Source organism: Lissotriton helveticus, chromosome 11 (assembly GCF_964261635.1).
Source record: "Lissotriton helveticus chromosome 11, aLisHel1.1, whole genome shotgun sequence".
NCBI classification, from domain to species: Eukaryota; Metazoa; Chordata; class Amphibia; order Caudata; family Salamandridae; genus Lissotriton; species Lissotriton helveticus.
In genome coordinates, this window is record NC_136072.1 from 613,365,833 (window position 1) to 613,437,921 (window position 72,089).

Consider the following 72,089-nt stretch of genomic DNA (forward strand, 5'->3'; position numbering starts at 1 on the left):
CATGTTCTTTCTGCTTTCCTGCCAGACTATGATATGGATTCCATATAGCACAATAACTTCTGTAACAACATCCAAGATATCTACAGAGGAAACAGTGTACATTAAATTTAAGACTCAGCATTGGTACCTACATGTTGGTACTTAAAACACCCAAACAACACAACAACTCTATGCAGAGCTACCCTACCTCTAATCACTATAAATTATTATTTTACTGTTTCACTGGGTTTGCCTTTTGGCATGCTCCCCGGTAAGCTTCCCGGTGCGCGTACCGTGTGCTCCCCCCGCGAAAATCGAAAAATAAATAAAAAAATGTTGTCTCGCGAAACCCTTTTATGGCCCCCACATCAAACCTAGAGGGTCAGGGGGGTCTACCCTGCCCCCTTTTGGTCATTTCCCCCTTTGTTTTTTGCCACCTCCAGTGTCTCGATCCTACCGAGACACAAGATGGCGGCCGCTGCGGACTGTTTCGAATGTTTACAGACACCCGAGAGCCAATCAGCTTTCCGTGCGCAAGTCGCGTAGCACGCCCGGAGCCGCCCGGAGCGCTCCCCGGTGCGCGTACCGGGGCGCGGCTATAGATATATAATTTTTTTTAACCTAAATTACTCAAAATCCTCTGGAGCACATATCTTGAGACATAGCAAAGGCACATTGGGCTACCAGTCCCTACAATTTTGCCAAGTTTGTTGCAAATCCATTCAACCATTCGAGCTAAAAGTGAAACAGACCGCCCTATGGAAATTAACATGGGGAAAACATGTTTTGGGACCCCACTTTTATCTCGGCCCCCGCTTGACAAATCCCCCCCAAACTTTCAGGGAAGGAGCGGAGAGCCGCGAGGCAAAGTTGCTAAAAAATTCAGGCTGATTCCTCATCCGGCGCCAAAGTTATTCCAAATAGAATGTTGCGATTTCCCTATGGAAATCAATCCTAACTATAACTACCTACTGGCGACCGCCAGTAGGTAATATATATAATATAATATATATATATATATATATATATATATACATTTTAAAAAAACTATTAAATTCACTGAAAAATCATAGGTTTGACACCAGTTATAGTTAGCTGGAAATTTTACTGACATAAAACCATTGAAATTCCCACGTTATAGTTAGTTGGACTCACTATAACTCGCGCGCCCGCAATGCACTGCTGATGATGTCACATATTACATCATTCATGACATGGTTAGTGACATCACTGATGACATCACTGATGACATCTCAAATGACATCACTGATGACATCATCCAGTGTCTGTGTGTTTCTGTAAAGTTAAAATATGTTTTACATATTGAAGAGTGAGTGTATGTATGAGTGTCTGGATGAAGGATTTAGCAGGTGCGTGACTGACTGTATGAGTGAGTGATTAAATGTGTCTTAGTGAATGCATGGGTTAGTGACTAAACTGTCTGAATGTGTACATCATTATGTTTGTTGTTGTGTAAGCTGCTGCATGTGAGAGTTGTCATATATAAATGACTATATATAACAGCCTGTGATTGCTTAAGTGACTGTATCTATCAATATGTACTTGTATCAGTGATTGTAAAAGACAGTAAATATGTGTTAGTCTATGTTTAAATAAGCAAGGTTGTGTGTGTATAACTGCATAGTTGTGGAAATGGGAGTGTGATTGATTCTTTACATGACTGACTATGTGTATGAGTAACTGCATGGATGAGTGGCAGTGTGTGAGTCTCTGTATAGGTGTATGAGTGCATATGTTGGTCTTGTATTGACGAGTGACTGTATGTATGAAAGATTGTATGGGTGAATGAGTGGATGTGTGTGTAGACCTAGAAATCAGTGAGTGCGTATGTGGTAAGTGGTTTTACAGTGTCAATGGTTTAGGAATGGTAGTTTGTATTTAACACTAGGTGTATCATGTGTTAGATTAGAGTGTGAGGAGGTGTATTGTTTTATCACATGGATGATGTCATCAGTGATGTCATTTGAGATGTCATCAGTGATGTCATTTGAGATGTCATCAGTGATGTCATCAGTGATGTCACTAACCATGTCATGAATGATGTAATATGTGACATCATCAGCAGTGCATTGCGGGCGCGCGAGTTATAGTGAGTCCAACTAACTATAACGTGGGCATTTCAATGGTTTTATGTCAGTAAAATTTCCAGCTAACTATAACTGGTGTCAAACCTATGGTTTTTTCAGTGAATTTAATAGGTTTTTTTAAATGCTAATTCCTAACTATAACTGGTGTTAAACCTATGGTTTTTTCAGTGAATTTCATCGGGTTTTTAATAGGTTTAACACCATAGGTTTTTTAATAGCAAAATTCTATAGCTATGAAATATAATATTTATTTATAATGAATCCTATATTGTATATTTATGTAATACAATTTTTTTAATGTATATTGTTCATGTTTATTTTTTTTAATTTTTTGCCCTGGAGCGCTCCCGGTGTGCGTACCGGTGAGCGCACCGCTGCGCAGTCTGGCGGCGCGCCCCGGTGTGCGTACCGGTGAGCGTCCTGTTAGCGCTATTTCCGCGAACGAAAACATCACGTGACGTATCGCGTAGCCGCGTGATGTGTCTTATGACGCACGGCGTAAGCGCATCCGGAAGCGCCTGAGCGCATACGATCGCGCTACATAAGCGCCCCCGGGCACGTAGCGTAAACGCGTCGGGTCATGTGACCTGAAAATAACACTTTTCATTGGTTCAGAACAGTTTTGTTTTCCAAATGATGAAAGCCCGGGTCATGTGACCTGAAAATAACACTTTTCATTGGTTCAGAACAGTTTTGTTTTCGAAATGATGAAAGCCCCCACCTTTTTTCCTCATTCTCACTTTGTTCTTTGAGTGAGGAAGACCTGTTTCTATTCATTGAGAAATGACTACAGTAGCAGCAGCAGCAGGAGCATCTGGGTGTTGAAAGTAAAGGGAAGGACAGTAAAGGATGGGGAATGAGGGATGGAACAGCGGTGAGGGAGGGTGAGAAAAGAGCAGTGAGTGTAAGTAAAGAGGGGTGAAAGAGGGTGGATAAAAGTGAATAAGGGTAAGACATGGGGAGTGACAGAGAGAAAGGACAGAGAGAGTAAAGGAAGGAGTGACTGAAAGGGATGAGTGAAGCAGCAAAGAAAGGAAAGTGAGGGAGTGTGGGTGAGTTATAGGGAGTGAGCATGACGAAAGAGTAGTGACAGAGTGAGGGGACAGAGACAGTGACGGTAAGAGAGACAGAGTGAGGGAACAGGAGTGAGGAACTGTGAGGACAGATGGACTGAGAGAAGGAGTGAGAGGAGTGAAGTAAGTGAGTAAGGGAAAGGGAATGAGTGATGGAGCGAAGGAAGGGAACAGAGGGTAAGGGAAGTAAAGCAGGGGGACTGAAAGAAGTTGAATGTGGTAGAAGAGTAAGGGAAAGAGGAGTAAACATGGAGGATAAGAATAAGTGAGGGAAGCAGAGTAAGGAAACAGGAGTGAGGTAGGGTGAGAGAATAGTAGTGAGGTTAAAGCAAAGGGTGATGACAAACTACATTTTTTTAGTCACACTTACCATATAATTAATGTACATTTAATTACATGTTTTTACTACACTTTGTATCTGTGAAAGAGAGAAGAAAAAATAAGTTATGATTAGTAAAATATATATTTTAAAATAGAAGAGACAGGTAAAGAGGTTAAAAATCATAAAAGTGTACTAAGAAATAAAATAAGAGTGAACGACACAGAAAGGGAAATAAAATATCGTAGAAGGACAAAAAGAGGGAAAAAGAAATAGAAGGAGAGCAAATTACTAAGAGTAAGGCAGATACATTGAGTGACAGAGAGGAATAGAAGAAGAGAGACATGAACTGAAGGTAAGAAAGATACTAAAAGAATGTAAGTTAGCAAAACTAAATCAGGAAAGAGGAGTAAGTAAAAAGGGAATGACTGAGAGGGAAAGGAGTCTGATTGAGGATGCATTTACAAGAATGAGGAATGGAAGATGACTGAGAGTGAGTGAAGGGGAGTCACAGAGTGAAGGGATGAAGGGAGAGAGAATAATATAGAAGGATTGAGGGAAAAGGAGTGAGGAAGTTAGTAGACAGAGGGACTAAGGGAAGGACTGAGTGAAATAGAGTACAATGAGTGAGGAAAGGAAAATGAGTAAGGGAGCAAAAGAAGGAAAGAGAGGGGAAGAGGACTAAAGCAGTGGAACAGAGAGAATGTGATTTGGTGATGAAAGTAAAGAGAAGGACACTGAAAAATAGGAAATGAGGGGTAGTAATGGAACCGGAGTAAAAGAACTGGGATGAAGAATGATGAAAGAGGAGCAGTGAAGCTGTTGTAAGATAAATGATAGAAGGTAGATAAACACAAGTGAGCATAACACAAGGAGAGTGAGGGACTGAGGACATAGAGATAGTGAACGAAAAACAGAGAGAAGAGGACAAAAGAAAGGAGCAAAGAAAGATAAGTGAGGGAGAGTGGGTGAATTATAGTGACAGAGTGCGATAAAAGAGGCGAGTGAGTAAAGAGGAATTACTAAAAGAGCAAAGGAGGAAAAGACGGAAAAGGGAAGTAAAGCAGAGAGACTGAAAGCTGAAATGTGGTGCAAGGGAGAGAGGGGATGCAGACAGTTGAAATGGGAATGAGGGGTTGTGAAAGAAGTGGAGTAAAGGAACGGGGTGAAACAGAGTGAGAGAAAGACAATGTGAGTGAGTAAAGAGAGCTGAAAGAGGGTGGAAAAAGGAAACTATAGAATAACTTCTTCAACATGTTAGATAGTTATTTTTGCTGTTGTCAGAATATATTGAATTTCACTAAAAATAGTGAGTTCAAACTACTCATCATATGACAGCGGGGGAAAAAAACGCAATCTAAAAGATTGTGTTTAAAAAAAACATATAAACTTACAAATCACATATGTACACTAATCTTTGATTCACTTACTTTTCTTTTAAGCCAAATAGTAGATCATGAAGGTCCTTTTCGTTGGAAAATACTCTGCTGTTCTCTAAAACTTCCATTTCATCGACTTTCTATAAGAAAAGCTCCAAGAACATCTGAAATATTTTTCAATGTTTTCATTTCCTTCTTGTGTTCAGTCATGACTCTTTGCTTATTCACTCACTTTTCCATAAGGCCAAATAGTGTCAAATGTATCAGTATGTTTTCAAATTACTCAAAACAAACTCTGAAATTACCGTTTTCCCGACGTTCTGAAAGAAAAGCTCATACAACATTTTCACAATGTTTAAATATTCATATTTCCATCTCTGGCTCACTGACATTCAACATTTCCTATAATACTGATATCACTTACTATGAGATCCACTTACAGTACCTATATGACAACTAGAATTTTTATAATATCTTGATCACTTTTACTCACAATATAATTTTAAACAGCAGACTAACTTTTATTAACTGCTCCCGTCTTCATAGGCCAATTACCTTTACTTAAATTCTGGTTGTAAAAACACTAGGTATGAATTTCTTAAGTCAAAAGGCAAACGTTGTTTGAAAGTCAAATGAGTATCATTACAGTTAGTCCAACCTTTTCGACATTTTAAATAAATTGGATAATGTCCTGATGTTGTTGAAGGACCGTCATTATAAATAATAGCTACAGTTGCAAAAGTTCCTCCTGAAATTGATAACTGAGAAGCCATGAAATTTTTAATAGAAGATGTCAATTTAGTTCCATCAGGTCTACATCGTTGGAACATTAAAATGACATACTGACCATAATTTTGTATAAATAATGTGGACAGCATTGCAGACTTACATTGGGTACACACCATATTGTGATCAGCTGCTTTAACTAGATTATTAAAAGACACTGATTTGCAGTCTGGTAAAGTCAAATATATAAATTTTTCGGTGTCTATTCTAGTACTACTTGATAAACTACAGTTGTCGCAGTCATGCTGCCATTGATAAGAAAGGCTAAAAAGAGTTTTTATATCTACACCTTCATCTTCCAATACATCAAACATATACATTAAAAATTCCTGACAATCTTGCTGAATATTCTGTGAAAATTGTTTTTGACCAGAACATATGTCTAAAAGATTTCGAATTTCTGAAACACTTTCTATTTTTGCTCTATCACTGCTACATTTCTGAAACACAGAATTTAATAAACAACAGAATCTTTGATCCCGATTTTCAACAATCTGTTCTTGTAAAGTTTGAAGAAAAAAAACAACATTAACCACTACATTAGCATAGCAGTTGACACCAGAACTGTTTTCAAACTGAAATCCAACAACATCTTCAACAGAATCCTTTTTCTTTCTGCTTACAATTACAGTTTCATCTACTTTTTGTCTTTTTGCTACTACCTCACTGCAATTATTCTCATTTCTTCTTTTTCGGCCTACCACACGTTTTTCAAACAGAGGATATTGAGGCAAATGTGGAGCATACTCTCTTCTTAACCTATTGTATTCTTTAACACAATCTAGATCTGCACAAATCTTTGTTTCATCACACTCAATCAAGTACAATCCTGATAAAGTTCTGACTCGTGATAATGCCACTTATGCCATACCCTCTTTAAACACAGAACTTCCAATGTTCACCAAAGCACTATCTACACTTAAACCTTGAGATTTATGAATTGTCACCGCATATGCCAAACAAACAGGAAACTGTTTTAGGCGAACATATACGTCTTTTACAAGCAAAAATCTAGCAGAACAACGACTTCTTTGTTGTACTTCCTCAATGCCATCAAATTAAATTTTTAAAAATTCAATTCCATCTCTATTTCTGTAATTCAGAAATTCAACAACATGACCCATTGCTCCATTTACCAGACCTCTGTCAACATTTAAATTCCTTCTCAAAATGATACGACAATTTAAACACACATTCACAGTCTTTTCAAAACCAGCAGTTTTAGACATACTCTTCTCTAATGAATCCAATTTTGATTTCAAATTTTCCGACAAAATAATTGTTGCTCCCATATGCTCTATTTTAACTATAGCTTCCAGTTTCACAATCTCTTCATTTTCTAACTTTAACATTTTGTTGTTGAAGATGGAACATTCTTGCAGAGTTGGCATCAAACATATCCCAGATTTGTTCTCATTAATTTTCTTAAAAATATTCTCTGGAAGAATGTTTTCATTTGGATACAAATTTGAAATTAATCGTGCATGTAAAGCTTCACTTCTTTCACTTACTTTTCTGATTCTTACATCTTGTAGAATATTTTTATAATCTTCATCCTTTGCCTGTCGCATATTTTAAAGTAGTTCTGCATATTTGAAAAATAACCATATATTAACGCTTCCAATGCTTCCTAGGCACTTCCTGGTATCTTCATGCGTGACCATTTTAAACACTGGTTGTCCTTTCACTGGAGTCAACTGCAGTAGATCTCCAAAAACAATAATGTGTTTTCCTCCGAATAAGACATCATAGTCTGTTCTAAGAATTTCTTGCATTCTCAAATGCACAAAAGCAAGCATTAGATTTGACACCATGCTTACTTCATCAATGATAAGAAGTTTCATTTCCTTCAGGACTCTGGAAACTTCAGAACACGCATATCCAGATAGCTTGTGGTATTGCAATTTATTATCATGCTCAACTGGTAGCATCAGTAAACGATGTAAAGTAATTACCTTTAATGTTATGTGCTGCCAGCCCAGTTGGAGCGGTAACAACACAAGATAGCGGTGATTCAGTCCTTTTCTGCAGATAAGTTGCAATTGCTTTAATCAGAAAACTTTTTCCAGTTCCCGCTTCTCCACTCACGTACAGTCAGACAGGCTTAAATGATGTACATGAGCACTCTTTTTTCTCATGACTGAATCCATGTTCAATCTGTTCTGTGACTTCGTCATATATCTGTTTCTGCTCAAGGTTTAGTTGTTTCACCAAATCTTCTAAGTTAACTACATCCTCTTGAGCTTGTTCCATAGCTCTTTCCACCTCATCCATGGCAGTGGCAGCTTCATTTTGGATAATTGGTCCTCCTAGTGGATCCTGACTCAATGAAGTAGAACTCTGACTGTCTTGAGAACTGTCTCTAGCAATCTCTACAGCAATTGTGGCTTCTTGCTCTATTTCTTCGTTCAACATTTGCAGATAATTTGGAAAAACAGGACATTCTATGGTATCCTTGGTTGCATTAAAAAAATCTTCATAACAGAGAAAATCTCCAAGTAGTTCCTCTTCTGTACGCCATGGCTTAAAGAGTTGCAAAAGAGCTAAATAGTAAAATTCCATTTTCTCTGGAGATTCGCAACTCAATTTTCGATGATTAATCAAATGGCCTTTTCTCTGCTTCACTAGACATCCTTCACACCCAATGACAGCATATATTCCATTATTGATATCTTCTGTGATGTTCCTCTTATAAATATAGTTTTGCAGAACTTCATACAAACAACTGTTCTCAAGATGACTACTTCTATTTGGATAGTATGTATCCAACATGTTTGTCTTCAAAATATCTGTACTGTTTGGTTCTTTCTCCGCCAAATACTCAATTTCTTGTACAGATTTCAAAACTCGGTTTCGTGTTGCAGCAAGACCTAGACTTGCCCAAATGATTGTTCTAGATTTGGCGTAGAGACTTGCTGATGATAACCGATCAGAACATTCATATGCTCCAATTTCTCGATGCTACAACATCTTCAGACTGAAACTGTATAATTTTTTACTTATACTCTTTTCATGTGAAATGTCCTCCCACATTTCCTTCAGTTCTGTCTTTTCCTTTTTTTGTGATGTAAGACGTCACATATCGAGCCACAGCAATAGAGTTGTCAGCAACGAACTGAATATCCATGTTAGCATTCCACATGGACAAAATCACTGGGTTGTAGTCGTTGATGTACTTGGACTCTTCATTTCTTTTTAAATTGTATGTATTTTTTTGTGATTTCCTTGTCACAGTATGTCGCAGAGAAGACATCAAATTATTTACTCTACCTTTAGAAATCACTGGTCGTGGAAACCCGAAACGACATTTTGTGTAGAACTTGTCCTTGTTTCTGAATTTTCGACGACAGTACTTTCCACAACGATGGGATTGAAAGCGTAAAACTTGTTGCCTTAAACTGTTTTCTTCGGTAGTTTTGGGAACAGCACATGTTGAATACTCTTCAATGAAACTCATCACTGTGTCATCCGAATCTGTTCCAAATTTGGGTGCATCTTTAATCCATAACAACATATGTATGTGAGGAGCACCTCTCGCTTGATACTCCTTTCTCCAAAAGAAATCCAAAACCTCTCCAATGGGAGGATTTTTTTTGTTGGTAATGAAAGACATCATAGCTTCAAATCTATGATTGAAATATCTGCATATATTCACTGGATCCAAAGAACACAGTTCTCCAGGTGTTTTGAATTCTATATTTTGTATGTTTGCATTTGCCTCTTGTAGAAATTGAAGTAAGTCGTCCCATGCATACTCGGCACAGCTAAGAGTGAGGAACCATGTAGGAGTTCCTAAGTTTCTTAACATACATTTCAATTCCCCATGACGACGGAACCAATACTCGTTTGTACCATGCTGACATGCCATGAGATTGATTAGCTGAGATTCCAAAATACTGTCTTGCAGATTGACTTTCTCCATAAAGTCCCTCGCCGAAACATTTTGCAGATGTGGTCCACTTTTCAGTATATGGTTCACTGCATAAGAAAGCCCAGACTAGTCACTTTTATACAGTAGATGAAACAAATACGGAATGCATTGACGAAACCTTGGATCTTCAGCATATAATCTTAAAGTCCGGTATTCAGATGCAGGAATTTGAACTGGTCGATCGTCATATCGTCCACCTTGACCTGATGGAAATAACTGTGGAAAACAACGAGCTTCCAAACTTTCTTCCCATACACTAATGGGACTTCCTTTTGCTGCTTTCATTTGAAACAAGTCAATTGCATTCCCCATTACTTCTTTGGAATGCAAAGGATGAACAGTATAATGTTCATATATTTCTTCACTTCTAGGCACATCAACTTTTTCTATTTGGCCGGCTGAACAATCACTGTCTTCTTCTGCAACTGTTTCCTCTGCTCCAACACATACATGTTTGTAGTACTCATTGTTTTTGACCAAATACAACGTTGCCTTTTTGACTTTCCTAACATCCACTAAATCTTGCCAGATTTTCTTACTCTTTGTTGGAACCCCATTAACTAGAATAACCAGAGGTTCCTCTTCCACTTTTTCTACACCAATTGTATCAATATTTTTCTTGAAATCTAGAGGCAAATAAACAACTCTTCCCTTTAATCCTCTCTGTAAATCTGAAGGAGGCAATTTCCCTAGCTTAGGCTCCATGCGAACAATAGCCTGAAAAGGATGGACACATTGAATCAAAATAGATTCATATGTATTTAAATCCATCAATTCAGGAGGAATGTCTACCAACTCAAGATTATTATGAACAGCTCTAGCAGGCATTCTGTTTTCATTTAATTTATTATAACAATATTTACAAATACGCTGATCAGAACTCAAATCAAAAGAATTCTCCACCAACAAATAAGTTGCAAAATTCTTCCATTCACTATTATTTTCCATTTCACTTTTTTTATATAAATCAACTAACCTAGTCTGAATCTTATAATGAGTCCGTCGACAACACACACAAGTAAAATTAGGCCTTTCACTTGATTTCACCTTAAACTTGGTAATTTCCTGGTCAAACCTTTCTGTACTTGAAATCTGTACATTGTCTCCCACATTACCTTCTATTACTGTGTCAATTTCTACACTGTCCTCTTTTTCACCAAAATAACAAATCTCAATTTCTTCACAAATCTTCTTCACATCTAATTCAGTTCCATGCAGAAGAGCACTGTTTAACTGTTTAAGCTTAAGTGCTGGACTTTTTGCATAATACAACCTTCCCACTAATTTCCTCATTTTATTATGATGCACTGCTAACATCCTAAAATGATGAAAAACACTCTGACATACTTTTCTAGAAAGACAAGCCAGTGATTGCCCATGCAAACCTGTGTTTTCTCTCACTCTACAAGGATCTAAGTCTTGCAACATCTTCATTTTCTGTTTTAGACTTTTCTTACTATATGTACGTAAGAAATTACGAAGCAAATCGATTGAATCCTGTCGCACACTACAAATACTACTACACTTCCAAGTGTACACTGGACCCTTAGTACGTCTCCCTAAAACTTCATCAGCTAACACCTCTTCTGCATCTCTAGACACAAGTTTCTCTTTTTCAATCGGACAACCATCTTTCACCTCATATGCTCGACCACTGGCGTCAACTGCATGCACCAAATCATTCTCCCGGAAGTAACTCTCCTCATTAAAAAATGGCTCACAACTTGAACTATGTATCCATTCCCTAGAAAAAACTTCACAAAAATGAGTCCGATTACCTATTCTTTTGCATCTACTGTTCGATTTGAAAACATCAATTGCCTTGTTAAGTATCCTAATTCTATTGATTACTAAAATAAATATTTTTTTCTTAACTTCAAAAGCTTGATCAACAATCTTCTCTACATTTTTCTTTTTCTTGTAAAAAACAGCTCTCTCTTTACCTTTTTTAACATTTTTTAACAAATTTAAAACTACCCTATTGCGAAACATTCGTTTACGAATGTCCCTAAATTGGTTTTGCCTTCTATTCCTAGACATATTATTCTCTCCTGCTCCAGTAGTAACATTTTTGGGGTGCCTCTCCTTCCTTTTCAAATTTGCCCTCTCCTTCTGTATATTCACATTCCCATTAACATTTTTTTTTATCTACATATGTTCCGAAAGAAAGACTTAGTTGTCTTACCAGGAGATTTTTTTCTGTTTTTTGAAGTATTTGTTGTAGAGGAGTGCTCTAATTCCGTTGCTGTTTTTGATTTTTTCCGCTTGGCATCTTTTCTTCTCCTCTGCCTTGAGGGCATATTTCCTTACTATTGAAATCTTGATTTCAATCTGTGGTAAAGAAAAAAATAACACATTATAGACCACTATTACCAAACAACAAAGCAATGACAATAAGCAAACGATATAAACACTAGTTTACAACATATCTAAGTTTATACCACAGCAACTATGTAACTAGGAGTAAGACAGAGAAAAAGAGCTAGAGGGAGTAACACAAAAAGACAGAGAGAGTCAGACAAAGAAACAGGTATAGGGAGTAAAACATAGAGAAGGAGTAAGACACAAAGAGTGTATAATATGTTGTAAGACAGAAAAAAGATGTAATAGGGAGAGAGAGTAACTCAAAGAAAGGGAGAAAGGAAGTAAGTCAGAAAAAGGATGTAACAAGGTGTAAGACAGAGAGAGGGTGTAAAACGATGTAAGACAGAGAGAGGGTGTTAGAAGGTGAGAGGATGTAAAAGAGACTAAAACAGAGAGAGGCTGTAAAAGGTAGAGAGAGAGAGAGTAAGTTTGAGAGATTGTGTAAGAGGAAGTAAATCAGAGAGAGGATGTAAAAAGGAGTAATGAGAGAGAGGGAATACATCAGAGACAGGGTGTAAGAGAAAGTAAGTCAAAGAGAAAGTGTAAGAGAGTGTAACACCGAGTCTGGATGTAAAAAGGAATAAGTTAGAGAGAGGGTGTTAGAAGGGGACTGGTGGAAAAATAGAGTAAGTCAGGAAGAGAATATAAGAGAGACTTATACATTCTTGATAATATTTGGTAAAGAAATGTTGGTGCAAAAAGGAATTGTATTTTGTAAATGAGCGAGGTTTCAGTAGTGTAATGAAATGCTTATACATATGACCTTTTCTCTGTTTTTTAAATGTTATTCTAAAAAAAGATTTCGGGCACATGAATTGGTTTTACATTATTGACAAGGATTAGATAGTATCTACATGATTTAAAAAATATATTAGCACATTTCACAATCATGTCACCTGTGTTTTCTCAGATTAGTAAGTAGATTGTGCACATGAGGTGAGTCCTGTCCAGGGGTGCAGAGGAGGTGAGGCCTGTGTCCAAGAGTGCCATGGACAGGACTCACCTCCTCTGACCCTTGGACAAGCCTCACCTCCTCTGTGCGCCCTGGACAGGTCTCAATGTATTGGGTATAATTGATGGTAACAGGATGCAGATAAGGTGAGGCCTAACCAGGAGTGCAGATGAGGTGAAGCCTGTCTCCAAGAGTGCAGTGGACAGGACTTCATAAAGCCTCTCCCCCACTGCACTCTTAGACACAAGCCTCACCTCCTCAGCAACTTTCACAATCATGAAAGCCATTTCGACTTTCCTCACCTCCTCTGCACCTTTCGCAATCAAGTCAGGTGTGTTGCCTCATATTAGGAATCAGATTGTGTTTTTTTATTGTTGCTTTCTGTTAATTTTTTGTTAATGCTTGGTAAAAAAAATTCTGCTGCATAGAGGAATTGTATTTTGTAAAAAACTGAAGTTTCAGTAGTGAAATGGAATGCTTGTACATATGACCTGTGCTCAGTTTTTTTAATGTTAATATAAAAACGATTAAAGTGCAAATGAATAGCTTTAGCATTTTTCAGAAGGATTAGAAAGTGTCTGCATAATTAAATAAATATATCTGCACTTTTCACAAACATGTCAGCTGTGTTTTCTAAGATTAGGAAGCAGATTAAGCTTTTTTATTCTTCCTTTGTGTCATATTTCTTGATAATACTTGTTAAAGAAATGTTACTACATAGAGGAATTGTATTTTGTAAAAAAAAAAAGAGGTTTCAGTAGTGTAATGAAATGCTTCTATATATGACTTGTGCTCTGTTTTTTAAATATTAATGAAAAATCGATTTAGGGCACATGAATTGGACCCCTGGACAGGCCTCACCTCATCTACACCCCTGGACAGGCCTCACCTCATCTGCACCCTGTTACCATCAATTATACCCAATACATTTAGGCCTGTTTAAAAAAGGATTTAGGGTTGCAGATGAGGTGAGGATTTTCCAGGGGTACAGAGGAGGTGAGGCCTGTGTTCAAGAGTGTAGTGGGAGAGAGGCCTGTCCTGGGGAGCAGAGGTGGTGAGGCCTGTGTCTAAGAGTGCAGTGGACTGGACTTCATGAAGCCTCTACCCCACTGCACTCTTAGATACAGGCCTCACCTCGTTTGCACCCCTGGACAGGCCTCTCTCCCACTACACTCTTGAACACAGGCCTCACCTCCTCTGCACCCCTGGACAATCCTCACCTCATCTGCAACCCTGAACAGACCTCACCTCATCTGCACCCCAAGACAGGCCTCAGCTCATCTATACCCCGGGACACGCCTCACCTCATCTGCACCCTGTTACCATCAATTATACCCAATACATTGAGGCCTGTCCAGGGGGCACAGAGGAGGTGAGGCTTGTCCAAGGGTCAGAGGAAGTGAGTCCTCTCCACTGCACTCATGGACACAAGCCTCACCTCCTTTGCACCCCTGGACATGCCCCACCTCCTCTGCACAATCTGCTTCCTAATCTGAGGAAACACAGGTGACATGATTGTAAAAGGTTCAAATATATTTATTTAATCTTGCAGACACTATTTATTCCTTCTCAAAAATGTAAAAGCCATTCATTTGCCCCAAAATCGTGTTTCCAATAACATTTACGAAACAGAGCGCAGGTCCTATGTACACGCATTCCATTTCACTACTGAAACCTCACTATTTTTCAAAATACAATTCTTCTATCTAGCAAATGTTGATACCAAACATTATCATTAAACTTAACAAAAAGCAACAAGAAAAAAGTTCAATCTGTTCCCTAATCTAGAGTAACACAAGTGACATGATTGTGAAAACTGCAAATATATTTATTTAATCATGCACACACTATTTATTCCTAGTCAAAAATGTAAAAGCTATTCATTTGCCCAAAAATCGTTTTTCAAATAAGATTTAAGAAACAGAGCGCAGGTCCTATGTACAAGCATTCCATTTCACTACTGAAACCTCACTATTTTACAAAATACATTTCCTCTCTCTTGCAAACATTGATACCAAGCATTATCGAAAACCATGACACAATTCAACAAGAAAAAAGCTCAATCTGCTTCCTAATCTAAGGTAACAGAGGTGACATCATTGTGAAAGGTTCAAATATATTTATTTAATCATGCAGACACTATTTATTCCTTCTTAAAAATGTAAAAGCCATTGATTTGCCCCAAAATCGTTTTTTAAATAACATTTTAGAAACAGAGCGCAGGTCCTATGTACAAGCATTCAATTTCACTACTGAAACCTCACTATTTCACAAAATACAAATCCTCTATCTTGCAAATGTTGATACCAAGCATTATCAAAAAACATGACACAAACCAACAAGAAAGAAGCTCAATCTGCCTCCTAATCTGAGGTAACACAGGTGACATCATTGTGAAAGGTTCAAATATATTTCTTTAATCATGTAGACACTATTTATTCCTTCTAAAAAATGTAAACGCCATTCATTTTCCCCAAAATCATTTTTCACATCACATTTAAGAAACACAGCACAGGTCCTATGTACAAGCATTCCATATCACTACTGAAACTTCACATTTTTACAAAATACAATTCCTCTATGTAGCAAAAACTTTTTACCAAGCATTATCAAAAAACATGACACAAACCAACATTAAAAAACCACAATTTTCTTCCAAATCTTCTCCATAGAGTATACAAGTCTCTATCTATATTAAATTAATCATTACTCACCTTTACAAATGCTTTGGGAGACTGAGAACAGTGTCAGACACACACTCCAATATTTCTTTAGCAGAGCAAAAGGTATGCACTCCAGACACTGCAACCATGAATGACACAGAAAACCTCTAATTCTACACACATATCCCCCATGTTAACCAATTAAAACTCTTCCCTCTCTATGTTCAAACCAACACCCTTCCCCCCTCAGCCCTTTCTGCCTGTTACCATAGCAACTCCCTCCTCACTGAGCTCTCAGGTTTAAAAGTTTATTCTACAATGTTGCAAATGAACTCAGCAAGGATGTTTGACCTCTCAATACACCAGCTTATCCGGTGCAATGTTTCTTTAAATGACTTTTTCTTAACCATTCAAATTACTTCTTTCACAGAACAGAACCATGCACCCTAACTTTCAGTTTTCAACTATCTGAATCCACCAATCATTGCTTGTGATTCAAGAGCACTGAAACTCCACAGTTTCTTTTTTGCAAACTCCTACTGTTCCAACTGCCATTTCATTCCCACACTTCATCTGACTGCACCAGAACCTCCTCTCACCATGTATTCTGTCTGGATTATTGGACATAGCTACATCCACTGGGCTCAAAGGTATGCAGCTATCAGAAATTTTCGCAACCTTGATTTACCAAATGTGGACATCAAATGGATTGGCCAAAGAGGATTGAGATGTCATCAATTTATACCATTGATGAAAACCTTTCACCATCTGCCACACCCTGACCTTATAATTTTGCACTGTGGTGGAAATGACCTAGGCACTTTGACTGGGGTAGGTCTGGAAATGGTTTTAAAGGACACCTTTGGGCAATTGATGACACTTTTTCCACAAACTGCCTTGGTATTTTCCAATATAAGCCAAAGACAGAAATGGAAGTGGTCCAACCAATTTTGTCCACAATTTGAGAAAGCACGGAAACATGTGAATAAATCTGTTTCTGCTTACATGAGAGACTATGGAATGGGTTCAATATACAACAATAACTTGCGTTACAACATGCAAGATATCTACAGAGGAGATGGTGTGCACTTCTCAGATGAGGGTAATAGAATATTCCTCCTGAATTTAAGACTGTGCATTGGAACCTACTTGTAGGTACCTGAATCAGCCACAGAACCCAAAAGCTCTTTTCAGGGCTACCCTACCTCTGATCACTCAAAATGATTACTTTAACTTTTTTCACCGTTTTTCACCAAAGTACGCTCCCCGGTACACTTTCCGGTGCGCTCCCCGGTACACTTCCCGGTGCGCGTACCGGGCGATCCCCCGCGAAAATTTAAAAATATATATTTTTTTGGCCTTTATGGGCCTCCTAAGCCCCCCTCAGAAAACCTAGGGGGTCAGGGGGTGTCTACCGTGCCCCCTTTTACCCATTCCCAATGTTGTTTGTCCTCCATCTTGTGTCTCAATTCTTCCGAAACACAAGATGGAGGACTCCCGTTGCGCTGCCGTTGCGCGTACCGGGGCGCGCATCGGTAAGCGCTCCCCAAAAATGTTAAAAGTTAATTTACATAAAAACCACTGGAGAGACTTTCACCAAATATAGAATAGGCCCTACTACATACCAGTCCCTACCATTTTCCCAAATTTGGTGGAATTCCATTGAGCCATTTGGGCTGTAGCCCTGTCTAAATATCCTGAGGTAAATTACATGACAAAAACACATATAAAGTGTTAGAATTTACAACCAATTAAAATGTTACTTTCATTTTCTACTTTTATGTGCTGACATTTGATTGGTTATGTACATGAATATATATGAAAAATGAGACAGAAACACGGCCATTTTGACTAGAACTACCTGAGGTACATTTGTAAAGGATATTCTCAGAAAACTTCAACAGCTTTCTGTAAGGTAAGTTGTTAATTTGTGAGGGGAACTATGTTGTGCACTTTAAGTTAATTTGGAAAACCGTTTTCTGTTAGTTATTTACTGTCCCTCTGTTATAGTTATAGATTGAGATAGGCTTCTCTGTTATAGTTATGGATTGAGTTAGGCTTCTCTGGTATAATTATGAATTTACTTAGGCTTCATCACATGCACTTTTTTATATTTCTACTTCCTGCCTGATACCATACACAGTCCAAAGATAACTTCGCTGTTAAAAACTCAGAAGTACCTGTCTGAACTTAAACCCAACAGTGCCCTAACTCTACTGATATAGTTATTTTTTATGCAATTTACAGCAAGAAAATGGAAGGAAAAGAAGACACAATTAATATTTCTTTTGAAATTATGATTGAGAACAATCCTGAAGAAGATATTGATGACTTGGAATTTATGGATCAGTCTCTGGACCAAGAATTAATTGATTGTGTAGAAAGCATAGAATCATGGAATCAAAATTATGAGGAAATTCCAGATGATGTAATGTTGGAAGTTCTATAAAATTTTGAAAATTCAGAACAATATATTTATATTTAATAATTAAAAATTGTTCGAGACATTATTCATTTTTATATGTAATTCATGAAATAGTACCAAAATGATTATAATATAAAGTGAGACTTATAGTATACTGTGCAACTTTTTTGTGTTACATAGTAATTTTGCTCATAGTTACTTTCTTTCTCCCACTATATTATCTCCAATGTGTATTTGACATCTCTTTTTCATCTCCTGCCTCCATATTGTTTCTGCTTTCCTGACAGACTATGGTATAGATTCCATATACCACAATAACTTCTGTAACAACATGCAAATTATCTACAGAGGAGACGGTGTGCATTGAATTTAAGACTGCATTGGTACCTACATGTTGGTACTTAAATCACCCACACAACACAACAACTCTAATCAGAGCTACCCTACCTCTAAGCACTTTAAATTATTATTTTACTGTTTCACTGGGTTTTCCCCATGGTACGCTCCCCGGTACACTCCCCGGTGCGCGTACCGGGCGCTCCCCCCGCGAAAATCGAAAAAAAAAAATCAAACCTACGGGGTCAGGGGGTCTACCCTGCCCCCTTTTGGTCATTTCCCCCTTTGTTTTTGCCACCTCTTGTGTCTCGATCCTACCGAGACACAAGATGGCGGCCGCTACGGACTGTTTGGAATGTTGACAGACACCCGAGAGCCAATCAGCTTTCCTCTCGCGTACTCGCGTAGCGCGCTGGTACGCGCCCCGGTGCGCGTACCGGGGCGCGCTTATAGATATATATATTTTTTTAACCTAAATTACTCAAAATCCACTGGAGCACATATCTTGAGACATAGCAAAGGCACATCAGGCTGCCAGTCCCTACAATTTTGCCAAGTTTGGTGGAAATCCATTCAGCCGTTCGGGCTAAAAGTGAGTCCAACCGCCCTATGGAAATTAACATGGGGAAAAACACGTTTTGGGACCCCCCTTTTATCTCGGCCCCCGCTTGACAAATCCCCCCAAAACTTTCAGGGAAGGAGCGGAGCAGAGCGGGCCATCTTCTTTGAGAAATTCCGTCCATCAACGCCAAAGTTATTCCCAATAGAATGTTGCGGATTTCCTATGGAAACTAGGTCCTAACTATAACTACCTGCTGGCGACCGTAATATATATATATACATATATACATATATACACTCACAGAAAAAAAAAGGTTTCAGGGACTTTATAGTAAGGATATGGAATTAAAAAGTTCCTTAAACATTCACTGAAAAAAACAAAGGTTACATGGATGTTATAGTTAGCCTCAGGTTTCACTCGGACAAAACCAGAGAAATTCATCAGTTATAGTTAACTGAGCTAACTATAACTTGTGCACCTGCAATGCACTGCTTATGACCTCACATATTACATCACTCATGACATGGTCTGTGACATCACTGATGACATCTGAAATGAAACCTGAGGCTAACTATAACATCTCTGTAACCTTTTTTGTTTCAGTGAATATCTAAGGTTTTTTTGTTGCATTTACTAACTATAATGTCCCTGTAACCTTTGTTTAATACTGGGAATTTCTAAGGTTTTTTAAATGCTAATTCCTAGCTATAACGCCCCTGTAACCTTTGTTTTTTTTCCAGTGAATTTCTATGGTGTTTTAACTAGTAGTCATGCTTGCAGAGTGGAGGAGAAAGGGGGCTGGGCCTCCAACCATCTCTTAAGAATCCCGCTTTGTAGGACTTTTAAGAGGTACCAGGAAGGCTTCTAGGTGCACAAGGTCCCTCAAGACTAAAGTGGACTTTATCCCCCAACCAGTAGAGCACCACGAGCCATGTTTGCAGAGTGGTGGAGAAAGGGGGCGTGGCCTCCAAAAACCACTTAGCAATTCCTCTGTGTGGGACTTATTGAAGATAGCAGGAGGGGAAGATGGCCTCCAAGGATGTCATTGGGGGCCAGCTACCTCTCCTATTACCTCCAGTAAGTCCCACATAGCAGGAATGCTCAGACCTGATAGGAGGTCATGCCACCTTTCTTCACCACTCTGCAAACGCACCTCCTGGTGCAGTACCAGAAGGGGATGAAGTCCCCTTGGCTATTGAGGGTCCTTTGGGGCCAACGATCCCTCCTGTTGAATCCAGCAAGTCCCCACAGTGAGTTTACTGAGAGGATTTTGGTGGCCATGCCCCTTTTCTTCACCACTCTGCAAATGCACCATCCTTGGGATGGAGTACCCTTGACTCTTGAGGGCCAGTGGGGGACAACTAGCCCTCCTGTTACCTCCAGTAAGACCCACACAGGTAGATTGCTGAGAGGTCATCAGAGGTCACACACCCTTCCTCCACCCCTTCTGCATACACGCCTCCGAGGGCACTACTCATTGGGGGAAGCAGTCCACTTTAGTCCTGAGGCCATTAGGAGGCAAGGGGACCTTGTTTCCCCACTAGCAGTGCACTGAGAGGTGTGTTTGCAGAGTGGGGGAGAAAGGGGGCGTGGCCTCTGACCATCTCTCAGCAATCCCTCTGTCTGGGGCTTACTGAGGGTAACAGGAGGTCTTTTTGGCCCCTAAGGACCATCAGCAGCGAAGGGGATTTCATCCCTAAACCAAGAACATGCCAGGAGGTGTGTTTGCAGAGTAGTCGAGAAAGAGGACGTGGCCTCTAGCGAGTTGCCAGCTTTTTTTCTTTTTTAGGAAGTGGGGCTTCATGGATCATTTTGTGCCCCAGGGAGCCTATCCTCGGTCCTGATCTTTTTTCACTTTTTTAATAACAAAAATGGGCGTGGTGCCGCTTGGCTCCTCTCCCGGGCAGATTTTGGCACCAGGGACATCATCCCCCAGGCCTGGCCACTATTTTTTTCTAATATTTCAAAGGGAGGCCATTTTTGGAAAACGAAGGGGGTGCCGTGTGGCCCTACTCCAGGGCCAATTTCAGCTCCAGGCACTGCATTCCCCAGGGCTAGGCCTTTATATATCTTTAATTGAATAGGGGAGGGGGCCACGGACCCTCCTTCCAAGGCCATTTTTGGCCCCAGGGACCCCATCCACCATGGTCCTGCCCAGCTTCTCATTCCCTGCAGAAGCCAGCATTTCTTTTTACACACAGGTAGCTGCTGACATGAAGGTCCCTGTGTGTAAAAAGCAAAGTGCTCCACTTTGAGCAAGCAATAGCAAAATGCTCTTGTTTGTTCAATGCAGAGCACACTGTTGGCTATGGCATGACGGGAGTGGTGCTCGAGGCAGCTAATTCCTGTATTAAAAACCCCTTTGTAATTTCTTTAAAAATGTGTGACTTGCTGAATTTCCATGGTTTTGTATGAGTGAAATCTGAGCTTAACTATAACGGCCCTGTAACCTTTGTTTTTTTCAGTGAATACATATATAGATAGGTTTACTTCATGGATATGTTTACATTATGTACCTTGTATTATTCTAAACTGCACATCCATATACTGTGAATGTATTTAAGTCTTCAAAGTTCATAGATGTGTAGTTAAGAATAACAAAGCTACCATACCAATGTTAACTCACCTTCAGAACAGTTTATTTTATAAATCTTGGTAGCAATTTTTTGTGTGTATGATATTTACATCTACGATATTCTAACATACAACAGTCACATCAGAAGTCATCAACAGTTACCCCTCACTGTTTCCTTGTATAAAAAAAGTCAGCATTAGGAGTTTTGCGATAAAAACCAAAACTATTTAGAAATATTATATATGATACCCAAATTATTTCTGTGGTTTCGACATACTGTGGTACACACCAGCACTTTGACCTATGTTGTGATACCTCAGTAATTACTCCTTGACATCTATCGAATTTGCATACATCTTTTTTCTATACGAGACTTCGTTCGGCTTAATGAGGCTTCTAATATTTAGCTCAAATCTGGAATATCTATAAAATGTCCTAAAAATATTTGAATTTATAATAGAAGTACCACCACATAATGACCTGAAATGTAGGGGCGTATTTGTGCGCTGGATACGTAATGGCATTCTCAGCTTAGATTTATTATTTTAATTTACAGTTGAACATATCCAGATATATGCAGTCCTTTCCAGCATGTCACTTTCATTGTCGAGGAGTGGGATACAGTTTCTTGAAGCTTTGGATCAAATCACAACCATCTGGGAGGGTTTCGATGAGTGCAGCCAAGAAAATTAGATATACAGTATTATTAATAGGCCACAGCTGGGTACATGTTGAACTCAGAGGGAAAGATGTTTGGATTAACTGGTACAAATTACATATGAATATGCCAGAATCTCCGCAGTCCTTTAAACCTCTGGGCATCTATGATATGGTGTCCCTGCAGTTAAACTTAAGTTGCAAATTTCATTGAAAAATAACATGGCTACATCATACATACTTTTGGCACCATTTATCTATTCAGCATTAAACATTTCAAAAACGTGTTCATGTACATTTGACAGATTAAGGAGTTCTTGTGGTGAATGTAAAGGGTGTGGAAGATATAGGATGAGTGCGTACCAATGCGTTTTTTTTCCACTCAAACTCCCGTAATAATTTGTGCACTATGATGTAGTGAAATAGGGGTAGAATTATGTATTTTTAGTGCAACGCTGCGCAGCAACTGAAATAACTGTGCTGCATTGCATAAGGGGAAGAAAGCAGCACACTGCAATATTTATTAACAAGCATTGGTAAGAACAATAGCTAGTGTGTATAAGAGCTATTGGTGTTTAGCAATTTTGTGAAGCTTTTTAAACAAATGGTTAGCTGTGTGCTCCAGAGAAAACATAAAGGGAGTGTAGGCAGGTCACTGAAAAGGATATGGGTGGGGAGAGGGTTAGTGAGAGGGAATGGGTGAGCAGATGGGCAAAACAAGATGGTTGGGAGGGGCTGGGGCAAGCACATGAGAAACAGAGGACAGGTGGGAAGTGCTGGGGCAACCACTCAGACAGCAGAGTTTGGGCGAGAGATGAGGGAACAACAATATGGACAATGGAGGATGAGTGGACGGTGGGGGAGGGTAAGTAGACGAACACCAGAGGGTCGGTGAAAGAGCTGGGGCAAGCACATGGACAATGGAGGGTTGTGGGAGGGGCCAGAGTTGAACATAGAGAGGGGAAAGTACAGGGGGAGACAGCTGAAAAACACACACTCTGTCATAGAGTGCTTAAACAAAAAAGAAAAAAATAGTGTCTGAAAAGCAAGCAGTGAAAGGATAGAGTAATGCATCCATGGTTCAGGGGAGAAGCAATCACTTGGAGAGGATGGAAGTCTAAAAAAGCTGACAATAAGTAGAACGCAATTGAGGTTGAAAATGAAGCCAACCAATGGTAAGCAACAGGTGGCCCCAAAGCCCTGTGTAAGTTAACAAAAGGTCTAGAAAGAGGCAGCTCATGCACTGGCTTAAGACAGACCTAAAGACGACCTGCTGCTGCTGTCCAACATGTTGAATAGTGCCAGGCACATCCTTTATTCTATGATGCAGAGGGGTGTTTGTGATGTTCAGTACAGGATTTCTTCTGGGAGCATAGCCTTCCAGTACACAATCCTATGCATACACAAATTCTATTATATTCCACAAATAGGATGTGTGTTTTACAGTGCAACATATATGCAATGGGTGAAATATTTGTAGAAATGTTTTAAAAAACTTCAAATTAGCACATGCATCAAGGAGATGCAGGCCAAGATTCACAATCAGGCTTGAGTGACTTTTTTTAACACAAACACAATGCAAATCCTTTTTGGGGATTTACAAACCAACATAAATTGGTACTTGTTTTAGTTTGTAAGGAAAAGTAATAAAAACCAGAGCGAATAGCTGCTTTGCGTTACTTAGCATAAAGGGGACATTACATGGGTGGTACATGGCCATTCCCATTCAACCGCCAACACTTTTTGATGCAAAACTTTAATAGACAGGGTTTTGTGCCAAAAAATAACACTGCCGAAAAGCAGGTGTTAAAAAGAGAAATGTTTTAATTTCTCTTTTATTTTCCAACATTGCATGTGTGCTGCACTGTACAGCACATATTCAGAGTAGGACCAGTTTTAAAATGTGTCTAGTCTAGTATTTTGTACTGGAAGGGAACCCTTCCAGTACAACCCCTATGCTAGACTCATGCACCCACCCTTGCACTATGGCGCAAATGTGTGTGCATGGCGCTCAGCAGGAAAATTATGTGTCGTCGCTAGAGAGAGGCGAGGAGAGTGCCATACCTCTGTAGATATGGTTCTCTCTTGCTCTTGTTGGCATGCAACACAGAAACATTGGATGCTGCACAACTTTGCATGAAACCTTTGTAAATCTGAGCCATAATGTTTTGATGCCAAGCCTGGTCTGACTATCTAATGCTTTTGAGATGTTATCAGTGATGTCACTAACCATGTCATGAGTGATGTAATATGTGAAGCCATAAGTAGTGCATTGGGGGGGCACACGCTATAGTTAGCTCAAGTTACTATAACTGCTGAATTTCAACGGCTGTGTGTGTGTAAACTCCAAGCCTAACTATAACTTTGCTGTAATCATTTTTTTGTCAGTGAACTTAGAAGGTTTTTTAAATTTTATTTCGTAACTATAACGTCCCTGCAACTATTGGTTTTCTAGTGAAATTCACAGTATTTTTAAATGTAAATTGTACTATAATTTCACCTATAAGTTCAATTTAGTAATACATTTTTTAGAAGATTAAGAGTACATTTCTTTCACATATTTATTCCTATTGTACATTTTTAAAGTAACAACAAATCAACATAACACAATTTATGTAAACATTCTATAAATGCAATACAGCAAGTCTCTTTCCTTTTTGTATTCATTTTATGAATCCATGAATCTGCTGCAGTGCCATCACAAATCCACCACAATTTCAAGAATTCACCCAAACTTCAACTTCTCACTGGATAGAGGTAAGTCTCTGCCCATCCACATTGCACACCACACCTTAAATCAGTTATTTTGGTTTCACATTTCTCTGGAGACAGTCTCAAAGCCACAGCTCCATTATTTTGTGGCTTTCCCTCAAAAGAAGAGAGTTTCAAAGTTAAGATGTCTTCTGCTGAGGATAGAAGAGAACGTCAATAGCAGAAAGAAGAAGAAGACTTACAACCTCCAAAGAATTCCTCCGACATATGGAAATATTCCCCATCCCTTTAGGAGAAAAGAAAGTTCTTCCAAAATGTGCCCAATTAAATCTATGCAGCAAAAAACTGTCAAGAGTTGAAGAAATATTCACATGGCACATTCCTTATTTTAAAAGATCTTAAAAACACACAGACAAGAACATAGCAGAGGATGATTAGAGAGAGGGAAGGTGGTGCATTATCTTCAGTAGCTGCACCATCTGTTGGACCCTTAAGACCTGATCAGATACTTCCCAACCCCACTGTTTCACCAAAACTACGAAACATTGTCACTCGCTGTGGCAAATGACATATGCCAGTTGCACTAAATATGTCATATGTTGCGCAGTTTGTGGATGCTGTAAACAAGCATAATTATTAATTTTCTTTTCACCTCACCTTGCCATGGTCCTTCCCCTTTAAACACAACTGGATGTCTGAAAAGCAAATATAGACATATATAACATTTAACTTCAGATTACATATTATTAGCAAGTGAGTAGCTACATATGTGGTTATGTCTGTGAAAAAGTGGGGTGGTAGCTCCTTTTCTTATCTGGTCTCCAGGGAGTGGAGTGCCCGCTCAGTTCAGTTCTGTGTCTCCAAGACATTTTGACCTTTAAGAAACTTCTTAAAACCTTGCTCCTTGGTTCTGCCTTCTAGTACCTCTGTTATTTAAGGTTCAGACTTTGCTCTTTAGCACCGGGACACTTTATTTGAGTACTGCTGTGCTTTCCAAATCTTAAGTAATAATAATAATAACAACTGTGTAAAAGGCTATGTAAGTGTATGGGTATACATATATAAATGGGGACATGGATGGCTGTACAGGTGGGTGACTGGGTTTGTGAGTGATTGAGTGAAATGTAAGCGAGTGTATCATGGCCTCTGTGGGTAAATTGCTGTGTGGGTGTGCTACTTGTGCATTAGTAACTGCATGGGTGTAAACGGGTATTTAAGTGTCTGTTTAGATTAATAATAGGCTGTTTTAGTTGGTGTTTGGGTGATTAACTGTGTGTGCAAGTTGCTCTATTAGTGATGGATACATAAGTGCTCTGTGGGTGTGTGGATGGATGTGTATGTGCCACTGTCACTGTCTGACTGGGGTGTGAGTGGCTGCATGGTTTTATAAATAGGTATGTCAGTGGCTGTATGGGTGGGTGACTGGGTGTATAACTGGGTGTATTGGTGTGCAAGTGCGAGTGTACCTAACTGTCTGAGTGCTGGGTACATGAATATCTGTTTGGGTGTGTGGGTGGGTATGACAGTGCCTGTATGGATATGTGACTGACTATGTAAGCAGATATATAGGTGAGTAAATGGATGTGTGAATGGTTTTATGAGTGTGTGCCTCAGTGTGTCAGTCACTGTCTGGCTATACTAGTGGTGGGTACATAAGTCTCATTGTGAGAGTGTAATAGGTGTGTAAGTGCCTGCCTGACTGTGTGAGGGGGTGCAAATGACATACTATTGAATTATAATCTTTAAGCAAACACCCACATCTACATTCTAACACATTCATTCATACTGGTTTAATAAAATTACTACATTTTCAGTATAGCAATTCCTTTTCCTCCTTTGCTGCTCACTACATTTTTAGTTAGTGTTCTCATCAAAGCTCCCTTCTATTTTTACTGTAGTGTGTAGAAGCTACAGATTTTCTTTCAGGTTATGTACACTCACAGTTTTTAGGTCTCGCCTACGCAGCGCGCAAGCGCTGCTTTGGGGTGACCTCTTGCAATCACTCCATACTTTCTTGGAAACTCGTGCTTGTAGTGCACTGTTTCCAATGAGTACACGTGCATTTACAGCGTTTACCTTGCGAGGTAAATGATGTATATGAACTTCCGGCCTCGCTCCATGTCTACAGGCATCCAGTATCCTGTTACTAATGACTTTACAGCTTTCGTTGCTTTTTTTCCACCCTCCTCCCTTGGGATGTCTTTACAGCCCCTGAACCAATCTTCCACATTGTTCACAGCAGCGCATGCGTTATCCCCTGCCTTTGTCGAATTGTACTATTGATATCAAAAGCTTTGGAGTGCAGGTTATATGTCGAACCCTCACACAATTTTCTCTGACGCTCCATTTCATAAACCTGTTTTTTAATCTCCTTCACCAAGCTCCTCTATTATATCTCTCGTTTTCCATCAGTCCCGACCTCTGCTCTCATCCTTTCCATGTCCCCTCCCTCACCTTCCCTCATGTTTCAGTGCTCCCTTTTCCTGCTTTCTCTCTCACACCCATGCTTTCTGACCCATCCTCTGCCGCGGCTCCTCTCTGCGTCCTTCTACCCCACATGCATCCTTTCTGTGCCTGCACACTTCCTCTTTCTCCCCTCCCTCGGTCTCGGTTCTGAACCTCGCTCTCTACCCTCCTGTCACCATCATTTCCCTCTTCTGCTCACTCACGTTCTCTCACCCTTTTTTTCCATCTTTTTTCTGTTTCTTTTTTGCCCCCTCACTTTCTCTCCCTTATGTTTAATTTTCTGTTTCTTTGCCACCACCCTGTGTTCTCTCTTCCGCCTCCTCCTCTCTTGATCACCCCACCTCGCTCTCAGTCCTGGGAAGAACTCGGTGGAGAAGGGCCTATGGAACATATTCAATGAAGGTGAGCTCCGCAGAGACTATAGGATTACCAGGACTGGCCTAGCACCTCTAACTTGTGCATTTGGGGTCCCCATTACATTTCAGTGCATAGCTCACCATGCCTGCACAGGTGGACAGGCTGCCTGCTAGCTCTTGCCCTGGATTATATTGTTGGTGCTTTTGTGTGTGTGAAAGGGATTGCAAATTAAGTAATTAACCCACCCAGTATCCAGAAATGGAGCCAAAAGCTTTACAAACACCTGGAGCCCTCTCCTATACAGGGCCCTGCGTGCATGATCAGAACAATTGCCCAACATGAGCCCACAAAGTATAGTCGTGCTCTGTTTCTAAATGACCGATAAAACAATCTATGTATCTTGAAAATAAACCATTATTGCACTTTCTGAACAAATTTGTTTTAGAACAATTCTTTTGCATTTAAAAATGTGCATTACATCAATTTGTTTGCATAAACAATATTCATATTCAGACAATCAGCATGCTTTTACACCTCACCCTGTTTCTTAATATATGCTGAATGTTTTCTTTTTACATTTCCACTAATGTACTATGACATACAGCTAAAGATAACAAGCACTGGCATAGCCAACAGGTCTCGCCTTTGGGACTTTATAAGTATACCTTTTTATAGTAAAACCTAATTAACATACCTGTAACATATGTATTTGCTGTTGTCCAACGTTTATTTTAATATCTGTTAACAGCTGTTTCCACTACAAATTTCAAGTCAGAAATATGTTAATCCTTCTCCACTCTCAGTACAAACGTAAATGAAATGGCTACCCTTCCCACTGTGCTCTCAATCATACTTCTGTACCTAGCAAATCAATAGACTTCTATTCATCTTTTATTTTTGTTAGTCCACTTCTAAATGGTCACAATTCTTCCATGTTTCCTGTAAAGAAGCCCAATTTGGTAGGTTTTTCATGGATCCGTGCATGTTGTCCGAGGTGGATCCACAGAGCCACATGAAAGCCCTTAAAAGCATGCAACAATCTGCTGTTAATGATTTTCATTTATATTTAATTTTTATAAATATTGTCAATTGCAAGACATGCACTCTGTACTGAGCAAATTTTTGCACACCAGTCTACTTTTCATTTTTATGCTGCAGTATCTTTCGTTTCCTTCCCCACACTCTTTTATCTCCCTTTCCATAATAACCATGGGGCATATTAGCAAGAACCTCGTTAAAATTATCTCCATTTTATCGGCAGGAAACTGCTGCTAAAACAGCGATAATGGGCTTGCTAATGTGCGTTATAGAATTCTAATAAAAGCCCAGGTTAGATGTCCTGCACATCTAACCTGGGCTTCTATTGGAATTTTATAACGCTGGTTCCTTTTGCTTTCAAATCATTTTTCTAATTTCCGCTTGGATCTGTGGATCTTTGACCAAATAAGGTATCTGCCGGCTATGTTGCAGGTGGATCCCCAATGGATCCTCAGATGCTTTGCCCAACAAAAGCTTACATTCAATGTAAAACAAAAATACAAATGTATCCTATTACAATTTTTACAACTGTATCACTGCCTGTGTGTGGGTGTGTGAGTATCTGTGTAAGTGACTGTATGGGTGTGGGGCTATAAAGGTGTGTGAGTGGGTGTGTTAGTGGATGTGTGGGTATTTACCTGGTTGTGAGAGTGACTCTGTGGATGTGTGACTAGCTGTCTAGTGCCTGTGTGGGTGTGCGATTGGTTTTCTGGATCTGTGAATGGGTGTCTAAGTGGCTGTATGGGTATGTGATTGGTAGTGTTTGTAGTGTTGATGAGTAAGTGGTTCTGCGAGTTTGCGAGTGAGTGTGTGAGTGGGTTCGTAACTGGATGTGCGGGTATGTGCGTGGCTGTATGGCTGTATGGGTGTGTATGTAGATGTGTGAGTGGGTGTGTAAGTGGTACTCTGAGTGGATGTTTCAGTGACAGTATGTGTGTCTGAGAGAGTTGGTGAGTGACTATGGGTGTATGAGTGAGTGTGTAAGGGGGTGTATGGATGTGTAACTGGGTATGTGAGAAAGTGTATGAGTATTTCTGTGAGTTGGTGCATGTGTTTTTTAATTATGTGTCTGGATCTGTGGATCCATTGTGTATTCACATGGGGCTGCGGTGGATCCATGAATTCTCAAACACCCCAAAACACATATTTCCAAAATGTATTCCCCATTAGGGGTCCCTCATAGACCCCTCCTTCAGTCCCATGGGGTCAGGGTACCTCTACCCTGACCTCTTCTATCCTTTTTACATTTTATTTCCCCCTCCATGGAGCTAAGTCTCGATTCACAAAATGGCAGATGCAACTTTCCTCTCAGGTTGCGACCAGCCAATCACGGATTTGCTGTTGCCAAGTTGATCCTCATCTCTAGATATACAAAAAAAAATCTTTAATAACTCCAAAACTACTGAATAGAATAACACCAAATTAGGACCAAGAGCTAGCTTTCTGAGAAATCAGGTGAAATTCTGTTCAGCAGTTCGGGCTGTAGTCATGTCTAAAATCCCAATGGGAAATTGCATGAGTTAAACACGTTTTGGGACCCCCCATTTTTCTCGGTTCCCACTTGACAGATCACCCCAAAACTTTCAGGCGGCAACTGAAGTGAGTGGCAAACTAGTTAAAAAATGTCATGAACATTCGTCAAACGGTACCAAAGTTATTGTAAAGTAAAAACAGAAAACCCTATTCCTATAAAAACAAGGTCTTAATTATAACTACCAAGTGGTGGCCGCCAGTAGGTAAGATACAAACAAGGGGGAGGTGATTTGGGAAAATTGACACTAGCAGAATAGCTTGATTTTTTATGGCGGGATTGCTGACAAACGCTGAAACCACGGAATCCCAAACATATACTAGGGAAAGGAGAAATCAAAGATGACAGGCTAGGAGAAAAACTCAGTAAACACAAAAAGCAGGAAACAACAAGGCAGCAAATGGAGGAGAAAGTGAAAAAAATAGACAATACTGTCATTAATCTATTGATACTGAGTTAAATCAAGCAGAGATTCAGTTGTTATCACTGGGAATAACGTTCTGCCCTATGAGCAATTTCAACAATGGCCAAACGAGAATTGTTGTTTACATTTATTAGAAAATTAAAACTTACGATGTTGGCACTAATATCCAGGACTTTTCCCACAATGATGGTAATCTCGATGGTCTGCAAATATCTGATGCCCCAACACTATTAACAATTTATGAACTAGCCAATGAAGAGCGTAACAGCAATGAACTACTCTCTACGCAGACAGCTTTACAAGACATTGGGATCAATCCTTCCACAGCAGCAATCAGCCCATTCAAACCTGCCTCTTCATTCATGCCAATGATGCTGTGGGACGCAGTGGACATTTTCCACGATCGTGTAGTGGAAGAAATAAAAAAATTACATCAAAAACCTGAAATACATTCAGAAAGTTTAAATACCAAAAAACACAATCTGCAAAACTGATGAAGAAACTGCAACACAATAATGAAATAGTGATCAGTAAGTCAGATAAAGGAGGGAATATAGTTCTCTGGCCCAAAGATGATTATCTACTAGAGGCTTACAAACACTCCAATTACATCAGATGTTACAAAAGGTCTAATTTACACCAATTTAAAGTAATCAGAGAGGCAATCAAACAAGATTTGACTAAATGGAAACATGAGGGCCTCATTTCCAAAGATGAATTCCAATTCTTGCATACTGAATTTCCAATATTGCCTGTAATCTATTTTATCCTAACAATCCACAAAGGAGTGTCCCCAGGTCCAGGTAGACCAAATATATCAGCAAAAAATGCCTCTTTGAAAAGATTTCCCATTACATGAATTTCTTTCTTCAGGACTTTGTCCACAGGTTACCTTCTTACAAGGACACTGGTGACACAGAGGTGGACCTACTCAGGACCTGCGGTGGTGCTATTCCGTGGCCGGACTGACCACAATATATCAGAAAAACAAGAGTTGCCCCTCGGGGCACTCACACGGAATGGCCCATAGGTTTCAGGGACGTTATAGTTAGTTGGACATTTCTCTCATACAAAACCATAGAAATTGCCCAGTTATAGTTAGTTCAGCTAACTATATCTCACGCACCCACAATGCACTTCTGATGATGTCACATATTACATCATTCATGACATGGTCAGTGACATTACTGATGACATCACTGATGACATCTCAAATGACATCACTGGCACTTGTGCCTGGTGGTGAGTGCCTGCCTTGAGGAGATGTCCCAGATCTTCGCTTCATCCGTGGCAGTGAGTGTACCTACAAGCCCCTGAATGTTACGGCCTTAGCCTTTGCCACTTGCTGACTTGGCAGCCGACAGAGGTGGACTGGTGGAGGTTGTGGCCTTGCAGTGCCATAGACCTTGGAGATGCCTAATTGCAGTACCTGGAGCATCACATGCCTGCGGTGGTCCACGTGCCCCCTGGTGAGGTGAAGACTGCTCCGGACCCTGCGCTAATTGGACACTGCATCCTCTGGCTGATCGCCTGCTGCCTTTCCCTGCCAAGGTGGGCCTGAGAAATTTATGGATTGGCCCTGAGGCAGTGATTCCAAGGGTGTGGCTTGGTGAGAGCACAGGAGAGCCCAGCAGATCGCACTGGAGGCAGGCGTGAGAGATGAGGAGAGATCAGGAATAGGGGATCTTGGCCCGCCGGTGAGCTTCTGCAATCTCTTCTCCTTGCCTTAACATTTGCATGAATCCTGGCGTGCTTCATTATTTTGACTGCCTGATGGAACCTGCCATAGCTGTGGTGTTTAAACCCCTGGAAGGAGATCTCCACCCTCAATTATTAAGACTTTCTGGTGCTGTGCTTTGAGGTGGGGGACTACGGGCCCTATTGCTCTAGCCTATTATGGACTAGGTGTTGTGCCCACGGGCCCTTAAGTGAAGTGAGTGACCTCCGCCTCCTCCCTCTGGAGACATCTATTAGAGAGCACCTGTTGTGCCTTTCCTGAGGAGCTTTTTCTTTGATGCTTGAGGCCCACACCATAGGGTTCGCTGGCAAATGTCTACTACAAATTTTCTAGGGGGACCCACGTCAACACTCAGTCTCGAGCAGGGGGCGCCCCTTGTTCTGCAACATGCCTTGGCATACCTTTTCCTCCACAATATAATGCCTGGATACTTGAACTGTGGTAAAATAGACATTCTGCCATATCCCTAGCTCCATGCCATGCCCCGTGGCAAATGTAACAGGGTCACATCTGCTACGGTAGCTAAATACATATCAGTTGCCTCCCTCTGGAGTACAGCATAACACCATCAATGGAGCCAGCTACAACAGGAACAGAGTCCTCTTCTGAGACAACGCCATCTGCACTTATACTTTCTCCAGGAACATTTAATGGAGATTGGCTCTCTCAAGTCTGAATTCAAGGCCTACATACATGAGATTCGGACAGATGTGTAGGAGTTTTGCGAATGAGTCAATGATGCGGAACAAACACTGGACTACCGGACTGAAGACTTCGAGGCCCTGTGGCATCAGATGGCAAGCAGATACTGAAAACTGCAGCCGGAGAAAAAAATATTTGTATCAGAGGTATTCCGAGGAGCATGGAGGACTCAGATATTATGAGTCATGACCTTTACAGCAGATCTTCTTCATGCCATTAGGCGAGACCCAGAGAGTTGTACCCTCCAAATCCACTGGGAATGGCTGCTGCCTAGTGATATTTGTCCCTTCACAGACACACTATGTGTTTGCAGGACATCTCACCCCAGGTCAGCCTCATCAATGGATCTCCCGTGTTCCAGAAGGGGAAACAGCCAGAGCCTGCCTGGATTGCTTGCTGCATGGCCGGCACTGGTCTTTCTGCCTCCCTTGCATCTTTCCTACAGACGCTGAAGATTGCATATTGCTAGCTCTGACAAACATAAGCCCTGGGGTCTGGATGTCCTTGGACATTCAGCCATCCCACGGACCCAGACTTTTGGGAATTGACACCCCCTTTATGCCAGCGCTGTTTTACCTAGGCCCTACCTAGTTCTGGGTCAACTGTTCTGGCCCATTTAGACTTTGACTCTTGCTCACTTTCACAAGCATTTTTACTTTCTTAGGTTATTGGGCATCCCTGGGAACCACCCTCTTTACCCCCTTTGTACTTACCTCACAATACACATCATATACTCCTCCAACATGCTATAGATGACCTAGCCCTCCCACTTTTCTTCTTGGCTCCACCCTTCTGCACTCATTGTCTCTCCCCGCCCCAGTGACACTCTACATATCTGTTTTATGAACACCCCTTTCTTATTCCACATCTATGACCAGTGACTCTGGGGTCAAAATCCTCACCTTTAATGTGCACAGGCTTAAGGCGCCAAACAAAAAACAGATATAGTGATATCTACTTATGCAGAATTCTAATGTTACTTTCGTCCAAGAGACTCACCTTCTTTAACAAGACATGCATGGCTCACCCTATGTACCCCTTCCGTTATTGGGCATATGTCGCAACGAAGACAGCAAGTGTTGCGATCTTTTGTAAGGCCAGTTTCTGTTCTGGGGTCTCGCTGGTGGTTCGGTATGGAGAGGTTCACTATTTGAAACTAACGGTACAATGCGGACTACGCAACCTCACCCTCACCCTCACCTTTTTAAATTTCTTTGCACCTCATCAGGCCCAAGAAGCTTCTCTCAGTGGCTTGCGTAAAGATCAGTTATCATGGTAGGGGGTGATGGGGGGGGGGTTTGGGGAAGATTTTAATCTGGTCTGGATCCTGAATTCGACCGTAGTGCAGCGTCCTTTTATGGAACGGGTGCTATGTCTGTGGCCCTTAAATGAGACATCACTGACATGGACTTAGTCGATGCTTGACGATATCACCACCTAGACACTCTGGATTTTTCTTTCTGTTCACATGTTCATTAGTCCTATTCGCATATTAATTTCCTCTTTCTCACTCAATCTTTACTGCGCAATCTGGAAACTGCCCTAATATCAGATATTTGAATATCCGACAATGCACACCTTGTGCTAATTTGGTCCCGGTTAGGGGAAAGGTTCAGTCCTGCCCGCGATGGTGCCAACCTATGCAGTAACTTAATGATCAAGTAGATGTAGAGGACATCCAAAAATCAATAGCAAAAAAAGTTGAACTTAACTGACACCCTGACATTGCGGCACATACCTTTTGGGATGGATTCAAGGCTAACATTTGAGGAGCCATGACCACTATATCTATTGCCCAAACAAGAGAAGCCAGGCTGGTTGAGACAGGCCTTGCAGATGACATTAAGGAGCTGGAACGCCTTGACCACTCTGCCCCATCCTGGTGCAATAAATGGTGTCTAGCTTTGTTGTGGGGCGGACTATGGGTGCATTGTACCAACAAGGTGGACAGCCACTTACTTGCACGCAAGCAAAGATACTATGGAGGGGACACAGTGAGAACACTCTTTGCACGAAGGCTTCAGTAACAGTGAACCTGCACTTTGGGCTTTGAACTGCAGATGGTACTTGGGCAACCTACAGAAGTGGCCAAACAGCAGGCCTTCCACGACTTCTATCACAACCTTTTACAATGGCGAAGATGCCTCTCAAGAGACCATTGACAGTTATCTTGCAGGATGCAGGTGAGAAACTCTGAAACAGATACACCCGGAGGCTCTTGAGGCTCCTATCTCTGCTGAGGAGTCTCAACTCGCTCTGAAGAACCTCCCCCCCCAGCAAGACCCCAGACCCTATAGCCTCCCGGTAGTCTACCCCAACTACAGAGGCATTTACGTGCACTGTTTAATACTTTCACAGCCATTTCAAACCTTACCCCCACTATGTCGGAAACAGAGATCACATTGATTCAAAAGTTAGGCAAGGACCACTCCTCTTATGCCTCATATTTCTCCATTGCACTTTTAAAGACAGATGCCAGGCTCCATAGAAAAATGTTAACAAATAAACTGGAACGCACAAAATCGCCCTGTTTGCAGATGGTCTCATATTTGATCTCTCACCCATGCACTTTTAGTGTGATATGCGTTTCTTCATCTGGGGGTGTAAGTGTCCTCACTTCTCTAACTAGATATCAATGCTATCCCGAGATGCCCTATCCGCGCGAGTATTATTGGGCGGCTCACTTATGATTTATTTCTGAGTGGGTTGTGAGGAAAAGCAGCAAGCATTACTTCCAAATGGACCGGGCTGTGGCTTGTCGACCCTTTTGGGATTTGGCATGGCTCCCTAAACACACAAGGTCACTGAGCACATATATTACCATCCCTACAAAAGCAGTTTTGGAAATATGGGATAGGGTGGCCTTGAAATGAGGCCCTACCCCTTCCCCTCATCCAACACCCCCAGGCACGGAACAAAATTTGCTCCAGCCTAACAACCACACTCTTTTTATAATTGGAGGGACGGGGAATGTTGCACCCTTAGAGATTTGTTTGAGGGCGAATCTTAAAACATTTGACCGATGTCGGCAAGAATTTCACCTTCCTGTATCCAGTAAGTTACAGTATACTCAACTTTGCCATTGGGCCTTCTCCCCACCCAACGTACAGGAATCCACTTGCCAGTTCACTGCCTTCGAGACCCTAATCCAGTTGTTTGAAGGAACTCAGGGGTTAATCTCCTGCACATACTAGGTTCTCCAGCACTCCACCCCTCCCAACTCACATCCTTATCAAACACAATGGCATGAAGAGGTTGATGACGGTAGAACAACGAACCAATGGGAACAACTTTGACGAGATAACCCTCAAATACACAAATGCATAACACAGCGTGAATTGGCATTCAAGGTAATGACACACTGGTGTCTTGCACCCAAGTGCCTACATTCTACTTTTCCTCCCGCCTTACTACTCTGCTGGCATTGTACAACAGCTCTGGGAGATTTCATGACCCATTATTGCAATTATTTTGGTAAGAAATTCTTAGTCATATAAAGGAGACGGTGGGGTTCCCACTTCCAGATCTTACTCGACCATCATCCTAGGCGTCTGACCCCCTCCCCACTTGCAAGCCATGACTCATACAGAATGGTACCTAATTAGACACATGGCAGAGTTTGCCAAGCAACCAATAGTCCTACATAGGAAAAAACACATTCATGGGGCAGGTCCTCGCAAATGAAAATTCTATGTCATAGAATCAGCCACACGGAAGGGAAATTCAGCCACATTTGGCAACCGCTCATACTTTGTTTTTCGAGATTGGAACACTCATGCTTCACACCTCTTAGGCTCAAAGCCCTTCAGCTTTTTGACTGAACCCGCATGCCTTGCCCGAGTAGCTTCTCTCTGCCTCCTTCCTTAAGCTCTCCCCTCATAGGTCCTCAAGGAATGACTACTTGCAACAGATGGCTACCTTTAAACTACAAACTAACTTCGCCTTTTTATGCGCGTTTTTGTTTTCTTTTTATGTTGTATTGATTAATGGTTTTTTTCATGATCAATTTAGCTTGATTGTTCTCAAGGTCCCTGACGTCCTTGGTGATCCTGCAATAATATTGGAAATACAAAACAGCTACATTGTGATGGGTGACCTTAGTGGTGCAATATAATGGAACATTGCAACCTTGATGTATCTGAGGAACGGATGTATGTCATTACAACGCATGCTTTCACAACGCATGCCATTACAACGAAACTTTTACAATGCAGGATCCATTACAACCTATGCCATTACAGCGCATGCCATTACAACGTAGCTGCTATTACAACGCATGCCATTACAACGTAAGTATGGGTAAGTAATTTATAGTGTAAGTGTTGGATAGTGTAGGGGTTAAAATTACTATTCTAACTCCAGGGGGGCGTAATGGTAGGTTAAGTGTTGGATGGTGTAGGGCAGGGGTCTCCAAACCGGTCCTGGAGGGCCGGATCCATGCCAGATTTTTAAAATAACTACATGTATCTCAATGGGGATATCCAAAACATCTGGCATGGATCCGGCCCTCCAGGACCGGTTTGGAGACCCCTGGTGTAGGGGTTAAAATTAAATTGAATACTTACCCATCCTTACGTTGTAATGGCATGCGTTGTAATAGCAGCTGCCTTGTAATGAAATGCGTTGTAATGGCATGCGTTGTAATGGATCCTGCGTTGTAAAAGTTTCGTTGTAATGGTAGTGCGTTGTGTTAGTTGCGTTGTAAAGGATGTTCCCCCTAAGGAACATTGCTTATTCGCTGTGGTTTTTGTATATGGAAACTGTTAATAAAGAGATCTGAGTAAAAAAATATAATGGGGGAACAGCGTTATATATGGTGTCGATCAGTCACAGTGATAATAACCAATTGGAAAGAGTTTTTTAAACGTGTATCATATCTCTCCTAAGTGCTTTCGTTTGCTGTCATTTGATTCACATTTTTGCAGAAGCTGTGCTCTTAGCACTTAAGGTTGTTTTTTTTTTAAATTAAGAAACATGGGCACTGGTAAACTCAGCTTTTGGGCTTACTCGACATCAGTGCAATTACAGAGAAAGCAGGAGACTTATTCACAGCAAATTAGACACGAAATCGACAAGAGTTGCCTGCCTAAAGGCTTTCATGATGCTAAAACCGACAAGCAGGGCCTCCAAGTGTAAAATACGCAACGGAAAGAACAATATTTGAAGTGCATTTAAAATATCAAACTGGAACTACTCTATGTAAAACAGTCATATCGTTTAATGGTAGTTTATTTTAAAGTATATTAATATTGCAATACATCATCATTGTGAAAATGACATTGGTGCTTCGTTATTGGTATAAAATGACATTTTGAACGAGTGGCTGGCCCAAATATCAAGACAGTTGCCTTTTTTAATTTTATTTGCATTTGTATTACACACTGAATTGAAATTGAAATCGAATAGCACTTTTCGAAATTTTGAACAAGAAATACAAATCAAGTAACAGGTATGGTTAGAGAAACAGCACAACTTTCTCCAGAGTTGTAAGCCGAGTGACTTTCACTTTAAGTAGGGCAACATCTTGTGCCAAATGCGTTGAACATTGCACAGGGTACAGTAGATCATTATAAAACTAAACACACTGAAACAAGCATTGTCAATGCCAATAGGCCTGGCTTATCAATGAAAATGCCTTTGTGTCATTGATTGGGTTTCGGCACGTAATAAGTCATCATGCATGCACTTTGTCACTCTTCTTCTTTGCACTCATGCACCCATTCCTTCATCCACAGACTCATTCTTGCATTTACCCTCTGACTCAAACACAAATATTACACGTAGAAATTCAACAATATATATATGCTAAATTAAAAGAGTACAAGTAGAACAAAGTAAACATGCTGTTATCTGTACACAGTGGGCATATCCTTACAATAACAAAGCGAAACTTGCAGGGGTGCATGTAGTATTTGACAGTCTACTGTTTTAACATTCCAGCAAGGAAGCCTAATGTATTACCAACGTGTTGGCCGTCTTGGAATTGTAAAACAATGTTACACTATAAAGAACATCATTCCATAATCGTTGCCTGGTTTTGATGAAGTAGGCACGTAGGATAAGTCGCACTGCAAATGAAATGAGTGACAAGCAAGTGGCTGGTTAACACTGCCTGGGGAGCAGTGGTATCCTCTCAAGGAAAAACAAATATGCAAAGAAATAAAAGGGAACCTATTAAAGGAGAACATTATAAACTAAAGGACGGCCAACCAATCCTGACACCAAAGTGTACTCATTTTCAGGTGGATGTGCACATACTGCCCAGTGCAAGAGAGCCAATGACTGATGAGGACTGAACCATTGACTCAAACAGTGTGCTGTCATAGATGGAGACAGAAGGTAAATGGCAAACTGACCAACAGTAGAAGAGAGCTGACCCAAATGCCCTCTATGTATCTATTTGTGTATGTGTATATATATATATATATATATATATATATATATATATATATATATATATATATATATATATATATATAAAACTTTCTCCTCATCTGTAGTTCCATTACTATCAGGTGTGGGTTTAGGTATGGACGGTTTGTTTAAATCTTTAATCTTAGCCAAGCCAAGACAAGATGTTTGTTGAACAGTGTCATTTAAAAACATTATTTGTTCTGGGATAATGCAGGCTCTGAATAAGGCTTCTAAACTTTGCACCTGCCTGTCTTTTGTGCCCCAGACAGTTTTCGTCTCAATGTTGTCTTTCCAAAAGTTAAAACCTGATGTAGACAGCTGAGCATAAAAGTTCGCGAAATAAATTTGTTTAGTATTAGTCAACATGTTTTGCATTCCTGTTTTATTCATATTTTTAAATTAAAACGTTTCTGGATTTGTGACATTAAACCATGAGAAGTATGGACATTTTTCATAAAATGATTTGAACTACTTTTTGGCGGTGTTGGACAATGTTCCCATTGATTATAAGTAAAAACATTTCAAGGGTTTGCAGATTTCTGCAAATAATGGTGACCATAATGATTAATACAAGAGTTCATAATGTGATGAACCTTCTAAGTATTCATATGTTGTGAATTTAGCTGACATTTCTAAATCTGTCATCGTGTTATTAACAGTTTCAAAGTCCCAATCATCAGAAAATGTGCTGGGTGCAACAAAGTCACCCAAAGAAACCTTAAATTGGTGTAGAATCTTCAACAATTCCACCGGGCCATAAATGTCATAATCAGTTGTGTCCCATGCTATACCACCAGGTATAGGAACGGCTGTGATGTTCACTGATGACAGGTCTCTTCGCTCACGATGAGATGATTTGTGAGGGTTTAGGAGCAAGTTGATATTCTTACTTGCTGTGTCCATTGTACTGTATTTTCCAACTATCATCTTTCCCAAACTTAAAACAAGAATGAGCCAAAGTAGGAGAAATAGTACACCTAACACAATCCAAAATTCAACCCATGGTGAAACCAGGTATGTTTGTTCAAGTTGATGAAAGAGTTCTGTTATTTTTTCTTTGAAAGTTTTATTAGCTGGCATGGTCTCAGGTTCACTGGGATCCTCAGAAAATGTATCAAAGTTGATAAAATAGCCAGAGGCAGTTCTGTCAATTGTTGGGATTGCAATAGGATTGTTTGGTATCGCTGGAGCTGTTTGTTCCTTTGTCATATTAGTATAGTCAGAGGCTATATCATTGTAGACAGGTGTTTCTTGACAAACTGTTATTTGGGTCTCAAGAGGCACAAGTTCCATTGCTTTGTTGCATAGTCCTTCTTTTCTCACTGCAGGTTTATCAAAGGTGATACGTCTTTCAGTTTGAACCTCTTGGATTTGGTCGTCTGCTACATCTTGGGAGTCCACTGGGCCTACTGCTTATTATTGGCCACATGATGTGGTTTGACAAGGTCGATGGACACGACTCTGTTCTCCCTTTTACCAGCAAGTGGCGGTAGTAACACTGATCTTGTTCCGTTGATTGCTAAGACAGGTACTGGTTTTCTGTAAGAAGGCCCAAATTCCTTCTTCACCGTGATCTTTTCCCTGACTAGATCCCCAATCTTTGGAATCCAGACAGGTCTTGCTGGGACAGATGTTTTTTCTTCAGTGGTCATTGGCTTTTGTGTTGTGTTGCTCAGACTTCTTCTTATTTCATTTAAGTCCTGTAAAACAGCCAAACGATCTTTGATATCAAAAGGTTTTTGTTCCACCGCTGAAGTGTGACGATCAAGATCCTGGATGATCATTCTAGTACCAAACAGTAATTCATATGGAGTGATTCCACCCAGAGAATTACTTAGCAGATTATTAAGACTAAGTTGGACACTTATTAGATGTTTGACCCACCCGTCAGCCGAGCCTAATACCCTAGCTGTTATAGATTGCTTTATGTCACGGTTTTTTCTTTCCACTAACCCATTTCCCTCAGGATGGAATGGACTTGAGTACCGCAATGCAACGCCCAAGCTGATCATGGCCTCTTTGTAAGCTCGAGAGCGAAACGCAGGACCCTGGTCAGAATGTAGCGTGCGGATTGCTTATGTGCCGATAAAGACTAGCAAATCTTTTATAACAGTTCGGGCGTCAGCCGAGCGCTGAGGCCACATTCAAAGGAATCTTGTGCATGAATCCACTGCGACCATGATATATTTATAGTTGCCATCCCTCTGTAAGGGACCACAGTGATCCAGGTAAACACACGTTAATGGTTTATCTGAAATTAGAAAGGGCGTCTGTGCAGGTCGTTTTACCGTTGAAACTTTCATTTTTTGGCAGATTTCACTTTCTAGAACATTGTTCCTAGTTTGTTTCCTCATGCGTGGAAACCAATATCTCTGTTTTAATAATGATACTGTGGCTGAAACTCCTGTGTGTGCAGATGCTAACCCCTCATGTGCTGCTAAGATTAGTCCTAACCTATGTTCCATGTTTGGGATTGCCCTATCCCCCACTCCAGGGATTCGAGCAAACGGAACATTATTTGCATTTATTATATATGAGTACTTTACTGGAAAGCCTTTTGGTGGTGTTCTACCACTGTCTTTTACTCAAGCGGTGACAGCTTGCATTATTTCGCTGTCTATTTTTGTTTTTGAACTAGTGATTGCAGCTACGCAAGCCGTTTGCACAGCTGCCTTCGCGGCTTCATCAGCCAATGAATTCCCTGCAACGTGAACGCCATCACGCTGATGACTTAGTGTATGGATCACGTGAGTCTTTTGCAGTTCTTTCAGTAATAAGACTACTTGATCCCAAAGCAGTTTATGCTTAATTGTGCCACCTTTTGTGTGTTTGAAACCGTTTTGAACCCAGTTCTGCAGATATTCATTGTAAGACTGGACGTAGTAATACGAATCGCACACTATGAGTGTGGGGAATTCGCGATTGGTATTTTCAAGCGCCATCTTGAAAGCCTGTAGTTCAGCTCGCTGAGCTGTACAGTCTCCGAGTGATTGAGTTTTTGTGACCATAGGTCGAAATTTACCTTCGCGCAAGCGACCTTTAACAATCACACGCATGCACGACTATAGGCTTGTTTACCCCAAATTGTGGGCTGTGCTGATCCGTCTGTATAAATTATACATCCGTAATGTTCTAGAGGCAGAATCTCAGTGGGCAGAGGACATTCGTGTTCGTATTGTAGAAATTCTTGTGTTTTTAAGTAGGGGTCAAAAACGTATTCAACGTCGGTTGCAGCAAGAGAATTAACCCATTGTATCCATCTCGGATGTAAAGCCTTAGCGTTTGGAATGCTCGCTTTTGTCACAGCCTCTAAGGCAGGTACAGGTGTAACGATCATTATGTGTTTACTCTGCGCGAGGGCTCTCTCTTTTGCTACTGCAGTTTGAACCGCTGTCAGAATCTTTTCTGTTGAAGTGAATTTCATTTCAGCTTGTGTGTACAAATGTGATTTGTAAGCTATTGGTACCTTGTCACCTTCATTAAAGGTTAGGTTTATGAATCCGGATCTCCCTGGGATGATTCTGATCACAAGATTGCGCACGTTGTCGTGTGTCTGTAACTGTGTTTTTGCTAACATGTCTGTTTGCACTGAACACAACATTTCTGTGTGTTTTTGAGTCCAATTAATTGGTATGAAATCAGGTTTTTTTTAGTTCGTAGAGAGGTTTAACCCTTTCTGCGTTATTTAGAACATAAGTTCTTCCAAAATTAAGGAAACCTAGAATTTACTGTATGTTTTTCAGCATTTTTGGAGGTTGGAGCAGCGCACATTTCTCTACAAAGTTTGCTGCTAATCTTTTGCCTTCACTTGAAAGTTTGTATCCTAAAAATATGACGTTGAGGGGGGCAATTTGTGTTTTCTTAAAATTGAATTTGTACCCTTTAGAGGCGAACCTAAATATTATGGTATTCACTCTTTTCAAGTGCACGTCCAAATCATCGTCTGTAAGATAGATGTCATAGACATAAGATAATGCCTCATCATCATACGTTTGTAGTAACTCTGTTACTCTGGCTGAAAATAACCCTGGACTATTCTTGAATCCCTGGGGGAGACGGCAACATTGTCGCTGTGTCCCCATAATTGAGAAAGCGGTCAAGTTCCTACTTTCTGGTGCAGTGTTTTGACAAAAGAAACCGTTAGAAATATCTAATGTGGTTTTATATTTTTTCCGCACAATGTTATTCATCAGTGCTGCACTGTGTGCATTTTGTACTGCAAAAGTTTTGCAACAAGAGTTTAAGTGTCTGTAGTCCAAAACTAGACAATATCTATTGTCTGACTTGGAGACAGGAAACAAAGGATTGTTCATAGCTGAGGTGCATGTTTCAATCACCCCTTGGGATTCAAGTTGATTTAAAATCTCCCTGACCTGTTTTTTAGCTTCCTGTTTAACAGGATATTGCCTTTGCATTGTTGGTTGAGTTTTTAACTGGATTTTATGGTGAGGAGAATCCTCTTCCCATCCTACATGATTCATGTATAATGCTGGAGACTGGGCTACAACCCATTTTCTGGCATAGGTGTTTTTTGTATGAATTGGAATGTGATTAGAGAAGGCTAGCATAATTATCTCTTTGCCATGTGGGAACTCCCTGACAGATTCAGGTGGCCAGTCTTGTTCAGCTAGAAGAATGTCATAACTCTTAGATAGCTTCTCCCAAATGAGTGCTTTTATTTTTCTAGTTATGTCCCCCTCCATCCGGAGTGTTACTTCATATAACTTATGGGGTACACTAACCCTGGTGTCGAAATGTTTCAACTTGAATACATTCATTCAAGTCCACTGTCTCCAGATGATCCTTCAGGAACTTGCGAGCTATGGTGACTTCTGCTGCGCTGTCTAGCATTGTCTGGGCCCACTCCCCGTTCTTATGTTGTGTCCTCAAGATCCTCGGCATGTCTGATCTTTAGTCTTGCTACCTTCTTCTTGGTGAATTGAGTTTTCTTATTTTTTGGAATGTGCTGTTCGTCTTTGGACTTCACGCATTCTTCCTTTTGTTCTGATCGTCCTCTTCTTTCAGATTTCTGCGAGGAAGTCCGAAAGGTACGAGAGGAACGTGTATCACTATCTTGATATCTATCAAGTTTTCTCAAATTATCCCTATTTCTGAGGTTATACCTCTTTTCAGAGGGCTCCTTTTGAGGAGACCTACCTCTGGACTGAGAGTGTTTCTCTTTAGGAAGTGTCTGTTTAGTATTTTCCCACTTCTTTGTAGGAGTAGTGAGGTTATTTTTTAACAAAAACCTTTTCAGGATTTTCTGTCAGTTCTGGCTTTACTGGTTTCCCCCCCAAACTATCTCTACCTAGTTCTTCATAGGATTGTTCAATTATTCTTGCAAGTTCATAAGGTTGATCAGTTATATCTGTTTCTTTTAATTTTTGGCGGATTGCCACAGATGCTGCTTCACCTTTGATATTAGTTAATAGTATAGCCAAGACCTGTTTGAAATCTTTTAGTAACTTCATACCAAGATGTAAGGCAGGTTCAGGTCCGTATTCATTTTGAATTTGTCTTAGGACGTCTGGTAATACCGCCATAGACGGAACACCATGCGTTTTTGTGTAGATTGAAGCAAAGACTGTACCCCAAGTGTCACAGTCCTCCACGTGTGGTATGATCCCCATTGGTAAACAGATTGTTAGAATCCTGTGTTTCTCATGAGGTGTACTATCGGGAAATACTGCCTCTATTTGAGTAATTATTTGAGCTAACCAGAACAGAATGTGTTCCCGTTTTGTGTGTAATTTACCAATGACTGGTTGTATAGTCTGTGGTATAATTTTATTTGTGTTTCCCTGATGAGGGGAGTGCTGTGGAATCTTTATAGCAGGTTGGACTGTTAAAGTCCGCATGACATATTGAACCGACTGTCTATGTATTTTAATTAATTGTTTTAGCTGAGCTAATAGGATGTGATGTATAGTTGGCTAATATCGGCCATGTTGCTCCTGGTCTACCTAGTGGATTGCGCCTGGTAATGTGATTTTGATGTTGTAGGGTGCCTTTAAACCAGAGCTGATGCTCTTGGTAAGTTAGTGGAATTTCAACGTCCTCGAAAGGAACGTATCCCGCTGGAGGTTCCTCTACTTTGTAGTAGTGGAACTCGTGTGTTACTGGATTTGCTGCAGGAAACTGAATCCATGAATAGAATACCTCTTTCTGCCGATATTCATGTGCCTCTATAACAAATATTACTTTACCACCTCTCGATGATACTCCATTATTTATAAGCTTTATAGTGATTGTTTTCCTTATATTTACCGGGATGAGTATAGCATACGGGTCATTTTGTTGGAGACTTGTGTCGTCTAAAACTGCCTGAGCTGCTGCTGCAGCTCACTCCATTTCGTTGTGACTCTCTGACATTTTGTTGACCGAAGGTTTGCAGAGCAAGTTTCAAGGAAACAAAGATAAGGTGCACAATTTTTTTGGAACTCTGTATCCTTCAACGTTGAACAAACCAAAAACTAATACATAGGATTTTCGTCCTACTCAGTTTTGGTGGATATTATCCTTTTACCCACTCCAGACGTCTATTGGAGTATTTTACGGGAAAAAGGGGTCTGTTTGAAAAGCACGACTTAGTTACTCTAGTATCTAGCAGTAAATTATCGCCTTACCAAACGTTTGGCGCCATGTAGTGTAGTTCCTATATTCCCAATAGGCTTTGCGTATTGGAATAACATATACTATAGATTAGACGTAGGACTGAGGTCGACTAGGTCTCTATCGAAAATATTAGACTTAATTGTGAGTGCCAGCTAGCTCAGAGGTCACTAGAAACTTTCTCGAATAAACAAGAAGGGATTAGTTTCTGACAACCATTTTAAAACATGACAACTTTGTTTCCCGAGATAAAAACGTATCTTCAGAGTCACGGAAACAATAGATAGTTATTTCACTCAGTCATGCTTCCTTTCACCAGAGGTGCAGAAAATTGAGAGACGGGAGTTTTCAATAAAAGTATTTATTGAACAGTTTTCTTTCTCATGCAGAGGAAATGAACTGCTAAAATCGTAATACTGGTTGCAAAGTACAATGCGTACAGTACGAAGAGTATTATAAAATAATACTGCAAAAGCATGATATGGTTTCTAAGCCATAAGATACATAGAACACATACATTAATAAATAAAGACTAAAAGTACTCAACTGGTGCTTCTAAAATACGCCTACCCCAGTGTACCTAACCTAGGTCTAGTACAAGGGAAGAAGAAAGTGAGGTGTAGCTTAGTTTCAGTATTCTTTTGCCAAGAACCTATCCAAGATTTCTCTAAGGGTCTAATCAGCTCGGTAACTTGGTTTTAGAATAAAGGAGGTCTGGTATCTCTCTCTCAGGACTCGATTTCCCAACAACCTGCAAGGGTAGCTTGGAACACTGGAGCTGGATTTCTCGCAACAGAAAAGACAGAGTCTCTCTCAGTGCGTCTGCTGGAGGGTCGGCTTCCTTCGGCACTTGCTGCGGCGAGCTGTGTCGTGTAGGTAGATAGTCGAACTGCTCCAAACCACCATGTGTTTGACTGGGCAAGTGTGGGCATATTTATACATTGAAGGTGCCTAGTTTGACATACGGTTGGATATAATAACATAATCAAAGACTCAGTGCTTTGAAAACTCCATGAGTTCCTGGATAAATCAATATTCAAGCAAGGGGAAGTCCCTGTCTGCTGAAGGCGGGTTTTTCCAAGAAAGCGTTGTGGATTTTCGGAACTAGTGGAAGTAGCCATGCCGTATTTGGACTGCATAGGCTAAGTCTAAATATGGTTATGATTTCTATGCCTATATAGGGATAGGGGGGATTTATACCTATATATGGGCATGAATTGGGAACATTACACTAGGGTTCCAAATTCATATACAACACCAGTAGTGGGTACGCTTTGGACATTCCCACAGTAGATGAAGCAGGGTCCCAGGGGATCCACGGCACCTTCAGCAAACAGCACTGCCTGTAAGGTTATCCCTGTGAAGTCTTGTAAGTGTGAGTTACCAGTAGGTAGCAATTGTAGTTGCTGTTTCAATGCTTGCCGTGTTCTGTGTGGTGTGCCGCGCTCTGTATCAAATCTACCATTCCTTCCATGACAGTGACTGCACTAGCTCATGTTCCTTTCTCTTCTGCCCTGAAGCTTTAACCGTAGGGCAGGACTGTTGCAGGATGGCATATAGTTCAGTGATAAGGCGGCGGTCATCATTTTTAGATAAGGGCCACTTTTTAAAGGGTGTGAGTGGATGATGAGCCCCTTTTGAATGGTTGGATCGGTAACCCAATATCGGACCTGCAAGTATCTCATCCTCTCTAATTCCGGCACCCAAAGTCCGCCCAGAGCTGCTCAAAAAGGAAAAGACTCTGTTGCGTCAAATACATGCCAGATAGAACAGCAGCAAGCTGTTCGCCAGGCTGCAAAGGCATCCAGATTAAGCCGTGGGGTAAACCCTGTGTTGTCTAAAATAGGAGTCAACGGGGACGGAAACAATGTCAGGGCTTTCTGAGTAGCCCCACAGTGCCATACGCCAAGGTTGACCTTGCTGACAGGGAATGAGTACAGTCCCCATGCCCTCTGCAAGCCTTTCAGAAAGGGGATCTTTCAGATACGCTCACTGCCTATAGCCCTGTCTATAAAGAGACATGCTTCTCAGACTGGTCATAGCTCCACTCCACCTGAAAGTGATGCAGCACTGCCTGGTTGTAATGTAAAATGTTTGGAACCCCTAGACCACCCTCCCGCCAAGACAAAGCAGTTGAGTTCCCCATGCAGAGATTGGATCATGCCTAATGCGGGCTCCAGAGGAAGAGCTTGGAACAGAAACAGAGCACTCAAGAGTATGGTCATCTTCAGTGCCACTACTCATACAAGCCAAGAAAGTTGGTAGTGTTTCATTGGGCAAGGTCCACTCGCACCTACCGAAGCAAGGTCTGGTAGTTAAGGGCCACGGTCTCCTTCACCATTCAGGCTATCTGGAAGCCCAGATAGAGAATTGAAGAGGTCACCCACTGCATTGGGAAATGGGCAGCTAGCTGTGTCAGCACCGAGGGTGTCATTGAGAGGTTGAAGGCCTGTGACTTGTGGAGATTAACCTGAAAGCCTGCAACCTCTATACACCTCTCCAATTCCAGCAGAAAGGTCAGCAAGGCCCATGATGGGTCATCAAGCGTGACTATTATGTAATCAGCATAAAGGCTAAAAGCACCTGTCAAAAAGCACCCCAGCGATGCTTGGGTTATTGCACACCCTCTGTGCCAATGGCTCCATTTAGAGAGCGAATAGAGTGGACAGCAGATACATTTGCTGTGTCCCCCTACTAATGGGAAAGGGGGCTGAGGTCTGGCCTTTGACCCATTCCATTTCTTGTGGCATCCCATAATTACTAAGGACCCAGTTACAGAATCTCTTCCCGATACCAAAGTGGAGAAGTGCTGCTTCTAGGTTAGGCCTATGTACCCCGTCAAATGCCTTCTCTGCATCAATTGCAAGGGGCATGATTTCCCTCTGTGAGCGTTTAGCCTTCTTTACTAGGTGGAGGATCCGTTTCATGTTATCCCTGTATTGGAGATGAGGGACAAAGCCGGCCTGCATGTAGGGTGCAAGCAGTGCCGATAAGATGCTGGAGAACAGTTGTGCATCTACATTGATACATGAGATAGGGGAGTAAAAAACACATTGCTTCATATCCTTCCCAGGTTTAGGAACGACTACAATGATAGCCTCAAGCATGGAAGGTGGTACTGCACCCAACTCTCAGGAATGTTTTATAGAAATGGCAGGAGAGCCATCAGAGTCCTGCAACATGAGAAGTTTCTGTTTTGCAATGGCAGTTACAACTTCCTCTATGGGGATAGGTTGGTCCAGGGAATTGGTCTTTTGGGGCATCAACAGAGGTCTACTCGCACCCTGAAGGTATATGTGTGGGCCATCAGGTGGAAGGTCATGTGCTGTGTAGAGCGCCTTATCACAGTCCCAAAAAGATGCAGCAATAGGCCCATCTCTCATGATTTCGCCACCATCCTGGGTAACAATGGCATCCACTTTCTTGACCTGACACTTAGCCTGGAGCGTATTGGCCAATAACTAGCTGCATTTGTCCCCCACCGTACATCAGCGCCAAAAGTGTCACTTCTATCGCTCCTAGGGCAGGATGGGACCAGACAGGCACCTCAATCCTCCAGTCAGCAAAGGCTCAGAATCCGACAGACCAACAATGCACCCCAAGCTGTCCGCCACCACTATTGTAGACCTCTGCTAGTCCAGTGGTGAGGGGGAATGGTTCTACTGCTCTGCTTAACTGACCATGCCACCCTTTCATAGTTGCCAGAGGAAAATCATTTGTGGGGGTGCTCGCTGAGCACCACTGTTTCTGCGATGTATAGGCAGTCTCTTTCTCTGCCCAATTCAGGGGAAATGTGGCCCCTCCTTTACATATATAGCTGTGCTTGTAGTCTAGCTGGCACACATGTCTCTAGCCTTTCTCATCCAGTAGATATAGCCCCAGAAGCAGCCTCGGGCCACCACCGAGAGCCACCACAGTGCAGGCAACCGCCTCTCAACTGGGCCTCCGCACTGAGCAGTGCAGTCGGCCTGTGTGCCTGCACAATGCGGGCACAGTTGGAAAGGAGATAACTGTCGCTGGCCGCCTTTGTTGTCTGGGCTCATATGCTTTCCTGGTGACACCCACAGGGGACCTGATAGTGTGGTCTGCAAGCCCCTGGGGGCTCTCTTGTAAGGTAGGCAAGGCCTGCGTGTATGCTGCCACTGAGTTGCCACCACCTTTTTGAGGTCTCGCATGGCGCCCTCCATTTTCCACTGTGCATTTCGCAGCTGGAGGGCGTCTCTTTCCCTTTGCTGGTGTCAGCAAGGGCACAGCAGTGTTGTCGCACACAGAAGACCAATTCTGGGGCCCAGGACGTAGGCGTAGGGATTCCCACAGCAGTGGGAAGCAGAGAGACGGGAAGGTCCATCCTACTCATCCTACATCTTGGCCCCTCCTGCAATTATTTTAAAGTAAGTGTTTGTGTAAGTTATATTTTCTGTATATTTTTTATATTATAAACATTTTTTTAATGTCATATTATTTTTAGAGTTAACATATGTTTTAATATTAAAATAGTGTATAAAAGTTAACATTCTATATACCTACCCATTTTATTTATAATATTGAGGTCTGCTAAATTTTTGTTTTCAATATTTTTAACTTTACAGACATAATATCTAAGCTCAAAATGTGTCCTTTTTATGGCAATAGATTTGTCACCAGTAGTATTGTTGACAATATTTTGTCATACAACCCTCAGTAGCAGTAACCTCAAAATGTCCCCCTTCCGGCAGCACCAAATTTCATAGGCGTAGGAAGTAGTAGAGGTTAAAAGGGGCCAGATGAAAGGAAACACATTTGTTGGGGTACTGCAGTGAAGGAGATCTTGAACAAGATGACAGGAGAATGAGGCTGAGTCCTTAAAGATATTATAAATGGAGAGTGTATCTGAATGAGTCTAATGTGCTTCTTAGAGCCAAATTCAATGTATCAAATGCGCTTACCTTAATCAAAATAAACAAATGTGGTTAACATAAATATAATATGTAGGGTATATTATGTATTCCAGTATACCAGAAGCCCTACTTGTTTATTCACAATCAACAAGGAATAATACTGTAAGCAAACATGAGATTTTAATGATGCTCTTACTTCACAATATTATACGTAGTCATATTTCATCATTAATGGGGAAGAGTTTTCAAGAATACTCTGTCTCAACTTCCACGCCACTTCCACACAGTCTGATGTTTTAAGCCCAGACTCGAGACAATGCCACAACAATACTTCTAGTGCATCACAAATTTAGAGTCCGGTTCCAAAACTAGGCTAAAGAACAAGAGAACAAGGACGATTTACACTCTACTGAGTTGTAGGGTTCTAAACCAGAAAAGTGAAGACTCACAACCTACATATCTAAATGATCACTGAATGTACACCAGGAACTCCCAGACTAAAACGTCCAACCGCTTGCCTGGGGCACCAGAATAACAAGCAATGCTGCAACAGTGTGGCTCCTAATTATGGCCAGAGTTTTAAGATGGCCCCTGAGATTTTACATTAATCCTGGTCTCACAAGAGTTGGCTGTTGTTTAGTGTGCATGACCAGGAGCCGAGGCATCACTCCTTGCCCCAAGCACCACATCCTAGGGGATATTCACAAGGACTTAACTCCTATTTATCTCCACCTTAACGCATCAAAAGTGGAGATAGATTTAACACCCCATTCACAAGCTGGTGCAAACTGCAAACATCGCCAATAATTGCGCGATAACTGTCCCAAAATTCATCTCCACTGTGGACACCACCACCTATCCCTAATGAGATACAGAGTAGGCGTTCCAGTGCAAAAACACACAAAAAACCACAACATCACTTTCACAACGAACTGCCAGATCTGCAAAGCACAACAAAAACTGCCTTTTGCTGGTGCTAAGCAGGACGACTACCCACAGCATGAAAGGGAGCCCAGCCAAGAGCCACACCTGAAGACCCACAGATGCCACGGAGACAATGATCATGCAGCTCCGATACCCATGATGGCCACAACATACCCCGCCACCACCCCCAGTTCCCCTCCGGAAAAACACATACCGTGCACAACACATGAGCCACAAAAATTCATGATGACGCACATTGCCAAAATAAATACACACATGGGTGGCCAGAAGAATGAGAAACAATCACACGACACTGAAGTAACAACCAAAAACTTTATTGAAATATAACAAAAAAAAACAATGCGGAAGACTCCTGTCAGGTCCGTCAGGGACAATCTCAACGTCACAGCCTGGAAAATAAAGCACAAAATCAGGACGTGTGTCATGCACACATCAAAGGAGTGAGACACAGAGAAACAGAAGGAAAGTAAGCAAGAGAGAGAAAGAGAGGGAAGGAAAGGAAGGGAGAGAGAGAGAGAGGGAAGGGAGAGAGAATGAGAGGGAGAGATAGGAAGAGAGAGAGAGAGAGAGACACCGCCGCCCATGAGCACACAGGCCCCACTGCTCACCTGCTGCCACTGGTGTGTCCACCAGTAGGCACACCAAATGCCCTTGCAAGCTCCAGGCACGCCACCATGGCATGGTCCGCATCATGCGGGCCCGCCCCGTGGCCCAGCAGGTCCTACACATGACGCTGAGTCCTGAGTCATCAATTTCGGAGACCACATCAGTTCACACATCATCAAAGCAGGCTGCCCACCCATTCAGCTATTTCGGTGCCACTAACCCTGTGCTATGCCAGTCAGCGCTACGTGGTGGTAGGCCTGTGACGGCCGAAGGTTTCGGGTGCCACTAACCCTGTGCAATGCCAGTCAGTGCCTCATGGTGGTAGGCCCGTGACGGCCACAAGGCTTCGGGTGCCACTAACCCTGTGCACAACAACTCATGGGCCCTTTATGATTGAGAACAGTGGAGGGTCCATCATCCAGTCACCACTGGCAGAGGGGAATGTGATGTTGTTGGCCCCTTATATTTGTGGGGTCACATAGCCTGTGATGCCTGTGCCGGATGGGTGTGGTGTGTTTGCAAACCTGCCCTCAGGCACACCACCAGTGAGTACACCTGCAACAGGTAGCTATGTGGACCCCCTCGGAGCGTAAGCGGAGTGATCTGGCCTGGTGAGCACCGGACTGGCGCAGGGCTTGCAACAATGACTCGGGGCTCTGGGCATGGTTCAGTCCATATCCCGACAAGGAAGTGACTAATGCGTGTATCCCTGTTGTAGTGTCCACGGCACCTGGAACACAATAGGCAATGTAGCACACCGTGATTGGCATCCCACTAGATGAGCATCATTGACGTAACGGAAATCACTGTCCCTACATTCATCCACACATTCATACATGAATGATGATAGCCATGACACAGCAGTGCGTTACTGGATGTTTATTGCACATCCAGTGGATTTTTGCAGCTGGAGCGGTACAGGGCCATGCGAAACACACTACAAAATATGGGCTGTGGAGGGCCAGCCAGAGTCCATCCGGGGATGACAAGTACTGCGGAAGAGGAAGGGTACAGTCTGCAGTCTGGTTGCTGTGTCATTGGTCATCAAACAGGATATTTTAGTACAACAACAATGGTCCTTATAAATTGGAACTTTAAGAGCATTCAAATAATTTATAGTCTACAATGAGCGCTATAAATATAAGTGTCCAGCCGGACACATTTAATCAATCAACAAGAATATTTTGAATAGTCGGAATGTAGAAAAACAATACAGTAGGACACAATCCTGCATCCAAATTACATGGAAAAAACAAAAATAGAATGAGGCACAATCCTGTGTCAGGTCTACATAAAAGTTTACACAAAAAAGGGAGAAAATACAAACAAGTGGTACTTTCAGGCAACAAATGGGCAGCAGCTACAAGTTAAATTTGAAATATTGACAAGCTATCCGCAATGGTTCTCACACAAAATAAGACATAATGGTCGACGGCGTTTCGGTCCCTTAAAAAGTATGTTGGGATCATCATCAGGACTAGTTGTAAATCACATGCCTGAAATCTGTAACTGCCATGAATGAGGCAGTACTTCCGATCAATGTTTACGGGGAGGGATGGCCAGGAAGGTTCGCCGGGGTCACTAGGTCAAAAGGATAACTGATGGATGGCGATTCGTCAAGGACTAGCCTTGGTACGAAATTATAGTATTTGGCGTGGCAGTACAATGACTGAAGGTCGCGAAAATTCAGGACTCGGCTGTGGGGTACACTTTAGGAGATAGCTTGCTGATAGGGCTACACATACCATGGGGGGGTACCAGGCTGTTCCTAAAGGAGTGCTAGTGAGTCAGAGACAGGTTAGGAATATGGTAGGACAGCGGAAGGTGCCTACAGACGGGCATCCATTGTGTTGGATATAATGGCCTCACACACCCTTGCGAGTGTCATGCTTCATCATCGGCAATGCTCCTCGTTTGGTCGGCGGTGCAATACCCAACGGGCCTTGTATTAGGATACATTATTTTCCTACAAGTCTAGTCCTTGTTCAAATTTTTATTGGAACCTAGGGACCTCCAGAATAAAATTGATCCTGGTACCCTGGTGCCCATTTTAACCCCCTTTCACGTCTACACCCTCCTGGCCCCAAACCCGCACTTCACCCATACGGCAGTTGGAAAAAGATGTCCGCCAAAGAGCCCCTCTTTGAGGTGTTGCCCGTTGGGTATTGCACCGCCGACCCAACGAGGAGCATTGCCGATGATGAAGCATGACACTCGCAAGGGTGTGTGAGGCCATTATATCCAACACAATGGATACCCGTCTGTAGGCACCTCCCGCTGTCCTACCATATTCCTAACCTGTCTCTGACTCACTAGCCCTCCTTTAGGAACAGCCTGGTACCCCCCCTTGGTGTTGTTGATATCTCTAGCGAACACCAGGACTGGACCTTCCGCCCCCCCATTTGAGCGGTAAATTCGCTAGACTTGGCACACAGTGAGATCCCTCAGTGTGCTTTGTCCCTAATCCCTTTTGTTGAAATTATTGCTACACATACTTAGCCATGATATCCACTTTCCATAGGATATCATGGCTAAGTCAGTTTCTGAGCAGGTGTAAGGAAAGTAGCGATAACAGAGGTTATCACTACTTCTCTTGTCGCTATGCTGCTTTGCGTGATGCTTGATAATAGGAGAAATGTCGCTTAGCGACATTTCTCCCGTTATCCTGGGGAAGAACGCCCACTTTGCATCTCATTAGAGATGCAAATCTGGGCGTTGAGGGAAACTGTGAAGAAGCATGGATTCACGCTATAGCGTGTCCTTGCTAATAGGGCGTTAAAATGATCGCCGCTTTTCGGCCGGAAACGGCTGCGAAAGCGGCGATCATTTTTTAACGCCGACTTGTTGATATGCCCCTGAGTGTTTTCCAAAATTAACGCCTGCTTTTAAAGTACTTTTATCTAAACTTGCATTTGCCTTAGTGCAGCAAAAGATTTTATGAAATAGGTGAAATCATTCTTCCCAGGCTGTAATATGTATGCTGTAAAGTTGATGACACGATCTGCACTGGGTGCTACCTGAGAAATTGACATCAGTAGCCAACAAGATGCCTGGAAAAGGAGCGAATCAAGAATCATAGAATTGTTGCACATCTTTCCACTATGCTAGTTTATAGATTAATTCAACAACCAAATACTATTTCTATGTTTCAATGTGTTATTTATCCTTATGTTCCTTCATCTGTTGATGCAGCATAATCAGTCACATCATTAAACAGTTCTTCTTCTGATACTCATAGAATCTCGCATTGTTTGTAAATCGCAACATAAGGTATAGCATTAAGGTGCATTGGCTTGGAGATTTTGTTCATCTGGCCTCTAAATTACTGGTACTGTACACACTGATCTCCGCTGCCTGAAAAGGGCATAGACAGAAGAGTATATATGGTTGCATTTATGTTTGAAGTGTGTGTGCCTGTGCGTGTTAGTTGCATGTGTGTATTTGCGGTTTTCTTTCTTGTCTTTTGCACCTTTTCTCCTGCCTGACTCTTCACCTACCTGTAAAATGTATCCTGACCAATTTAATTTCTCCAAAGACCTGCTCAAAATCCCCCCAAAGATGAAAATTCGAATTCACCTCATGATCATGATTAAAATGAGCTGAAATAGCAGGAGCACAGGCAGACAAAACCGAGACAACCTCTAGAGATGGGAGGAAAACTTCCCCTCGCACATGTATAATAAGGTTCAATACCTTGGGGATGTAGCAGGCCAGGAAGCAAACACCACCGATGCAGACACCTCTGCATAGCAAACGGATAGCTCAACTCCCATTGATTTTCCACTCACACTGTAAATTGGAATATGACAAGTGGGAAAAGTATAGGCAGTGTTATTTAAAGCCAAAGAAAGCATTTCTGTTCACAGATGCTCATGGTCGATCCGGTTAAAAACGGGTTTCCTACTGTGAAAAAACACGGCCAAATTGAAAAGAAAAAGAAATAAGCTTGACAACATCTAAAATATCCCTTTTTGTACACTAAGGGCACGATTCACAAAGAGACTTACGACTCGTAAAGTTACGAGTGCATGGTCACCGTACTCGGGGCGGAGTCCCCACACTCCGGGCAGAATCTCTGCTCTGCAGTGCTCAGCGCGGAGATTTTGCCTCAAGTGTGGAGAATCCATACTGGTAACTTTACGAGTCATAAGTCCCTATGTGAATCGGGCCCCAACTGAAGAGGCATATAGGGTGGCCAACTGGCATGGGAGCAAATTCAGGACGGTGAGTGTAAAAATTCAGGACAAAGGGTCAAAATTCTGGACAGGAGGTCAAAATTCAGGACAGAAATTTGGGACAAAAGGTATGCTTTACAGAAACATCAGTGGATGTCAAGCAATAGTATTAATGGGCAAGAACATAAGTACAAGTCACTTCTCCTGCCCGGTCTCTTTCTCCTGACCAGTCACTTCTCCTGCCCTGTCACTTTTCCTGCCCAGTCACCGCTCCTTCCCTGTCATTTCCCCTACCCCATCACTGCTCCTGCCCCACCACCGCTCCTGCCCTGTCACCCCTTCTGCCCATTCACTGCTCCTGCCCTTTCACTGTCCCTGTCCAGTCAGCACTCCTGCTCATGTCTGATCACTTCTCCTGCCCCGTCATTTCTTCTGTCCGTCACATCTCCTGCCCCATCACTTCTCCTGCCCCATCACCGCCTCTGCCCTGTCACTTCTCCTGCCTGTTCATTGCTCCTGCCTGTTCACTGCTTCTGTCTGGTCAGCACTCCTGCTCATGCCCGATCACCTCTCCTGCCCTGTCACTTCTCCTGTCCCATCACTTCTCCTGCCCTATCACTTCCCCTGCCCCATCACTTCTCCTGCCCGTCACTTCTCCTGTCCCGTCACTTCTCCTGCTCCATCACCTCTCCTGTCCTGTAACCGCTCCTACCCCATCACCACTCCTGCCCGTTCACTGTTCCTGCCATTTCACTGCTCCTGCCGGTCAGCACTCCTGCTCATGCCCGATCACCTCTCCTGCCCTTTCATTTCTCCTGCCCCGTCACTTCTCCTGCCCCATCACTTCTCCTGTCCCGTCATAACTCCTGCACGTTCACATCTCCTGACTGTTCACTGCTCCTTCTGTTTACTGCTCCTGTCCGGTCAGCACTCCTGCTCATGCCGGATCACCTCTTCTGCCCCGTCATTTCTCCAGCCCCATCACTTCTCCTGCCCCATCACTTCTGTTGCTCTGTCACAGTTCCTGCCCCATCACCGCTCCTGCCGTTCACTGATCCTGCCCGTTCACTGCTCCTGTCTGATCAGCACTCCTACTCATGCCAGATCACCTCTCCTGTCCCATCATTTCTCCTGCCCGATCACTTCTCCTGCCCCGGCACTTCCTCTGCCCCGTTCACTACTCCTGTCCGTTCACTGCTCCTGTCCATGCACCACTCTTGTCCGGTCACCACTCATGCTCATGCCTAATCACCACTCCTGCTCCGTCACTGCTCCTGCCCTGTCCCTTCTCCTGACTCATCCCTTTTCCTGCCCATCACCTCTCCTGCCCAGTCACCACTCCTGCTCTGTCACTTCCCCTGCCTGGTCATCTTTCCTGCCCCATCACCTCTCTTGCCCTGTCGCCTCTCCTGCCCCATCACTCTCAATGAATGACATTGGCAAATTACACAAGGCCCCAAGTTCCCCACAGTACTCTGTGTGGGGAAAGCTCCTCTGTAATTACTAACTACAATCTACTGGGTCCAAGTAAGTCACTGGCCTCCAGGGCACTCACTCGCACATGATATGCTAAAGGCAGACGGCGCATTGTCATTTGAAAGGGGATAATCAACCTCAGTCAGAATGAGAATGGGCCTGTACCCAGTCTGTGCTAGCTCAGTGAGGGGCTTCTGCAGCCTCTGGAGTTCAACAGAGAACTGTGAGCTGGCCCCTGAGAACTTTTAGTCTCAAGGCAAGATGGCGTCCGCACGGCGGATGTGTGAGTGAGAGGCTCCTTACTCGGCTCTCCAGTGGTACTTACAGAGCCGGTACAGTGGCAATGAAGACGGCTGCGACTCCGTTTCTGAAGGCGGTTCAACTTCGCTCTGAAAAGTTTTCGTTGCAGCCCAGTGTTGTACTCTTAATTTGCTTCTACGAGAGGGAGAGCCGCTGTGACAATAATCAAGCGGAGAGTAGAATGCGGCACGGCGGCTGGAAAATGCCAGTTAGCTGCACGTTTGAAGGACAGCCCAGCTGAGCTGGTTTGGAGTCGGCTGTTTGGCGGATTGACTGTGCAACCGGTGGAGAGGTTCGCAGTCGGGCTCAATCCAGCACATAGTGAGCAGCGGTGCTGCGGAGAATAGCAGCAGCTTATTTTCATGTTTGCTGATGGATTGACTGTGAAACTGTGTTTGAAGTACAGCCCACCTGAGCTGGTTTGGAGTAGGCTGTTCGGCGGATTGACTCTGCAACCCTTGTACTCTTAATTTGCTTGTACGAGAGGGAGAGGGGAGCGTGGCACGGGGGCTGGAAAACGCCTGTTCGCTGCGCATTGGAAGTGCAGCCCACCTGAGCTGGTTTGGAGTCGGCTGCTCGGTGAATTGACTCTGCAACTGGTGGAGAGGCTCGCAGGGCTCAATCCAACACATAGTGAGCAGTGGAGCTGCGGAGAATAGCAGCGTTTAAACTTAAACGTACATCTTGCATCTTTGCCGGTGTGGGGAAAGGCAGCAGCTGCATAAGGTACCGGTTACAAAGTGTTTTTACGTATTTGACGCTACTGCTGGTGGGTTGTGAGTTAGTCGCTGACGGATCAAGAAAGAGCAGCCGAGACTATTCCTGTGAGTGCATGCGCGCACTGCAGGCTGCAAGGCAGTTATTATTGGGAACCTTGGGAGCTCTCTTGTTGGAGCTCATTAATTTCACGAACTCGGTGGTGCCATATGTACTTTATCTTTGGTTTGCTCTGAGACACTGTTGGGTGTTGTTATGGCACTTAAGGTTGCTCATGGAGGAAAAACAAGAGCTACTGGGGAAGGTGCGGTAGGAACACGCGCCAAACTTGCTGCAAAAACGTCTAAAGAAATGCCGGGTTTTGAGGACTTGGAAACTGCTGGGCAGGGCAAAGGCCTGGTACAAGGAACTCCCAAGATATCTCAAATGTTTCAAACTGTTACTGGTAAAAAAGCCACAACTCCTGCCGCTAAATCCCCTAATCCAGAAGCCCAGTGAAGTGAAGTGATTGATGCACCTTCGGAGAAGAGACATGCACTTTTAGTGTATGATAAAACATCCCAGCCTGTGGCTGATGATAGTGAACGTTTCGTAACGGATGGCGATAATGCCATTATTAGTGAAGATGTGAATGAGCCCATAAGCAGCAAATACAGCGAGTTTTACTCGCTTTCAGAGCATTCAGAAGGATCTGATTTGGAAGGAGATCTTCAATCACAGGAAGAAAGATCGGTAGACATTACTGCTACTATTATGGATGACAGTCACAGCAAAAGCACTTCTGCGGGGGGTGCGTCTGCAGAGGTACTTACGGTTCGGAAGAAAGATAGCGAAGGAATTGTTGGACCAGCAACTATAGAAACGCCCGACTGGGATCTTTCTAGTGAGGAACAGTTACTAGAGGGACTGGACCGATCTGGCCAAGCAAGTGGGGGTCTGGTAGTGGAGATACCAACTCAGGGGTCGTTGAAAGAAATATAGGGATCAATCTCTGAGCACAGGTTGGAAGCACATGCAGAGCATTTAAAAACACACACTGCGTGTAGAAAATTGCAGAATACTGTCAGACGCCTGGCAAAAACATGTAACGATTTTACTGACAGGATGGCAGAAGCCGAGGCCCGCATATCAACATTAGAAGACCAGATGGCGACCCAAAAAGAAACTGTTGCTGATATAAAGGCGCATTAGGATGATGTGCATAATAAGCTTGCTGATTTAGAAAATCGCCTGCGCCACAATAACTTATGCATTCTTGGGGTCCCAGAAGGAATTGAGAGGCATGATAGCCGTAAATTCGTAGCTGAGCTGTTTGAGGAAGCACTCCCTGAGTTGAAATAATGGAAGTGGGTGTATGAAATCCAACAGGCGCATAGATTTCCATTTCGACAACGGCCATTAAGGAGTGGAAAAGTAGTGCAACAACCGCGGGCTATATTGATTTCCTTGAGACCAGACTACTACCACTCTACAGTGGAAAAGAGATGGCAGTTGCGGCAGCTGATTGCCCGTTTCAAACAAAAGGCTTGCAAGTGTTTCTACTGCAACCGGCTACTTTAAAGACTGTTAATAAAGGACAGACACGCTTTTTACGTCTGAAGTTGCAGCTAAAGAATACCTTCACTCTTTGGGTTGAGGATTAGTATACAGACTTATATGTAATGATACGCTTTGTTTTGTCTTTATTTGCACTAACTCTTTTTGACGTTTCTAGCCGTGTATAGTTATGGTCACAGGAGGGCCGAGTATCAAGCGAGCCATTCACCGAGCATCACAAAAGTGATTGGCCCTAATGCCTCATTGAAGGGGGATGGTCACGTGCAGGGGGAAGTTTTTTTTTGCTGGGTCGGAGAAGGGGAGCGTAGGAGGGCATTCATGGTGTAATGGGTTGGGTGTGCAGTTGGTAAAGGGTAAAAAGGGAAAAATGTCAGTTCATAGTATGTGCTGTAGGAACTTTAGTTTATATTTGAATTTCTGTGTGTATGTTAATGGCCAGTGATATACATACTTTAACGGCGGATATGAGTCTACGTATATGCTCATTTAATGTTTGTGGGCTGAACAATGTCCTCAAGAGAAAACGTGTTATTGCAGAGCTGCGGTTAATTAATCCCGACATTCTTTGCTTACAAGAAACGCATATCACTTGGTCTAACTGTAGGATATTATTGGAGCTGGGATTCACATTACTATCGACGTCTAGACAATCTACTATGAATAGGGGGGTGGCAATTCTGGTGTGTCGGGGTGTAATAGGCATGGGTAGAGAGAGGGTGGACAATTCCGGTAGATGGGCTATTACCGAGTGTATCTTAGGGGGCACTAAGACTACAAACTGTACAGTGTATGGGTCAGACGAAGCTGAGACCCTGGAGTTTTTGAATGTCGAGTTAGCACTGTAGGGGACCCCTCTGATACTACTTGGGGATTTTAATATACATGGGGAGTCACAGACATGGGAGGCTCACTCTGCTGAATATAAAGGTCGTAAGCCGAAAGTATTTAGGGATTGACATCAGCTGTTACAGTAACATGGCCTTGTGGATCGTTGGACGGCAGTGAATTATGGTGATCCAGGGTATACGTTCTTCCCATCTCCACACAATAAGTTTGTTAGGCTGGACTATATTTTTCTACCTCGATTTTTAACTGTGGGTGCAAAGATGCAGGTGATGCCCCGTATTACGTCGGATCATGGGCCCGTGGTTATGGATTTGGTTTGCTTTAATATTTTGAGGGAACATCGATCCTTTACATTTAGTAAAAAGCTTGTAAGCGATGAGGAATATATAGGTCATATTCGACTTTGGGCTACACGATTCTTAGAAAATAATAGAGGATCTGCTGCCCGACCAATGATCTGGGACTCTTTTAAAGTGGGACTAAGGAGTGAAACACTTAGTTATGGCTGGGCTAAGCAGAAGCAACATAAAACAATAATGGCGGATTTACTTATGGATTTAAGGAAGGCTGAGTGTGAGCTTATCTCAGCGGTTAGCGCAAATAGGGATAGTCAAGCAGCACAAACCAAGGTAGCTTGTAGCAAGGTTAGGATTAACGCGGTCTGGAGTCAAGAAATAGCTACCCAGTTTAAAATATATAAAGCCTAAAGATATGAATATGGATAAAGAACTGGCAGATGCCTAGCTCAAAGATTGCGGGGCAGGCAGGCATCCCAACGAATCAAAATCTTGGAGGATGGTAGAGGTGGTACAGCTGAGACTATGGAAGGTATAATGGAGATATTTCACCTGTGTTATAAAGAATTATATACTCAAGATCCTGTTGCTCAGGGTCAGATTGAGCTAAATCTTTGTGAATTCAATTTATTGGAGCTAGGGTCTGCTGAAAGGGAAGAGGTGGAAGCTCCAATTTCAATGCAAGAATTACAGTTAGCAGTAGATGGTTTAGCACTAGGGAAAGCCGCTGGACCAGATAAACTCCCCTTGGAGGTCTATCGGATGCTTTTCCCTATTACAAAGGAGGATATGCTTGCCAGTTTCCTCGAAGCTCAATGTGGGAATCCTCCTCCATCTTGGGATGATGCGAATATAGTGGTTTTTAAGAAAAAGGATAAGTCCCCTAGACTACCTGGGTCATATAGACCTATATCATTAATCAATGAGGACGGTAAAGTGTACTAAAAAAATACTTGCAACTCTGCTAGCGCAAGTTATTCCATCGCTGGTGTCTCGGCATCAGCATGGTTTTTTGCCTGGCAGGAGTACGGTAATCCCTTGCATAGGGTTATAGCGCTGCTAGATTATGATACTACATTACAAAAAAATATAGGTATAATTTTTCTAGATGCTGAAAAAGCATTTGACTGTGTATCATGGGCGTTTCTATGGGCTACAATGCGTAAGATGGGGTTTGATCCCCAATTTTTGCTAGCATTGCAGACAATGTATAAACGCCAGCGGGCCAAGATCTGTACAATGGGGCAGGAGTCATCCTTTGAATATATAACCAGGGGTACACGTCAAGTATGCCCATGCTCGCCCTTACTCTTTGCTATTTATATCAATCCATTGCAGCAAATATTGGAGACCACCAATGGTATACAGTCAATGGTAGCTGGCCAGCATCAAGCGCGTGTTCTTGCTTACACTGATGATATAGCGGTCGTAGCATCGGACCCAGAGCAAGCATTAAGGGAGATTGAGCACTTGACCCAGCAGTTTGGGGAGGTTGCTGGATATAAGTTGAACATCTTAAAAACCCAGGTTGATTGTACTGTGGGGCTCTGCCCTGGTGAGGCATGTGTGACACAAGAAGTAAGGTATTTGGGGATAAAAATTAGGTTGTCACTCAAACAGATAGTTGATGTGAATTGGGCTGATATACTAGAGTCAGTTAAAAGACAATTTCAAACGGTTGAGTGTCTTCACCTATTAATGGTAGGTCGACGTAATGTCTTAAAGATGTGTATACTCCCCAGGGTAATTTACTACTTTTGGACGTTACCATTAGAGTTGACACAAGCACAATTTATGCAGTTGCAATCTATTGCAGATAGGTTTATTTGGGGTTGGAAGAAAGCTCGACACGCTTCGAAATATTTGATGTTACCACTGACACGTCGTGGGTGGGGAGTGCCTAATTTTGTTTTCTATTACCTGGTTTGTTTTTTGCAAAATATGCAATATTTAATTATTGGAGGTGAAAAAAGGTTGTTTGAATCCCCTAATATTTATCACATGTTACTAGGGGCTCAGGCGCGTGAGCCTCTGCTTAAGTTTTTTGAACCAAGTTATTTTAAAAGAACGCGATTTAAAATGGCACTTGCTGCATATAAAGCTTGGAAGTGGACGCGTAAAATTATATCAATAAATTGGGTTTGTTATTATACGCCTTTTGACTCTTCAGAAATATTCCCTTCGATATTTTGGGATACAAAGATGATGAGTTGGAGGGATAAGGGGATACGTCACCTAGGAGATATTTATAGTGCTGGGGGAATTGTTTCTTTTGTGGAACAATTTACAATTGTCAAGAATGATTTCTTTAAATATTTACAAATACAGGACTATAAACACTGTAGACATTTGCCTATTTTAACTAATGACCTCTTGGAAGCCTTGATTAAAGGGGCTAAGATTGGGACTCTTTATGATATAATACTGGCAATTCAGCGGGATGATATCGAGATCCAAGAAGAGAAGTAGAGGGGTAGACTTGGTAATTCCAGTCCACTTGTGCAAGAATCGATAGATAGGGCTAATAAAGTTATATTGACGGCAAACCTACGTACCCAACACTATAAAACCCTATTTAATTTATGAAAAAAAGTGGGGTTGAGTTTATGATGGGAAATGTTTCAGGTGTCAGTCGGATGAAGCAGACATTGTACATATATTTTTTGATTGTATTGTGTTAAGACATTTTTTTTCATGTGTTGCACAATTTCTGTCGTAAATGACGAGGCTTGATGTCTCTATCTCCAGAGAGATGACGGTATTATGGGTGGGTGAGGACAGGGAACCCACGCAGACTTGCTATCCATTTCGATATTTTATTTTTATGGCTATGGCTGTTGCTCGACTATGTGTTGCTTCGATGTGGTTGCAATCAGAGGCGCCATCATATGAAATGTGGCGAGCTAAGTTTTATAATGTGTTTAATCTTGACTTTAGTTTGTATCGTATCAAATCACTTAAGAAAAAACAATTAGGGATGAAAATTTGGCAGCCCATGCTACAACATATGGAGATGTCGATTTGAAATTAATTTGTTGATTTTCATTGAATTCTGTAATATTTCTACAGTACTTTGATCAATGTATGATTTATTTATAATTGTTATATGCTATGAACTGAACAATAAATATTTTTTAAAATGAGAACTTTTAGTCTCTTGGGGCTTCTCACAGGGGATCAGCAAAGCTCGCTGTAATTAATCTCCAAAATTACAGAAAAAAAGGCGTCCGTAAAAGGAATGATTACGGACAACGGACATGAAACCAAAATGACGGACAGTCCATGAAATTTACGAACGGTTGGTCACCCTAGAGGCAAATGGAGAGGCAGAAAGGCACAGTCCGCTCCTTACTTTTCTAGTCTTGCTCACTGGTTTCCAGCCTTGCTTGCTCAGATCTTTGAACTAACTTGCACCTCATTTGGAGGGCCAAATAAATGGCAAGTTATCCTTCATTTGACATGCAGAACTCAGAATAATGAGGGAATACCTCATCCTTTAAATATCGTACCTAATGGTTTCAGTATTTACCATGCATGGTATTAACCCTCCTATTAGTGCTGTGCCTGGCAGTACGAGTATTTACTGTGTATTGTGTCTGCCTACAGATAGCACTTACTTTCCCTGATAAGGCTCTCAGGTACTTGTTTTCGAGTAACATGCTTATTGTTATGTAGTTCGGCCAGTCCCTGCAGCCAATTCCCCACCATGCACAACCAAATCCATGCTTAGCTCACCTGCAGATGATCAGAATCTTAGTCCAGTTAGGAAGTTATGTGAATATGATTAAAAAAAAATGCTGAAAAAATAAAGGTTAAAGTGACGTCATACTTAGGTAGGTAATAGGATTTTACTTTACCTTAAAAAATCCCTAGGAATTCACTGAAAAGAATCAAGGTTGAAGTGAGGTTACAGTTATGTGCTGTAATTATAGAAAAACTAACGTTTTAAACCTATAAAACCACTGACATGAACCAGTTATAATTTACTGAGCTGAGCTAACTATAGCTTGCCGCCGGCCAGGTCCTGCTTTTGACCTCACATTTTACATCACTCATGACATGTTAAATTACATCATTGATGACTATCCATACATAGACTACCATAGGGTAATATGTGCATTGCATCTCTGCCTCAACATAAGCCTGAACTGTTTACTTTAGAGTCAGCTTCAGTATGCAGTTCTGGCTGGATGCCTTTGACAGAGCATATTGGAGGGATGCTCACAATGGAACCATTGTCTTGTTAAAATGTTCTCCAATTGCTTTTGAAAGCATCTTACTTTCTGAAAAGTATGCCCGTCTCGTGTGCTTCACTGCATCCATTTGATGCCTCTGTTTGCTGCTATTATCTACTCTGTGATGGCTCACTGGCATTGATTTACTCTCAATGCATTTTAAAATCACCTGAAAAATAAGCAATAGAACTCTTAAAAATCTATTCCTGAATTTCGATTTTCAGCCCAACTTCAGTGGTCCTCGGATGCACTTAGGATATTGCATATATATTGTATATGCATATGCGCCGAGGCCAATATGTTACAATTGTTGAGTGTGGTGATGGGCCATGACTCACGAGAGGCAGAGCCTCCAATGGACCATGATGCCACTCCCTGGTCCCAATATTTACACTATGGCCTGTCTCTTGTGTATTCGTTTAAAAATAAAACATATTTAAACAAAACCATAAAGCAGATGTATAATCTATGCATTAATGAAAAATCACATTGGAGTGGCTTTGTGTCTATCAGAAAGTTGTTTCCACGTGGCGTGTAAAATACAATGTAACATGCATTAGGTGAGACAATAAATAACTTTTTTCTAATGTCAATTTCAATCTACTGTCCTAATAAACTGATATCATTCATATAAAATGTTTGTATATTGCATAATTACCCATACAGAGCTTCTCAACGCTTTGGCAACACGGTAGGGGTTTCGCAAAATAAGACAAGATTAGAATATCTGGCCTTTCGCATTTTTTCGAAAGCAGGTCAATGAGGGGCAGCATCCCAGGTACTCATACAATGTGTTCTACAGCTTGGGGCCCAAGTCTGAGAAGGAGTGAACCCCCATGTGAGCCAGTAAGACTCTGGGAACCATACAGAAGTACTGATTGCTCGATAGCAAGGACCGAGTAGGCTGGTAAGGTACCACCAGTTCTTGAAGCTATCGAGGACCAGTTCTTGACCTAGCTTTATTCATGTAGCATAGTGGTTTAAAATGCAAGCTTTGTACTGTAGAACTAATTGTGTGAATGTGAATTTATTAGTAGAGTTACCCAAAATGGGATGAGTTACTGGGCCACATTAATTTTCCCTGTCATGATATGTCATATTATTAAACTATTAACCTTTTGACGTGTTAAAATAAAGCATATGCAACACCCCTAGTGATAGAAGTTGCACACTGGTAATCAAACAGACATAAGGTACCATCAGACGACAGGATGAGCATGGCCCTATGATCTGTCACTGCTTGGATTTAGACAAACCGAGGCTTGAAATTCTTGTTTTCCTGACTTTAGTGTGGGAAGGATCTTGAAGAACTATCGCTTTTCAATACCATCAGAAGCAATAGAAGGGCACACTTTTGATGACTGGGAATTGGCACTGAGATATACACACATAACACGCCACACTTTATCACAGAAAAAACAAAAGTCTTGCTTTGCAAGGGCAAAAAATAGCCCCTCTACTGGCAGTGCAATGGTGTGTGAAGAAAACATTCCATCGCCAGACAGATGAGACCCCCAGCACTAGTGACTACTCTCCTCTGTAGAGAGTGTCTAAAACCCCACAGCAGAAGAAGCAGCCCACACACTGAAGTACAATCTCAAGGGGAGAATGTCATGTTAAGGGAAACATGCCACCGTTCTGAAAAATGTTGATTTTGTTTCAGGATGATATTGTTCTGTTCTGATTCAATTATTCATAACAAAGGTTTACTTTCACAGGCTAATCATAATCCCTTCATCAGTATTAAAGTCACCTAACAGCATCAGTAATTCATCACCCACTAATTTCGGGGCGTGCACTGTCACTTCTGAAGAGGGAAGAAGTCTGCAAAAGCTTTCACACAGGTTCAATGGATGGCTGATCAATGGCCTACTGCCCATAAATCATCATTATTTGCTATACAATCATAAAACTGTATATTGTAAGTATCTCTGGCATAATGAGGTCTTAGGAATGTGGTTGGAATACTTGTTATCCTCTCGGCATCCATTACATAACAGCAACCACTAGTATATTGTTGGTGTCATGACAGAATGCAAGTACCGGATTAAACCCTGTGGAGGACCCAAGGCAGTCGGAATTTCGGGGCCCCCCACGCAAATTATCTTCTAATACGTTTTTAATTGCACCAACCAACAATTTTATTACATAAAACTAAATATTAATAATTATTAATGTTATTAAACAAAAATTAATTTGAAGCAATTTAAGAAAGCTTGATTGTAATTTTCTTTCAAGATCAAATCAATATTATTTTAATAATTTGTAGCGGACCCCTAAAAGGAGTGGGACCCATAGGCTGGTGTCTACTTGGTTTCTTTGGTAATATGGAACTGACAGAATGGTGGTAATTCTTTGCCTATTGTTGAATATCAAATGCAATCAGTCAGACGAGCTAATGGGTACCACGTAGCGTTATCTGAACTGGTTCAGCGGAGCGAGGCTGGCCCTCCTTCACAACTCTCCAGATGCATCAGTGCATAGTCTCTGGGCTTGAACTCACAATGTGCTCCTGAGGGTAAAAATGGAAGGGGAAGAGAGACACTGTATCCCCAGTGCATGCATGGGAAGCATATATAACATGAGAATAATTTTGTATTGAGCCCCAAGGGACTGCCTCACAGTCACATCGGTATTTTGCTAAACTCTACCTCAACTAAGAACTTGTCAATTTTATCCTCTGCTAATGTTTTTTAGATTTGCAGAGCCTGCCCCCTGCTTCTCAATAGTTGCCCCCTCAATGAATCATACATGCACAATACCGTGCAATTCTATACTGTCCTGAGAATACCGTGTAAAAGTGCTGTGACCTGCCTTTGTCTCTAAATCCACTCTGTTGACTTATCACAGCATTTGTCTAACGGCTCCTGTTGATAGGGTCGGACTGGGACTGACACTTAGCATAGGCACCAAATAAAATGTGGTCCTGTTAGTGAAAAAAAAGTGGCCGTTGTTTGCAAATCATGACAGTTTTATACTTATAAAGACAGGCTCTATTTGTGTTTTGAAAGGTATGAAAAACTGCATGGATTTAAGCTTGCTGCAGGCGATGTTTGTTTTAGTATCAGGGAAGTCAAGAGTTAAAACCGTCCCAGCAGACCATAAAACAAGTCCACTCACAGCCAAAACAAGCATTTCCAATGCAATAGGTCTCGCATTTACGAGACTTATGGATCTATTGGCATTGTAAATGTCAAAGGCCTAAATACGAGACCTATTGAATTAAAAATATATTTTTTTTGTACATGAATAGAGGACAGGCCCCTTTCGTTAGACTACATGTCTAAAGAAAGGGGCACAGCCACCATTTAAGTGAAACCGCGGTAAGGGGCGTTTTTACCACAAAAGCATTTGTTTGAAAAACAAATGCTTTTTTTGTAAAAGAGCCCCAAAAAGTGCTTTCATTTTGATGGGGGCTGCGCCCCTTTCTGTAGATGCGACTCATCTAAAGAAAGGGGCGTGCCTTCCATTAAGTGCAAGCGCGGCATGGGGCACTTGGAAACTATTATTTTTTTTTTTTAACAAAAGGTGTCTATGGGTCTTGAGGGTCAACTATACATCCTGTATAAGGCATGAGAAAAACCACAACTAAATGTGGAAAGAGACAGAAAAAATACTGCCCTGTGCGACTGAAGCACAACAAGATATCTCTAGAGTATAAAAAGTACCCATCACCTGTATAAGGCATGAGAAAAAACACAACTAAATGTGGAAAGAGACAGAAAAAATACTGCCCTGTGCGACTGAAGCACAACAAGATATCTCTAGAGTATAAAAAGTACCCATCAGTTATCGTCCGATACCGCCCTTGTCATCATCTGGGTCTCCTCACACCAAGGAGAATATACTTGTAGCCACTAGATGATAATGTGGATACTTCTGCACCAGTGATGTAAGGTGAATTTGGAGATATCAAGAAAAGATGTGTTAAGATAACTGATTTGCAGTGCGTGAACTAGTGAATGAGTGATAGTGTGTGTAAAATTGGAGAGATGAGAGGAAATGAAATTTAATGATACCCTTCAGTCTTCCAATGTTAAAAACAGTGCAGAGAAATAGCAGGTCTAACAAATAACTGCTATACGGAATTAGAGGTCAACATGTTTCAGCAGTAAATGTACTGTAGTTGTCCGCTGCCTTCGTCAGGACCTAATATTCGCTACTGCAACAATACAGGGTGATAAAGAAAAATTAACAACCATGTCACCTGGAAATCCTAGGTACATAGGGTAATTCCTCCGGGGTACTGGATAGTGTTTAGAAGTAGAAACAGTCATGCCAAATACAGGAAGCAAGGAAAGAAAAAGGAAAAGTTGGTGTCATAGTCATGAAGACACGTATGGCTCAGCACTACGGCTAACAGATTACTCTGTCTGAATTGAAACGGTGTCTAACTGCTGCACAACACACAAGCCTCATAAATTACTACAGAACCAGTACTTAATGAATCCCATGGACTGTTTGGGTCCACAATAAATACAGAATCAAGATGTAATTACGTTAAGGTATATTTTGATGTGAGCAGGCACGTAACAACAGTGCACTATTGCGGTACTGCATAAATGAGAACATGTATACCACTGGCACTCTTCTTTTTAATGCGGGCCTTAATTTCTGCATGCATGAGATATCGATGGTCGGTATACATTGCTCATGTATATCTCATAAGGTCGCATACATGTTACACTGTGCATTAGAAAGGGCAGGTGGGGTAACATCCTTGATCCCTCACCGTCACTTCTTTGTTTTTACCCGAGCGGTACTCTATTTACCTGAGCTGCAGCCAGGTGAGACGATGCCATATCCTTCTACTCAATAGGTAAGCGGATCCACGATCACACTGTATACGTGGGGTCAGTATGTGTACTATTGACGCATATAGATCTATCAGCATTCGTAGCTGTTTTTGGATGTTTTCATGACTATGACACCAACTTTTCCTTTTTCTTTCCTTGCTTCCTGTATTTGGCATGACTGTTTCTACTTCTGGACACTATCCAGCACCCCGGAGGAATTACCCTATGTACCTAGTATTTCCAGGTGACATGGTTATTATTTTTTCTTTACCACCCTGAATTGTTGCAGTAGCGAATATTAGGTCCTGATGAAGGCAGCGGACAACTACAGTCCATTTACTGCTGAAACATGTTGACCTCTAATTCCGTATAGCAGTTATTTGTTAAACCTGTTTTTTCTCTGCACTGTTTTTAACATTGGAAGACCGAGGGGTATCATTAAACTTCCTTTCCTCTCATCTCTCCAATTTTACACACACTATCACTCAATCACTCTCAATAGTTCACGCACTGCAAATCAGTTATCTTAACACATCTTTTCTTGATATCTCCAAATTCACCTTATATCACTGGTTCAGAAGTATCCACATTATCATCTAGTGGCTACAAGTATATTCTCCTTGGTGTGAGGAGACCCAGATTATGACAAGGGTGGTATCGGACGATAACTGATGGGTACTTTTTATACCCTAGAGATATCTTGCTGTGCTTCAGTTCAGTGGAGGAGTGTGGCTCAATGGGTAGAGCGGCAGACCCTGATGCAGAGTTCTGGCCAGGGATCAGGGTTCGATACCCGCCTCGGCTGGGTCTTGGGCTCAACTTCCTCAGACCTGTTAATTCTCGCCTCGGTGCCTATTCTAATCACGGGCCCCACGCTGCAACTCTGGGCAATAGCTTGCTTAGCCTCCACACCGACCTCAACAGCGCTAAGGATACCTGGCTTCACCCTGGGGGTGCGCATAAATAAGAGGGGTATAGGGGGATGGGGATGTGCGAGGCAGCCCCCCACTCAGAAAGTCCTCAAACAATTAGTGCCTCGCCCATGTAGACATCCTTATTTAACGTAGACCGGGTAGGGATATAAATTCTCACTCCTACCTTGAATATGTCCAATAACATATAAAATAAGGTCTGGATGTACTCTTTTCTCTTAAAAATAA